General features: G+C 46.7%; 3 protein-coding genes across 4 annotated transcripts; all 3 read left to right on the top strand.

Moving 5' to 3' along the window:
- Nucleotides 1-38,502: 38,502 nt before the first annotated feature.
- LOC127294928 (uncharacterized) lies at nucleotides 38,503-43,900 on the top strand. The gene is made up of 7 exons (XM_051324834.2): nucleotides 38,503-38,822; nucleotides 41,805-41,885; nucleotides 42,031-42,105; nucleotides 42,634-42,678; nucleotides 42,796-42,885; nucleotides 42,972-43,073; nucleotides 43,231-43,900. Exons 1-7 carry the CDS (start codon nucleotides 38,724-38,726, stop codon nucleotides 43,411-43,413), a joined length of 675 nt encoding a protein of 224 aa, XP_051180794.2. The 5' UTR covers nucleotides 38,503-38,723; the 3' UTR covers nucleotides 43,414-43,900.
- A 3,992-nt stretch (nucleotides 43,901-47,892) lies between these two features.
- LOC127294927 (uncharacterized) lies at nucleotides 47,893-51,817 on the top strand. 2 transcript variants are annotated; one of them, XM_051324832.2, is made up of 3 exons: nucleotides 47,893-48,402; nucleotides 49,270-49,532; nucleotides 49,691-51,817. In XM_051324832.2, exons 2-3 carry the CDS (start codon nucleotides 49,412-49,414, stop codon nucleotides 51,502-51,504), a joined length of 1,935 nt encoding a protein of 644 aa, XP_051180792.1. In that variant the 5' UTR covers nucleotides 47,893-48,402; nucleotides 49,270-49,411; the 3' UTR covers nucleotides 51,505-51,817. The 2 variants fall into 2 exon arrangements, with proteins under 2 accessions (XP_051180792.1, XP_051180793.1); XM_051324833.2 differs by lacking the exon at nucleotides 47,893-48,402 and adding an exon at nucleotides 48,463-48,707.
- An 18,808-nt stretch (nucleotides 51,818-70,625) lies between these two features.
- LOC127347496 (uncharacterized) lies at nucleotides 70,626-71,195 on the top strand. Its single transcript, XM_051373678.1, has one exon. It carries the CDS (start codon nucleotides 70,626-70,628, stop codon nucleotides 71,193-71,195), a length of 570 nt encoding a protein of 189 aa, XP_051229638.1.
- The last annotated feature ends 345 nt before the right edge of the window (nucleotides 71,196-71,540 follow it).

The raw sequence follows: 71,540 nt of genomic DNA, 5'->3' as shown, positions 1-71,540 counted from the left end.
AAAACAAAAGGTACATCTTTTTGAAGAAGATTAGTAAGAGGCTTTGAAATCTTGGAGAAATCTTTAATAAATCTCCTATAAAACCCAGCATGACCAAGAACACTATGAATACCTTTAACATCCCTCGGATAGGGCATCTTCTCAATTGCTTCAACTTTGGCTCTATCAACTTCAATACCTCTCTCAGAAATTTTATGTCCCAATACAATTCCTTCATTAACCATAAAGTGGCATTTCTCCCAATTAAGAACAAGGTTAGTTTCTTCACATCTCTGCAAAACTTTATCAAGGTTTTGCAAGCAACTATCAAAAGAATTCCCATAGACGGAAAAATCATCCATGAATACCTCTACAATACTCTCGCAAAAACCATGAAAAATAGCAGACATGCATCTTTGAAAAGTAGCAGGAGCATTACATAAACCAAAAGGCATGCGTCTATAAGCATAAGTTCCATAGGGACAAGTAAAAGTGGTTTTCTCTTGATCTTTAGTTTTAACAGCAATTTGTGAAAACCCAGAATAACCATCAAGAAAGCAAAAATGAGTATTTTTAGACAATCTTTCTAGCATTTGATCAATAAATGGTAAAGGGTAATGATCTTTCTTAGTAACTTTATTAACTTTTCGAAAATCAATGCACATTCTATACCCTACAACTACTCTTTGAGGGATGAGCTCATCATTATCATTAGGCACAACAGTCATTCCTCCTTTCTTGGGAACGCAATGCACATGACTAACCCATCTACTATCAGCAATAGGATATATAATACCAGCTTCAAGAAGTCTTAATACCTCATTCCTTACCACTTCCTTCATCTTCGGAATTAGACGACGCTGAGGTTCAGCAACAGGCTTCGCATCATCTTCCATATTAATGGCGTGTTGGCAAATAGAAGGAGAAATCCCCTTCAAATCATCAAGAGTGTATCCAATAGCTCCTCGGTGTTTCTTCAATATTTCCAATAACCTTTCTTCTTCAAACTCTGTAAGCTTAGAACTAATAATAACAGGATATATTTTCTTATCATCAATATGAGCATATTTAAGATTATCAGGCAAAGGCTTTAAATCAAAGACAGGATCTTCCTTTGGTGGCGGTGTTGTACCCAGATCTTCCACCGGTAAATCATGCTTAAGAATAGGTTGGCGAAGAAAAATTTCCTCAAGCTCATCTCTTTCTTTCCTAAAAACTTCACTCTCGCTATCCTCCAAATGTTGCTGCAAAGGATTATTAGGAACAAGAACAATAGATGCACACTGCTCCATTTTAAAATCATCACTAGGCAAATCAGCTTTATAAGGAGTTTTGGTAAATTTAGAGAAGTTAAACTCATAAGATTCACCAGCAAATTTAGTCAAAATTTTCTCTTTCTTGCAATCTATAATAGCTCCACAAGTATTTAGAAAAGGTCTACCAAAAATAATAGGACAATAATCACTAGCAGCAGAACCAAGTACCAAAAAGTCAGCAGGATATTTAATCTTACCACATAGAACTTCCACATCTCGAACAATACCAATTGGAGAAATAGTTTCTCTATTAGCCATCTGAATAACCACATCAATATCTTCAAGTTCACAAGAATCAATTTCGTGCATAATCTCCGTGTAAAGCTCATAAGGAATAGCACTAACACTTGCACCAATATCACATAATCCATAATAGCAATGATCACCAATTCTAACAGATAGCATAGGAACACTAACTTGTTTGGGTTTATTAGGATGTGAAACAATATTAGAAGCATCTTCACAGAAAATAATATGACCATCCTCCACATTTTCAGTCACAAGATCTTTAACTATTGCAACAAAGAGGTTCAACTTTTATTTGTTCTTCGGGTTCTACAGGTTTCTTTTTCACTTTTATGAACCGCACTATTTATAATAGAGTACTCCTTCATTTTAGCAGGGAAAGGAGTTTTTTCAATATAAGCTTCAGGAATAACATGATCGGCGGTTTCAACTACAACGCATTTATTAATAGATGAATCAATTTTATCTTTATACGGTTCATGATACTTATCAAAATTCTTCTTTGGCAATTCATAATGAGAGGCAAAAGCTTTATAAAGATCTGCAGCAACTTGAGAATCAAGACCATATGTAGCACTCATATTACGAAATTTATCAGTATCCATAAAAGCTTCAATGCATTTATAATCATAAATTATACTCCGATTCTCTATCCTTGTCGTTCTCCCAACCTTCAGTATTTTCTTGGATCCGATCAAGAAGGTCCCTTTTAAAATCTTCTTTGTTGCGTGTAAATGATCCAGAACAAGAAGTATCCAGCAAGGTCTTGTCTTGAAAAGAAAGTCTTGCATAGAAATTATCAATAATAACATTACCAGGAAGCTCATGAATGGGGCATTTGAGCATTAAAGACTTCAATCTCCCCCAAGCTTGGGCAATACTCTCTCCATCATGAGGCCAAAAATTATATATGCGATTCCGATCCTTGTGAATTTCACTTGGAGGATAGAACTTAGAATAAACCGGGGCACAATATCATTCCATTCAAGAGAATCCCCATTATCCAAGAATTTATACCAATGCGCCGCCTTACCAGACAGCGATAAAGAGAATAGTTTCTTCCTCACTTCATCCATAGCAATACCTGCACACTTGAATAAACCGCATAATTCATGTAAGAACAATAAATGATCTCCAGGGTGGACAGTTCCATCCCCTTCATAGCGGTTATCCATAACACGTTCAATAATTTTCATAGGTATTTTATATGGTATCACTTCCTCACCTGGCGCCTCATCCACTACCATTGCAGTAGTAGTAGATTTCCCAAATAGAAATTGAAGAGAAGATCTCTCCATAATGACTTATAGCAGCAGGCAGAAATAAAATCAGCACAAACAGTAAAGATTTTCCTTACCAATTCCACTTACCAATAGCGCTTCACTCCCTGGCAACGGCGCCAGAAAATAGTCTTGATGACCCACAAGTATAGGGGGTGTATCGTAGTATTTTCGATAAGTAAGAATGTCGATCCCAACGAGGAGCAGAAGGTGTTGACAAGCAGTTTCGATGAAGGATTCCCTGTAAATGCTCACAGACAAGTATTCGGGGGGTTTTGATGTAACAGTTGAATAAAGTACGAGTAAGTAAAGTGCGAGAGTAACAATTGCAGCGAGTGGCCCAATCCTTTTTAGCACAAAGGACAAGCCGGTTTGTTTACTTATAATGACCAAACGTTCTCGAGGACACACGGGATTTTAGTCTAGTGCTTTCGCTACATACGGCTAAATAATCTTCATTGTTATGATAAGTGTTGTGTGCGTGAACCTATGCTAATGTACCGCCCTTCCTAGGACTAATACATACTTGTGATTATACCCCTTGCAAGCATCCGCAACTACAAGAAAGTAATTAAGATAAATCTAACCACAGCCTTAAACTCTGAGATCCTGCGATCCCTCCTGCATCGATATACCAACGGGGATTTAGGTTTCTGTCACTCCGGCAACCCCGCAATTGGCAAACGAATACAAGATGCATTCCCCTAGGCCCATAAATGGTGAAGTGTCATGTAGTCGACGTTCACATGACACCACTACAAGAATAACACCACAACTTAAATATCATACCATTGAATATTACTCAACCATAGTTCACTACTAACATTTAGACTTCACCCATGTCCTCAAGAACTAAACGAACTACTCACAAGACATCATATGGAACATGATCAGAGGTGATATGATAATGAATAACAATCTGAACATAAACTTGGTTCAATGGTTTCACTCAATAGCATCAACAACAAGTAGAAATCGATACCGGGAGAGTTTCCCCTATCAAACAATCAAGATCAAACCCAAATTGCTACGGCGGTGACGGTGTCCAGCGGTGGAGACGGCGGTGATGATGGTGGAGATGATGATGATGGTGATGGAGATGATGTCCAGCTCGATGACGGTGATGATGGCGTCGATTTCCCCCTCCGGGAGGGAATTTCCCCGGCGGATTCCTGCCCGCCGGAGAGCTCTTTTCTCTCTGGTGTTCTCCGCCCCGCAGAGGCGGCTGTAACTCTTTGTGAGGTACCCTCTGTGGCTTAGGTTTTCGGGACGAAGGGTTTCGCGAAGAAAAGGAGGCGAAAGGGGTTGTGGGGCCCCCACACCACATGGTGGCGCGGCCAGGCCATGGGCCGCGCCGCCCTATGGTCTGGGCCCACCTTGGGTCCAGCTGGCTCCTCCTTCTGGCTTCCTTCGTCATCTTGAAAAATAGGATTTTTGGTATAATTTCCTTCCACAGTTGATCTTCCGAAATATTGCGTTCTGACGGTGCTTTTTCCAACAGAATCCTGGCTCCGATGCTTGATCCTCCAATAATGATGAAACATGCAAAATAGATGAAATAACATAAGTATTGTATCCAAATATGAAATATATCAATGAATAACAGCAAATTATGATATAAAATAGTGATGCAAATTGGACGTATCACCCCATAATGTGATAAAACATTTCTTCTAATCAAGAGGCAACTAAAATTCAACTAGAGATGATTAATGGATATTTAGAATTTGAATTTCTCATAAGTATGACACACCACATAGTGACTAGATAATCTTGCAATATCAATACTAAGTGGTGGTACTCATGTACACACATTTTAAAGAAAGAGAGATGCACAAGGCATATCACCCCCCCCCCCCAAAATAGGATATTCCATTAATCACCTCAAAGAGAGCCAAATAAGATATCATCAAGATGCATTAGGCTCAAAACAATACACAAGTATATGATGAGTCAAACAAACATACTTGAATACACAAGATAAGCAAGTAAGACACAATACATACAAACACATATTTGGTACAAAACCAAACATGCAAAGGGGCAAGTAACTTACAATAAATATGATGAGTTGAAGTATAAGTTACCGCAAAGAGGAACATTGGATATAAGTTATAGATGATAATCCATACGACTTGGCTTGGTAAAAATATAATATATGAAGATCCCTTAATTCTTCATGAAATAGCCAAGTCTCCAATGCCCTCCTCTTGTACCTATTGATCAAGTTTGAGATTGTTGGTCCCCGACGAAGTTGGGTCCTAAGAGGTTAGTCACAATAGGCTTGGCAACCCAAATGGTTCTTTTCTTGAAACCACTTTGAGTTCCAACAAACTTGGCAAACACATTGCCATCCTTATCCTTCCCTAGAGAATAATCATCATCAACAATTATAGGGTTAGATAAGGTACCACCTAAGCAAGAAGAAGCAAAGTGCCCCTTCTCACGGCATAAGTAGCAAGTGTTCCCCTTTCTCTTCTTTATTGATTTCTTCCCTTGGGGAACAATATCTTGATTCTTCTTGGGAAGTGGCCTATCTTCAACTTGAGGTCGAGCATGAGCTTGACCTTGACCTTGTGGCCGTTTCCCTTGTTGTTTCTCACTCAAGTGCTTCTTATTCTTTAATGGGCATGATCTAACATGATGCCCTTTAACCTTGCACTTGAAGCAAACCAACTTGGCCGGATCCTCGACCTTATCTTGGCCCTTCTTCTTGTTGCTCTTTCTCTTGGACTTGTTCTTGTTATTGGAGTTGAATCCAAGTCCACTCTTGTCATTGGGGGATTGTTGCGCACTCAACATCTTGTCAAGTGCGGATTTCCCTTCATGACGCCTTTCCAAGTCTTTCTTCAAAGAAAGGACTTGAGCCTCGAGCTCTTTTATTTCCTCTACATGGTTAGTTGAAATACAAGTACTAGAGGAAGTAGAAGCTTCATTGTTAGAGCAACAAGGCAAAGTGAGTAATCCAACACAAGGTGTATCACTAGTTTGACTAGATGGATTACAAGGACTAGCACATGGCAATATAGTATTTGTAGTAGAGATTGTGCTAATGTCCACATGAGGCTCACAAGATATTACCTTAGTGATACTAGCCTCATGAGCTAACTTTAGCCCATCATAGGAAATTAGAAGATCATCATGAGAGCTTGAGAGCTTTTTATGACTTTCTTCCAATTCCCTATAATTGCTAGTTAGCAACTCAAGTTGAGCCCTTAGCTCAACATTCTCCTTTAAGGTCGATGCTTCACAAGAATTAGAGTTAGTAGCACAAGCATCATCAATAGATTTTTCATTTTCAAGCTCATAGGATTAAATTTGTTGTGTAAGCATAAAATTAGTATGCTTCTCATCTTTTAGCTCATGCTTGAGGAGAGTGAATCTCATTTCCCCATTTTCAACATGGGACTCCAACTCCACTATGGTTTCCCTATATTTATACAAGGTATCCATAGAGTGTTCGAGATTAGCACAAGCTTCTTTATTACCACGAAGAGAAGCATAAACCATTGCCATATTATGCACCAAGGTATTATATTCTTCATCATTATCATCATCATCATCATCATTCTCATCATTAGAGGATGTGTTAGGAGTCAAAGTAGGAGATACCTTTGATCCTTTTGCCATAAGGCACATGTGCAAACCGGAGGATGAAGATGAAGATATTCTTGAATCCTCATTCGAAGTCGTGTCTTGATCCATAGAGTGTTCGGTTTCCTCTACATTGTTAGTCAACAAATAACTAGAGGAAATATAAGCATTTTGATTATGGGAGCAAGACACGGTAAGCATATCTTCATGAGGTCTATGTAAGCAATTTACACATGATATGCAAGGACTATCAACACAAGCATGTAGGTTATTTTCAATGCTAGTTGTGTTTAAGTCCAAAGAGGAAGCATTACAATGGGATAGAGATGAAGAATCATCACTATTGAGCACAATATCAACATTGCAATTTTCCTCACCACTCACCATATCATTGCCTCGTGTCTTGCTACACGTTGGTGAAGTGGAAGAAGATGATAACTCATCACGACCGGAGGTGGAAGCAACTTGGAGCTCTTCATGATGTGAAGGGGAAGAGAGCTCCTCGGAGTCACCACCGACCAATTGAGAAGTGGATCCACCAAACATTTCCTTAAGCTTGATCCACATCTCATGAGACGATTTTCGCTTTATATATATCAAGAACCTACGAAAATCGGGTCTCAAAGAGAATAAAAGCTCATTAGATACTTGAGCTTCAAGATGTAAGTTTTTCTCATCCTCTAAAGATAGATTTTGAGAATCCATCGGAGGAGAAAAACCGACATCTAGAAATTTCTCTATATGTGGACACAAGGTCCGAAGCTTACAAAGCAAGCAATTTCTCCACAAGAGATAATTTGTGCCATTAAAGACAATTGTGTCATTGTGCACTATACTAGCCGACATCTTTACTCTCAAGGCGGTGAAGCCTTAAACAAGGAGAAACCTTGCTCTGATACCAATTGAAAGATCGAGATGTCGCCTAGAGGGGGGGTGAATAGGCAATTAAAAACTCTTACGGATTTGTCTTGTAATAATGCGGAATTAAACTATCGTTTAGTTTACAAACACAAACCCTAAATATGCTAAGCTCAACTAAGTGTAACAATAGCAACTAGAGCTAAGCAAGATATGCACAAGATATATGTAGCACAAGTGATAGCAAGATATATGTACTTCAAGCACGATGGCTATCACAAGGAAAGAGAGCTCAGGTATAGAAATAACCGAGGCACGCGGAGACGAGGATGTATTCCCGTGTTCCCTTGCTTTGCAACAAGGTACGTCACGTTTGGAGGAGTGGAGGTCCCACGAAGGATTCCCCGCGCCACGAAGGCTCACCCTATTCTCCGAACCACACCCACGAAGGATAATGGCCCTTTCCTTATGGTTAGCTTTTCCTCCGCTCCGGAGATGGCAAGCTCCACAACCACTTCACAAGCTCCACGAAGGAGAAGCCCGGGCCCCTTCACAATCTTCCACGAAGAGATCACCGGGACACCAACCAAGCCAACTAGGAGGTCACCCTCCAAGAGTAACAAGCTCACGGTCTCTCACTCGAACAAATCGTGGTGGAGAGCTCAACACTATGCAATGATGCAAAGCAAGAACACCGGAGGTGTTCAAGTCCTTCACACTCAAATCCCACCAAAGCAACGAATGCTAGGATGAGATTGGAGAGGAAGAACAAGGGGGAAAGTCAACCAAAGACTCCAAGATCTAGATCCCAAGAGATTCCCTCACTTAGAGAAGAAATGGTTTGGTGGAAGTGTAGATCTAGATCTCCTCTCTCAAATCCTCAAATATGAGCAAGAATGGTTGGAGGAATCAAGGGAGAGAGCAACTTCTTCAAATGCAACAATGGAGGTGAGAGAAAGGGGAAGAAGTTGTTGCTCAAGGTGGAAGAAGGGCTATTTATAGTCTAAGGAGAAAAATAACCGTTGGGGAGAAAACCGGGTGAAAATCGGATAAAAAACGAGCTGAAAATGTGTCCAGGCCGGCTGCCAGGCCGGTTGACCGGAGCCTGGGCTGGGGAGGCCGGAGGCCTTCCCGGTCCGGCCGGCCCATCGACCGGGCGCAGTGGAAGCAGCGCACAGGCGGCGAACTGCTTCAGGCCGCGCGGGGGAGCGGCCCAGGCCGCGTGGGCCTAGCGGTGGAGAGGCGGCCCAGTGAGATTTTCGGTTGGACCGGAGGGGCAGCTGGGCTGGCCGGCGCGTGGGCCGGTGGCCGCCCGGTCCGGTTGGCGCCCGGTGCGGACCGGGTGGGCCGGCGTGCGGCCCGGCAGGCCGGGCGGCAACCGGGCAGCCTTCCCCTTTTTTTTTCTTTTTCTTCTTTTACCTTTTCTTTAATAACTATTGCTCCCGAACTCCGATTGACATGAAACTAATTTCATTGGAAAGATAACAACAAATGCTATCCAATAGAAAGTGCAAACTCAAGAAACTGTAGGAGGGGATTTTATCATGAATATAAAAGGGTAGAACCTTATATCATGAATACCCGGTAAAATCACCCAACCTCGAAAACGCAATAGAAGATGCATGCGAACTCCGTTTTCGATGAACTTGGGCTTGTTGTAAAGCTAGCAACAAGCTCAAGAACCTCACATAGAGAAACACCAAGAAGCAATAAGGATATGCAAAGTATGCAAAGGATTGAGCTCCCTAAGACGATGTGATCAAGTTACTCAACCGAAAGCCCCTCTTAATAGTGCGGCTATCTATCCTATAATCCGGTCTCCCAACATCCACCTTGAGACCGGTAAAAGGAAAACCTAGCAAGGCCATACCTTTGCCTTGCGCATCCCGCTTGATCTTGATGATAACTCTTCAAGTTTCACTCAAGCCGGAATGCCTCACTTGACCGATGTTGCTTCGTGAAGACTAACAAATGCTCCCCCATACACTATGATGGGAAAGCTCCATTGATGCACATCTTCACTAGTCCATTATCACCAAATGGACGGCAAGCTTCAAGCATGTGATTCACTTGAGATGCTCATCTCGAACTTGCCCAACTCAACCTTGTATCTTCTCATACTCACATAAGATATAGCATGGCTAATATTGAGTTTCACATAAGAACTTCATCTTCATTTCTTCTTATTGATCATATCACATATATGTATCTTCATACCGATGATCTTGATGCCGATACACAAAGAATACCTTTTATCTTCATGGCATCCATACTTGAATCCAACACATGGAGTACAAGTAGTACCTATGGAATACTCCTTCATATAAACTCAATGAAAACATTAGTCCATAGGGGTTGTCATTAATTACCAAAACCACACATAGGGGCAATATACCCTTACAGTATCGTGTCGAAATTCCGATTTCGTCGGGATCGTCGGCGGTCGATTCCGATTTTTCAAGCTATACATCGTCAACCGAATCAGGAGAGGAAGAAACTTCGTCGTCACGCTTCATCAGCACCAGGGCAAGAGAAAAACTTGCCAAGATCTTCAGCGACATGTCGTTTGAGTCATCTGCGAATTCCTATATAAGCGATGACTCAAGCAGTGTCGACAGCTACGACTTCATCGACAAATCTACTACAGTGGGCAAGGTCTTCGCCAATCTTCATGATGGTGTCACCAAACCCAACATAGATCTGAATACAAAGTATCATCAGATTTATGTCATCGGAGAGCCAAGTCATGATCAGGAAGAAACATCTAAGGCTTTCGACGATTTGGGAAATCCATACGTCGATCCCTCTGATTTGCGACGAGGCCTAGGCAATAAATATATCGGACCACAGCCACGAGACAGAGTCCGACTCCCGCAAGCAACATGGGATAGAGCCGCAAGAGCTATGGATGGCTCAGAACCAATGGCCACCACAGCCACGCCTGAAGAATTACAAGCATATCAATATAGGCTCGCACGAGCTGCAAGGGAATTGGAAAAACAGACAGCTGAGTTAAACAGAAGAAAGGAGGCAGCCTCTGCATCAAGTAGGCGAAGGGCAGAACTGAGTCGACAATCTAGAACTTTGGGTGATAGCCACCGGGAGGCTCGAAACAGAGCAAGATCAAGGTTACAACACATACCTGAAGGAGAAAGAGAGCACTTGGTTCAAAACCTCGACATGTCTTTTATGTCGATAGACACGAGAGGGAATATCATCCCCAAGACACCAGAAGCTGGGTATATGGCGACACAAGCTTTCATTCTTGCATCCAGGCCACCCCCAGGAGATCCAAGGGAAGCACTGTACAACATGGCGATGGCAGGAGTTGGAGCCATGGGGATGGCGTTTGTGTCGACACCTCCCGAAGGAACAGCAAGGCAAAATAGTCCACGACCTGCGGCAGCAACAGCAGCAGCTCCCGAAGGACCAAGTGGAGCAAGGGACACGACAGCACAAGCAAGGGTCGACAGAGCGCGACAAAGCAGAAGGGAACATCGGCAGTCCCCAGAGTTAAACGACGAGGATATGTGTGGCTTGCCGTGCTTCACGAGGAGAGTTCGAAAAACTCGAGTCCCTTCAGGATTCAAATTACCTGATAACTTCAAGAAATTCGACGGCCTTCAAGATCCAGAGGATTGGCTGGTGGATTATCTCGAGACAGTGAAGCTCACAGGAGGAACCAGAGCAACAGCTATGCAAAGCATCCAGGTACATTTGAGTGGAGCCGCACGATCGTGGATAAAGAAACTTCCTCCAGGATCTATCGACAGCTGGGAAAGCTTCGAGGACGTGTTCATCAAGAACTTCCGGTCCACGTGCAAGAAACTTGCGTCATTAGAGGAGTTGCGAGCGTGCCGACAAAAGCCAGACGAGCCAATGAGAAAATATATCCAAAGGTGGAACATCATCAAAAACTCGGCAGAAAATATATCTGACGAGAGAGCGATAGATGCGTTTGTCGCAGGAATCAGGCGTGGAGATTTTGTTGAGGATTTGGGGAGGACCAATCCAAAGACAGTATCTGCTTTAATGGAAATAGCAAACAGATGGGCAGATGGAGAAGATGCTGTTCACAACAAACGGCATAGGTCGCCAGAGGAAGACCGCTGTCGAAACTATCAACCAAGGCGACGATTTCCTCGGCAGTACCCGAGCTATGACGCTCCAGGTCAAATTTCGGCAGGCTTCCGAGCAAACACCGGAGGAAACAACAGAGATGATTATCAGAGAAGCAATGAGCAACGAGGCGACAATAGAGATGACTCTCGAAACAATAGGCAAAATAGTGGGCCAAGGTTCCAGAGGCCTTTCGTGTCTCCCGAAGAGATGATGAACGGGCCGTGTCAGATGCATTTTTTCCTCGACAGCAACGGAAAAAGACAGTCAGGACATCTGCAGAAGGATTGTCGCAATTTCCAGGCAATGTTAAGGTGGGCAGGGCATGCTAATGCTCAGGCAGCACAGAGAAATCCTCGAGAACCCAGGAGTGAGATTCACTTGCCACCTCCTCCCGCGATTACGGACGACAATCGACATCAGCTCAGAATAGCGGCAGCGCCTCCACCACCGCCTTACGTGGATCCTAACTCTAACGGAGCGGTCTCGATGATTCAGAAGGGAAGGCCATCCAATAGAACTCAGAAAGTAATCTCGCGACAGGTGTTTATGGCAGAAAAAATGCCTCCACCAACAGTCGAGTACCTTAACTGGTCCGGGCAAGACATTGGCTTCACTATAGCAGACCATCCACAGCAAGTTCCTCGACCAGGGCAATCAGCACTCATACTACCAACAGTCATCGCAGGATTCGACGTATCTCGCGTGTTTATAGATGGTGGCAGCAGCTTAAACCTCATGTACACAGATACATTAAGGAAGATGAACATATCCTTAGCAAACCTGAAGCCAACAGACACGAGATTCCACGGTATCACGCCAGAGAAGCCAAGTTATCCGCTGGGGAAGATTAATCTCGACGTCCAATTTGGGACCTGAGAAAATTACAGAATCGAGAAGCTGGAGTTCGAAGTCGTAGATTTTCCGTCATAGTACCACGCTATGTTGGGTCGACCAGCATATGCTAGATTTATGGCGGTGCCACATTACACGTACCTGCTATGGAGGATGCCTGGACCTAAGGGACCAATCACAATCAAAGGAAGCTTCGCCCTAACCGATAAATGTGATAAGGATTTTCATCGAATATCAGAAACTTTCGGGATGCAAGTTGAGTATTTGGCGTCAAGGCTCATGACTGACTACGACGTGCTGCCAGACGTTGGAAGGCCAAATAAAGAATCAACTTTCAACACTGAGAAAAATTCTAAGGAGGTGCAGATTCACCCGATAGACCCAAAAAAGACGACATCCATCGCAAACGACATGGACCTCGCATAGGAAAGCGCGCTCGTCGAGTTCCTCCGTGAGAACTGGAAAATCTTCGCATGGTGTCCAGCTGACATGCCAGGAGTACCCAGGGAACTTGCCGAGCACCACCTAAACTTGGATCCACTAGCGAGACCAATCAAACAACCCTTGCGACGTTTTTCGGAACCAAACCGCAAGGCTATGCTGTCAGAAATTGATCGACTAAAAGAAGTTGGTTTTATCAAGGAGCTGCACACAGAGGCCACATGGGTAGCTAATCCAGTGTTGGTGCCGAAGAAAAATACTAAGGTCCTTCGCATGTGCGTCGACTTTACGTGTCTCAATAAACATTGTCCAAAGGATCACTTTCCCCTCCCGAGGATCGACCAAATTATCGACTCCACGGCAGGGTGTGAACGTCTTTCCTTTTTGGACGCATATTCTGGTTATAACCAGATCAGGTTAAAAGAAGAAGATAAAGTAAAAACAGCGTTCATCACACCTTACGGCGTGTTTTGCTACAGAACAATGCCCTTTGGTCTGAAAAACGCGGGAGCAACATATCAGAGGATGATGCAGAAGTGTTTGGCGACACAGATTGGGAAAAATGTGCAAGTATACATCGACGATGTCGTCATAACATCAAAAAAGGGGGCGACGCTGATCGAGGATCTCAAGGAAACCTTTGACAACCTCGACAAATTCGGCCTCAAGCTGAACCCGACGAAGTGCTCCTTCGGCGTCCCAGCAGGAGAACTTCTTGGGTTCCTAGTTTCAGCAAGAGGGATTGAAGCAAATCCCGACAAAATACAAGCTATCGTAACAATGAGGAAGCCAACAAAGTTGAAAGAAATACAACAATTAACTGGGCGAGTCGCAGCTTTAAGCAGATTCGTCGCCAGGCTGGGAGAAAAAGCATTACCGTTCTACTCCTTAATAAAGCAAGGAGAGAAATTCCAGTGGAACGAAGAAGCCGATAGAGCTTTCAAGAATCTGAAGCGCACAATCTCGACACCACCAATCTTGGTGACGCCGAAGGAAAAGGAACCTCTCCTGCTGTACATTGCAGCCACACCCCAGGTGGTTAGCACGGTGCTAGTCGTCGAAAGAGAAGAAGAAGGGAAACTCCATGGAGTGCAAAGGCCGGTATACTTCATCAGTGAAGTTTTATCGCCTTCCAAACAGCGGTACCCGCAGTACCAGAAATTAGCATATGGAGTGGTTACAACGGCAAGAAAGTTGCGCCACTATTTTTCGGCACACCCGATAATAGTAGTCAATGAAGCACCTCTCTCAAATATATTGAACAATCCAGAAGCTACAGGGCGTGTCTCCCTTTGGGGAATAGAACTTTCCCCTCGGGACATCACGTATGAAAAAAGAAAGGCAATCAAGTCGCAAGTTTTGCCAGATTTTATTGCAGAGTGGATGGAGCTGCAAAACACGGGACCTCCAGATTTGTCGAGAACTTGGACTATGAACTTTGATGGATCCAAGAGAGTAGAAGGAGCTGGCGCAGGAGTGATACTTATATCACCTGAAGGCGACAAGTTAAAATATGTCCTACGGATGACGTTCCCAAACGCGTCCAACAACGAAGCAGAATACGAAGCCCTCATACACGGGATGAAGATGGCGAAAGCTTGCAGCGCAACTCGACTAAAAATCTTTGGCGATTCACAATTGGTAGCTCAGCAAGTTATGAACCAATGTGATGCAGTCAATGATAGCATGATAGCATACAAGGAGGTGTACAATGAGCTTGAGAAGCTGTTTGATGGATGCGAGGTAAATCACATCAGTAGGTTGAGTAATGATGAAGCCGACGTTCTCGCAAACATCGGGTCGCAGTGCCTCCCAATCCCGCCAGGCGTATTTTGGGAAGAAATAGCGGAGAGATCCACAAAGCCGAAGAAAGCGCAGAAAAAAGCAAAGGAAGGAAAAACTTCGGCGCCCCTCAAAGAAGCTGTGGAGGACGAAGAAGACCAAGAGCTTGTGATGATGGTAGAAGTTCCTTGGATGCAAGCCTACATATCGTATATCCTTCGGAAAGAAATACCCGACGATCCAGTTGTGGCAAGGCGAATTATTCGACGGTCCAAAGCTTTCACAATGGTCAAAGGGGAGTTATACAAGCGAAGTATTTCAGGCGTCTTGCAAAGGTGCGTCACACCCGAAGAAGGAAGGATAATCCTAAAAGATGTGCACGAAGGAATATGTGGTCACCACGCGAGCAGCCGAGCTATTGCAGCCAAGGTTTTTCGGGCAGGATTTTACTGGTTGACAGCAATCGAGGATGCAAAAGAGATAGTAAGAACCTGCGACGCGTGCCAGAGATTCGCCGCAAAACCTCACTCTCCGGCGGCAGAGTTGATGCCAATACCATTGTCGTGGCCCTTCGCCCAATGGGGACTCGATATGGTGGGCAAGTTGCACAAAGCTTCGCCAGGAGGATATGAGTACTTGTTGGTCGCTGTCGACAAATTCACAAAGTGGGTAGAAGCGAAGCCAATAAATTCACCAGATGCAGCATCAGCAATAAAGTTCGTGAAAGGCCTCGTTTTTCGGTTCGGAGTGCCTCATAGCATTGTCACAGACAACAGTACCAACTTTACATCCAAGGAATTCAAGGAGTACTGCGCAGAAGTAGGTATTAAATTGCACTTTGCGTCTGTTGGGCACCCGCAAACCAATGGCCAAGTCGAGAAAGCCAATGGCATCATCTGCAATGGTATCAAAAAGCGCCTGCTAGGACCGCTCGAAAAGGCTCGACATACCTGGCCAGAAGAATTACCAAGTGTTTTGTGGAGCATCCGAACAACACCAAATACGGCGACACAAGAAACTCCGTTCTTCCTTGTCCACGGAGCTCAGGCAGTACTACCAATTGAGATAGAGCATGATTCTCCAAGAGTGACAGAGTATGACGAGGAAACTTCAAGAAAAGCTTTGGAGGACGACGTAGACGCACTCGATGAAGCTCGAGACGAAGTACTTTCACGAGTCACCAAATACCAGCAGGACCTCAAAAACTACCACAGTCGACGGTTAAGGCCAAGATCTTTCCAGGTCGGAGATTTGGTCTTACGGTTAAATCAAAAAAGTACTGAAAAGCTCGAGTCGCCATGGCTAGGCCCTTACATCGTCACAGAAGTAATCGAAGGAGGTGCATACAGGATCAAGGACAAGAAGACAGGGGTTCCCGAGAAAAACCCCTGGAACGTGGCGCAGCTCAGGCGGTTCTACGCCTAGAGTCGAAATATAGTCTTCCTCTGTAAAAATACAATGTACTGAAACGCCCGCGAGTTTTCAGACGCACTCTTTTCCTTTTCGGGGCACCGAGTGGGGCTGGAAAGGTTTTGAATGAGGCGGGCTCGCGGTGCTGCAATATAATAAAGATAGTGGAGATATACTTCTTATTCTTCGACATGCTCGGGGGCTCAGCGCCTTCAAGTTACAAAATATATACAATATAGATGAACTAGACTTACCGAAATATTTCGCCTTGGTACAATAATACCTCGCCAAATAGAACATCGGAAGCTAACAACTATAAATACAGCATACTCGTCAAAATCTTATTGCTTTGGTCTGAAAACCTCGCAACAAAAATATAGAACTTCGACACCAAGACACTCGGGGGCTCGTAACCCATCGATGGAAAAATAAATATATCTTCCTACAACAGAGGAAAAAATCTTTGAGATAGCAAAACAGTATAAACTCCAGCCAAAGGCTCGGGGGCTCGGCGATCAAAAATAGAAACAATACATATTTACAGAGTTGACAGCTTTACAATATAGATCATGTTCACAAATACACAAATACGTATCAATGGTGGAACTACAGCAAGAAAAAGGAAAAAACCCTCAATGGATACCTAGCACATGGTCTATGGTTATTCGCTCATTGGAAGGATGAGTACTATGCTCGGCATAGCTTCCCTTCACGAAGAACTCAGAATCCATCCGAAGAAGTTCATCCATCATATCTTCGGCTACAGGAGTCACCAGATCATCAATCTTACCCATGTTTCTCTTTTTCTTTGACATCTTGGCCAGGCACGTGGGAACAATTTGATTCATGGGCAATTTTGGATAGCAAATCTTTATCATCATCATAGCAAATCTTGCGCCAGCAGAGAGTTGAGCCCGCAGAAAGCCATGGATTCGAGGAGCATCTCGAAAATTTTCCATTAAAGCAGGAAGAGTTTCTGGCATCTTGTTGCGAGGAAACATGGTTCCATAAACCAAAAACAAAGTCTTCGTACAGAAGTCAAGGAAGTCACGGACCTGAGCCGCGCGATCTTGGAATCTGACAATTTGGCGGGTACGCTCAGGGGTAACCCAAAAATTAGAACCATGTTGTGCAGCTAATCTGAGCAAAACATTGGCTCGAGCTTCAACACGTTGATCTTCGGCAGCAGTATCCAAAAATGAGCCTGGTACAGCAACTAAATTGTCAAGAAAGGGAAAAATAGCGAAAACAACATCCAGCATGGTTATGAACAGGGAAAATACCTGTCATGTCCAGGCTGGCGTCATTCATTAGCTGAAGCATATAATTTTCTCGGGAAGAAGCTTCGGTAGCCTCAGCAACAGCAGCATCCTTTGCAGCAATGGCTTCTCTCGCCTGTTGAAGAGCAATTTTCTCTCTCTCGGATGCTTGTCGAGACTGTTCCATCATCGCAAGAGTTTGTTTCTTCATGGATTGGAGTTGTTGGCGAAGTTCTTGCAAATCTTGCGACAAATGTTCACTTGAAAAATCTCCGATAAGGGTTTTCTTCGAGAATGAAGAAGCAGGCGAAGTATCGGCAGAGCAAGGATTGGTCGAGTAGTTATCAAATATTAACTGGAAAGGAAAGTCTCAGGATCAATGATAGTGCAAGGAAGAATTTCATTGATTTTCAGGAAATTTACATAGATATTACAGAAGGAGTTCTCCAAAAGGACTACTAAGGCAATTGTCGCCAAAGCTAGTATAGCGACAATAGCAAAAGAAAAAGAAAAAAAAACAAAGAAAGAAAAAGAAGAGGCATTCAACTAGACCTCCGGCCTTGATGAGCTAGGAGTTGCAGATGGCTTGATCCCGAGATAGGCCAAGATTTTTTTCGTATTGGGCTTGGCTGCCTTGATCAAAGATCGCCATTTTGTTTGCTCTATCTGGTCTGTGTCGCCTACTTTCGCCCAGTCGATAGTTTGTTGGCTATCAGCGACCAAGGCAACAGTGCTTTCGACAGCAATCTTCATGTTCTCCTGGCGCATCTTCAGTCCAAGGTCCTCTGGTGGATTGAAGTCCTTGGCAAGAGCAAGGAAAGTATTGGGCTCCTCTTTCTTTGGGAAGAAGTAGGGGAACAGCCGCGATAATCCTGCGTCAGCATGCTCCATGCCTTCACGAACTTCGGTTCCATGAAATTCCAGGAAAGAGAGTGCGTCAAGGAGAGGATCATTGTCGGGATCTTCAAGCTCAAATTCTTGGTTTGTTTTACCTGCCGAAGAAAATATATGTTAGTCGATAGCAAGTAAAGAAAAGCAAATCTAAGAAAGATAGAAGGGATTGACAAAATTACCGAGAAAGCGCCGATTCTGCGTGTTCAAGCGCTTGATGATCGCCTTTTCACGATTATCCTGTGCGGCCTTGTGCTCGTTCAAAGCAGTTTCGGCATCATCAAGTCTTTTTTGCAGATCTTCGACACCAACAGCTTGTGCCTTGGCCTTATCAGCCTCTGCTTTAGCTTGGCTAGCATCAAGCTCAGCTTTCTTGCGAGCCGTTTCACTTTGCTCCAGTTTCTGAGCAAGAGTGTCGACAAGCTTGTTGGCTTCTGCAAGTTTCTATGACAAAATAGTAAAGAATCATCAAAATTGCGACAAAACAAGAGCAAGAAGTTGTGAACAAGGGTCATCAAAAAGTTATTACCTTCAGTCTTGCTGGCATATTCACGGTACCCAATGAATTGGGCACCGATACGAACAAGCTCTTTGATCATAGGCTGTCAAAGAAGGACAAAGAAAGAAAACGTCGGTATGGGAAAAATATGAAGGCATAAAGAAGCAAACAGAGGAAATATAGATAGTGACAAGAAAATTAAGAACTTACATCATCTAAGAGAGGATTGGAGGAGCTACCCAATTGGAGGGTAGGCTCCACGATCGTTTCCACCCTTGTCCTTTTTGGTGAAGGAACAAGAGGGCTTGAAGGAGGAGTGGGAGCGCCAACGTTTTGTTGAGGAGGCGAGGATTCTTCTCCTTCAACTGGCGTCTCCAAAACAATTAAAGTATGTGACGTACTCGTTCGAGCAGCCACATCAAGAGTTGGTACTTCTTCCTCATCATCACTGCGATTAAAAGTCGACAGCGTAAAAAGCAAGATAGACAAAAAACTTCGAGGACAAAAATAAAGAAAAATAAAAGGTGACTTACGAGCTGATGAGGGACTCAAGGTATGGATCATAAGTGGCCTTCTGGCGTGAAGGACCAACTTCTTCGGCTTTGGAGGTGCCGGAATCTTCGACCTCGTCCCTTTTCCTTTTGTTCCTTGGAGAAACAGCAGGAGGAGGAGGAGATTGTGCCGATGCAGTACGTTCAGAAGACCCCGCAGATTTTTGAGAATCTACGGGTTCATTCACAAATGAGGGAGCATCTTGGTTGTCGTCGGTGACAACGGCCCTTTCCTCGACTTCTCCACCTTCAGGAAGAGGAGGAAGCGAGACAAGATTTGGATGGTTCTATATAAAAACACAGGGGAAGATGTCAAGAAAGGAGTTACAAAAAAGATAGCAAGGCAATAACAAATTAATCGACAAAGTTTACCTTGGGAAGTGTCAACACCCGGATTTTTAAGTCCGAATGCCTATTATGTCATACATCGCAATCCCAGGAATATTGTTGTTGCGAGGCATAATAGTTAAGTATCACAGTCATCATTCATTACAACCCATAAGTCTTACAAATTGGAATCACATGATCCATATTACACGAATAGTTGATCTATTGATCAACGAACAAACACAAGTTCATAGTTCAACATAGCGGAAGCGTAAGATACAAGGACTCTCTAGTCCACAGGCCAACGCTTGACGTCGGAAAGCGCTTAGTTGTTGTAGGCGTCCTGCTGGTCATCTCCTTGTTCATCTTCATACTCTGGCCATTTGAATAGCCAGGGACAAAGCCGTGAGTACGTTGAGTACTCGCAAACTAATTCAAGAAAAAGTGCTAGACATTCCAGTAGGGTTTGCTAAGCTCTAGTTTATTTGCATAAAGCTAGTTTTGGTTCACAAAGTTTTGAGAAAAACTTATTCAAGTGCTAACTAACCCAAGGGGGAACATTAGTGTCATTCCCACCATTCCAGTGGTGATTTCAATTCAATTCACCACAAGTCAATTCACCATCACCTTTCAACATCATTTTCAAAGATATGACATCGGAAACTGTATGGCCTTTCCAACCGTCCGTAACCGTGGACGCGGCTATTCGAATAGGTTTACACTCTGCAGAGGTTGCACACTTGTGCCACAACATTTGATTTCATCCGTCGGGATTTCCCCGAATAATCGTAACACAGTACGCGGATCATCAACCATAACCTTTCACTTACGAATCCTAGTATGAGCACCTCTCCCCATGAGCTTGGCCTCCCAGTGAAGACAGTCAGTCAGCCTGGGAACTGCACAGGGCTTGGGCCGGACATTCACCTCATTTCGCATCATATCATATTGTTTCTTTTGTGGTAGAGGCAGCTTTCGGCATAACCCCGATGACGCGTCTTAAGAGGGACCCCATACAAAGACGCCTAAACTGCCCCTTAAGCCCTACCCATAATCAGGTATTGTGGGGGTACTTGAGAATTGGAAAGGTATCGCATTCAAACCCACATCATGTTTTATCAAAAATCACCATCTTCTCTTGGTCATATTCACCTTCAAAACTCATTCAATGGAATGCATCTTCATTCCAAGGTTTAAAAATCCTTTCAAAATCACAAAGTTCCCATCTAGAGTAGTTAAGGTTAGTTCATTAGCACTAGCTCTAATTCATGAGAGGTGCTACCTTGCTTTGCTTGGAAAGGCTAACTCCCTACTCTAAAAACCACTTGTATTTTGACCAAAGTTAACTATAAAAGGAAAATCATTTGGAAAACAAGTAAAAACTTGGGATGGGTTCACATAAGAAAAGGTACGACATGGTGCCTTGCCCCAAGGGGCTTTGCACTTGGCAAGAATAAAAGCTTGCATAGTAATTTAGCTTGCCTTGGTAGTTCTCAAACTGTTCCTCTTCCTCCTCCTGGTAGCAACCTTCTTCTTCGGCGTACTCTCCGGTGCTACCGTCTAAATTTGGAATACGAGTATAATTACTCACTAATTCCATGGCTATTCCACACATCACAAATAAACACACAAACTACTCTATGCACACACATAAATAAACTAGGGTGCATGGGTTGTGGGATTTAAATAGGATTTGTATTCTATATGTAAATGATAGTTTCCATAGGGTTCTTGAGAAATAATTTCCTCTCATTGAAATCTTCTTAAGATTTAATTTCTCCAACAATCATGGATGAACTCATCTTGACCTAGATCAAATGTTCATCATCATCATCATTTGGGAGAATGATTTAAATGAGGTGGATCACCTCATACCATTTAAATAACTCTACCTTTGATTTAAATCTCAAGAAATTCATATAAGAGAGTTTGGAACCAGGGGTCCAAACATCCCATGAATTCATGTGAGACAAGTTTAAATGAAGTGTAAGACTTCACACAATTTAACTTTAATAGTTTTGGATAATATCAACTAGTTAAACTAGTCAAAATATCCATTCATTAAACCATGGCATGATCATGCAAAGTGACCACACCATTTTATTGCATAAACAATTAGTGTAAGTCAAAAGTGAGCTATTAGAGTTGGAATTAACTTAATATCTATTTTGGTTGATTTTTAAGAATTATTTGAATAGGGAAAAGTCCCTGGCTTGTTATTTTTGTCACATTAATTCTACAAAGAATTTGACCCTGAGGCCAGTGGCATTGGATAGAGAATTTCAGTGGCTTTCCAACAATATCAAATTCACTAAATTTGGTTTAGCCAATTGGAAACTATTTAATTTCAAAGTTTGGGCAGTATTGAAAATGTTTGGAAAATGTTTAAAACGAATTTGAATTAAACAGGCCGGCGGGAAAAGCTAACGGGCTGAAATGGTTTAAACAGGCCCAAGGCCAGCCCACCACGCGTCTGTGCCCGCGTGGGCTGCCTGACAGGGGGTCCCGCATGTCAGCGGCGTTTAAACGCCGAAGCGGTACGGGGCGACGTGGAGCGTAGGATTAGAGAGGGATCTAACGGCTGAGGTGCATCGTCTCGCCGGCGAGAGAGAGGTTCGCCGGCGGCTCGGGTAGGGGGTGGGAGAGCTAACCAGGGCTCCCGCGGTGGCTGGCAGTGTGCGTGATGTCGATGTGGACGACGGCGAAGCTCCTGGCACCGGCGGCGTCTCCTGGATCGGCTCCAATCGACGGCGGCGAGGTGCGGTACTGGCGGGCTCCGGGCTTCAAATTGGAGCAACTCCGGCAAGAATCGAGCGAGTGGTTGGGTGGAGGAGAAGCAGTGGAGGGTGGTGAACGTGGTGGTGTGCTCAGCTTCGTCCAGGGAACGCGGTATTTATAGATGGCCAAGGGTGCGGCTTGGCCGTGAAGAAGTCGACCATGGCGCGGCGTCTACGGTGAGCGGTCGAGCTAGGCGAGGGTGCTACGGTGTTCTCCTCGTCCAGGCGAATCTGTAGGTGGTGATGGCACGGTCGGGCGGCGTCTGTGGGCGAAGCATTGCTTCCGTGTCTGCCGTGCTGGTCGCGGGATCGCGTTGTCATCTCCGGCGACGGCGGCCACGGGTCGGGGTCGAGAGCATGTCTGGTGGTTGCGTGGCGACGCGGCGATGCTCAACGGCTGGTCAGCGAGTCCAGGGCGTGCTTGTGGTGACGGCGCGGCGCGTGGCCAGTGTGTGCCCGCGGCGTGCACACGCGCGACGTGCGCGGCGTCCAGGGCGCCATGGACGCGAGCTGGTCTCGGCGTTGTCGAGCTCCTCCTCGACCAGGGCTGTGCTAGGCGAGGCTAGGCAGTGTGGTGGCGTGCTGTGTGGCGAGGGGGCCAAGGTTGGCAAGCAATGGAGAGAGGGGGAGGCTCGGCATGGTGATGTCATGGCCGGCATGGCCATGCCATGCAATCTAGCTCCTCCTCATTAGCTCCACTATGCTTCCCTTAGGGTTAGAGGGGGCAGGGGAACAATGTAGTGTAGCTTTGGTTTGAAAAATGTGAGGTAGATCACTATTTGCAATAGTGTGTGAATAGGGTTCAAAATTGGAAAATACAAAAATATCAAAAATGGAAATAATGCAAAAGGTGAATGTTTGTGAAATGTGAGTGTTGAGATAAGTTGTATTTGACCAGAGATGAGTTGAGGTGGTGGTGGAAAAATTGGATTTCAAAAATGGCCCAAAATGGCTAAGTGAAGATTGTTGAACTTATTATAAAGTTGCCACTTTGGGTGAGCATAGCTAGTGATCAAAGATGAATTTGGCAGGGTGGTCTTCATCAAAGTTGTTCACCTTGATGTTGACTTTGAAATGGTGCAAGGAGTTAGCAAAGAATGGTTTGGGAAAATTGAATTGCAGGGGCTCAAAGTGGTGATCAGACTGAAATTGGCAGATTTGGTCATCATCACATGTGAGTGGGAAAAGTGTTGGAAATTCATTTGAATGGTGAACCCTTGATTCCAAAAGTTGTAATAAGTGTTTCACAACATTATTCAACTAATGGTGAAGACCAAATAGGTCTAGGGTTAAAATTTCGAAAAATGCCATAGAGCATATGTGAGGGTTTTTAGGGTTTTTCAATTATGGGAATTTCTTCCACTTTGATTTATTTGGTTGGTGATCTTCACATGATCACTCTAGGGTTTTAGAGCATCACAAATACAAGTAATAACAATCATCATGGCATATCACTCAAATGCACAAGTCCTATGCATGGTACTATATGCAAAAGAAAAGTTTTTGTTGGTTTGAAAATTTGTTTTTCTGGAAATCTTCTAACTTTCTTTTTTTATTGAAATTTGGGGTGTTACAAACCCTTCCCCCTTACAAAAGATCTCGTCCCGAGATCAAAAAGAAAGTTAGGTACTAAAGAGATCTGGGTACTCCTTCTTCATGAAGTCTTCGCGTTCCCAGGTGGCTTCATCCTTGGTATGATTGCTCCATTGGATCTTTAGAAACTTGATGCTTCGGGTGCGGGTGGTTCTGTATGCTTCTTCGAGGATGCGAATCGGCACTTCGCGGTAAGTCAGATCCTTGTTGATATCCACCGATCGGTGATCGATGTTCTTGAACACTTCGGTCTTCTCAGGGACTTCAAGACATTTCCGGAGAAGTGAGATGTGAAAAACGTCGTGCACAGCCGACATTTCTTCGAGCAACTCCAGTTGATAAGATACTTCACCTCGGCGGCTGAGGACTTGGAAAGGTCCCACGTAGCGAGGTGCAAGCTTTCCTTTCAGCTGAAACCTTTGCATCCCTTTCAAGGGGGATACTTTGAGATAGACAAAATCTCCGATCTCAAAGGTCATCTCCCGACGTCTCTTGTCGGCGTAGCTCTTCTGTCTGGATTGCGCAGTCTTGAGGTACTCACGGATCTTGTGAACCTTCTCTTCGGCTTCACGAAGAACGTCTGGGCCGAAAACTTGACTCTCTCCGACTTCTGACCAGTTCAGGGGGGTACGGCACTTCCTTCCGTACAAGGCTTCAAAGGGGGCCATCAGTAGGCTGGCTTGATAACTATTGTTGTATGAGAATTCTGCGTAAGGTAGGCAGTCTTCCCACTTGGATCCGTATTCCAAAGACGCATGCTCTAAGCATGTCTTCCGATGTCTGGTTTACTCTCTCAGTCTGTCCGTCGGTCTGAGGGTGATAGGCGGTGCTGAAATTTAGGCGAGTGCCTAGTCCTTCATGCACTTTCTGCCAGAACCTTGAGGTGAACTGTGATCCTCTATCTGACACTATCGATTTGGGGGTTCCATGCAAAGCGACTATTCTGGAGATGTAGAGTTCAGCTAACTTGGGGCCTTGATAGGTGGTTTTGACGGCGATGAAATGGGCGACTTTGGTCAATCTATCGACCACTACCCATATGGAATCATTGCCTTTGCCGGATTTGGGCAGTCCGGTGATAAAGTCCATTCCTACGGAGTCCCATTTCCATTCTGGAATCTGAAGGGGTTGCAACAGTCCGGCGGGTCTCTGGTGTTCTGCCTTAACTCGCTGGCAGATGTCACACTTAGCGATATAGCTACCGATTTCTCTCTTCATTCCGTGCCACCAAAATTGTTCTTTCAGGTCCTGGTACATCTTGGTACCTCCGGGGTGGATTGAGTAAAGGGTGTCATGGGCTTCTTGCAGGATGACTTGTTTCAGGTCAGAGTCCGATGGTACGCAGGCGTTCTTTGTACCAAAGCACTCGGCTTCTTCACTGGTGAATCCGTGGGCTTTTCGTACGGCTATCTGTTTCTTGATTCCATCAATGCTAGCGTTGTCCTTACGGGCTTCCTTGATCTGACCAATCAAGGTGGGTTGCGATTCGATGCTGGCTAGGAATCCTTCACTTACAAGTTCAAGTCTGAACTGTTCAAACTCTTGGTGCAAACTAGGCTGTTCGGTTGCGAGCATGGAGTTCAAGCGGCACGGCGATCGACTCAAAGCATCCGCTACCACATTGGCCTTGCCGGGGTGGTAGTGAATCTCCATGTCGTAATCCTTGATCAATTCGATCCATCGGCGTTGTCTCATGTTTAACTCCTTCTGGGTGAAAATGTATTTGAGGCTTTTGTGGTCGGAGTAAATCTCGCATCGATTACCCATGAGGTAATGACGCCAAACTTTCAAGGCTAAGACCACGGCTGCAAGCTCGAGGTCGTGGGTTGGGTAGTTCTGCTCATGTTGCTTGAGTTGTCTAGAAAGGTAGGATACAACCTTTCCTTCTTGCATAAGCACGCATCCAAGTCCAGTCTTGGAGGCGTCGCAATATACGTCAAAGGGCTTTGCGATATACGGCATGATCGGGATTGGGGCTGTTGTCGAGTCTACTCTTGAGCTGTTGAAAGCTCTCTTCACACTTGTCGGTCCACTCAAACTTTCTGTCCTTTTTCAGCGAGTTGGGTCATTGGTCGAGCGATGCTCGAAAAACCTTCTACAAATCTGCGGTAATATCCGGCTAATCCAAGAAAAGCACGGACCTCGGTTTGTGTGGTCGGAGCTTTCCATTCCATAACAGTTTTGATCTTGGCGGGATCTACGGCAATTCCTCCTGCAGACAAGATGTGTCCGAGGAATCCAACTTCTTCCAGCCAAAACTCACACTTGCTAAACTTGGCGTACAAGCGGTGTCGTCTCGGGGTTTCTAGAACAATCTCCAGATGTCGTTCATGTTCTTCTTCGGACTTGGAGTAGACCAAAATGTCGTCGATGAAAACAACGACAAATTTGTCCAAGAAGTTCATGAAGATCTTATTCATGAGATTCATGAAATAAGCGGGAGCATTGGTCAGTCCAAATGACATGACGTTGTACTCATACAACCCATATCTGGTGGTAAAGGCAGTTTTTGGAATATCGGTGGCTCGGATTTTCAGTTGGTGGTATCCGGTTCTAAGATCAATTTTCGAGAAAACTCGGGATCCGGTGAGTTGGTCGAACAAGTCTTCGATCTTGGGTAAGGGGTATTTGTTTTTGATGGTGACATCGTTAAGCTTACGATAGTCGGTGCATAAACGATTTGCACCATCCTTCTTGTCGACAAACAAGACGGGGATCTCCAGGGGATGCACTTGGTCCGATCAAACCTTTGGCTAACATGTCATCTATTTGCTTCTTCAGCTCCCCAAGCTCGGCTGCGTTCATGCCGTAGGCTCTCGGGCGATGGGTCCAGTTCCAGGGATTAACTCGATGATAAACTCGATATCCCGGTCCGGGGGCATACCGGGTAGATCATCCGGAAACACATCAGGGTAGCGACAAACGACCCTGATTTGATCCAGAGTAGGCTTGGATACACTTTGGTTGCATGTAAATTTTTCTGGGTAGTTTTTCGTAGACGTGCTCAACTACGATTCCGGTGCTGCTAGTCATGGTTATGGCTTTCTTGGCGCAGTCTATCAATCCATTGTGTTTGGACATCCAGTCCATTCCTAGGACAACTTCCAAACCTTTGGTTCCAAGTATGATGAGATTTGCAAAGAAATCAACATCATGGATTTTGATTGGCACATTTTTACAAAATTTTCTGGCTTTGGTGGTTGATCCGGGGATTTGAACTATCATAACATGCTTCAAACTGAGGGGTTGAATTTTACTTGTTGATGCAAAATCTTCGGTGACAAAGGAATGCGATGCTCCGGAATCAAACAACACTCTAGCAGGGGTGTGGTTGACAGAAAACATACCCAGTACCACATCTGGGGCTTCCTGGGCTTCTTCGGCGTTCATGTGGTAGAGGCGGCCGTTGCGGTTGTTGGGGTTGTTGGGGGCGAACTTCTTGCCGGTGGAGACACGGCGTTGCTGCTGAGCAGGAGCAGCGGTGTTGCCGGCGAGCTTGGCAAGACGCTTGGGACACTCGTTGGAGTAGTGCCCCACTACACCACACTCATAACAAGTGATAGTGCTCTTGTCCTGCTTGTTCGCAACGGGAATGGCATTGCTCCCGGTTCTGGGGTTGGTGTTGGTGTTGGTGTTGTTGGTGTTCGGGGCTCGAGGTGGAGCGCGGTTGTAGTTGTTGTTGTTGTAGTTGGGGTTGTAGCCTCCTGGCTTGGAGTTTCCTCCACTTCGGTTATGATAAAAGGGGCGAGAGTTCTGCATCGGGGGTTTGATATTTCTCGTATTGAAACCTCCGCTTGAGCTAGGGCGAAACTTTTGGGGGTGGCTTGATCCACTCTGATTTCCCATGCGGCGCTTGCGGTTCTCATTGGCTTGGTTCAACTTGCCCTCCATCGCGATGGCGGAGTCAACAAGGGCTTCGAGGTCGGCGAAGGGGATGTTGACGAGGACAGTCTGCATCTCAACCTGCAGCCCGATCAGGAATCTCTCCTTCCTCTTTTCAACGGTGTCCGTCTCATCTGGGCATACCTTGACAAGGTGAGAAACTTGTCGCGGTACTCAACCACCGTCATGCGACCTTGTTTCAGTTCACGGAACTCATCCCTCATCTTCTTGATAAGACCCGGGGGTACATGGTACTTGCTGAACTTGAGTTTGAAATCCTCCCAAGTCATGAATTGACCTCCGTTCATGGCACGGGTACTTGTCCACCAAGCGCGAGCTGGTCCAGCGAGGTAGTGAGTGGCGAACAACACCTTCTCGTTGGCTTCCACTCCAGCTACTTCCAGATTGTTCTCCATAGTCTGGAGCCAATCGTCGGCGTCGAGGGGCTCCTCGGTCTTGCTAAACACCGGAGGGTTGGTGTTCTGGAAGTTCTTGAGCTTGGATCCGGGGTGGTCATGATTTCCATGGCCTTGGGCGATGTTCTGCAAGGCGATGATGTTGGCTTGGCGCTCGGCTCTCTCGGTTTCCCGGTCTGCAAGCAGGGTTTGCAGAGCTGCATCATCGCGTCGTTGGTGCGATTCGGAGGGGCCATCTGAAGGTATAGAAGATCATGAGATAAGAGGGAACATTCTATGGTTCATTTAAGTTTGAAAAACATTTGAAAACTTGTAATCTTTTCATGACAAACATAACATTCATTCATTCATGCAACACATAGTACAAACTACACACATACTCCAATGGTTTTAAGAACCATTCTCATGCTACGATACAAAGGACGGGATACAACTCACACCTACTATAAGTGAAACTAGTGCAACTACTCCTCATCGTCGATATCAATCGGGACGTAGTCATCCTGTCCGGCCTCCAGGAACTCGTAGTCCTCCTCCTCGGTGTTCTCGTCCTCCTCAAAGTCATCGTCATCGCTCGTAAAGGCGTCTCCTCCCTGAATATCGATGCCTTCATCGTCCTCCTCCATGTGACGAATCTGATCCTCCTGGGCCGTGACAGTGGCCTCAAGTGACGCGATCCGGTCGCGAAGGCGGCGAATCGTAGCGTCCTTCTTGGCACGCTGCTGGCGAAGGTTCCTGCGGTCGTTGTTGAGTAGCTTGATCGCCTCACCCTGCTCGATGATGTGAGCATGGGTCTGGTTCGCGTAAGCGCGAGAGGCGTCGAGGTCCCTCTGAGTCTGGTAGAGCATGAAGTCCAAGTGATCCACATGGTGCCTCAACTGGGGGTGGAGTGGCACATCCATGGGTCTTCCGTCAGAGTTACGCCGTGCGAGATGCGCAAAGCGTTCCTCACGAAGGGCTTCGGTATTCTGTCCGCACAGACGAGCAAGTGCTTCCTGAAGAGCACGTGCAAGCCCGTCGAGCCAGTTGCTTTCCCTGAAAGAGAAAAGGATCCTCTCCGAGGTGGGAGGCTCCAGCTTGCCCCTCAAGTCGGCAGTGATAATCCACTGCAGTTCCCCTCCCGGCTGGTCGTCCACCTGAATCCCGTGAAGCTCGGGGTGTGGGCGGCCAAGGTGATCCGACAGGGAGTCGAGGTCATGCTCGAAGATCAAGCTTCCTCCGTTTCCAAGCTGATAGAACTTGGTGTTGAGGGGTTCATTCGGCTCCATCTGAAAGAGAATTGGATGAGTAAGTTAGAGAGTGCAAAGTGTGGCAAGGTTTTAAGTTGATTTAAAAAAGATAGACATGATCAAATTTTGGCAAAGTCTCGAAGGCAAGAGTGTAGTAAATTTTCATAAATAAGTCCTTTCATTTGATTTCAAAGTTAAATTTTTCAGAACGCCCATTCTAACTAAGGTCTTCTAAGGTCAAACAATGGCTCTGATACCAACTTGTCAACACCCGGATTTTTAAGTCCGAATGCCTATTATGTCATACATCGCAATCCCAGGAATATTGTTGTTGCGAGGCATAATAGTTAAGTATCACAGTCATCATTCATTACAACCCATAAGTCTTACAAATTGGAATCACATGATCCATATTACACGAATAGTTGATCTATTGATCAACGAACAAACACAAGTTCATAGTTCAACATAGCGGAAGCGTAAGATACAAGGACTCTCTAGTCCACAGGCCAACGCTTGACGTCGGAAAGCGCTTAGTTGTTGTAGGCGTCCTGCTGGTCATCTCCTTGTTCATCTTCATACTCTGGCCATTTGAATAGCCAGGGACAAAGCCGTGAGTACGTTGAGTACTCGCAAACTAATTCAAGAAAAAGTGCTAGACATTCCAGTAGGGTTTGCTAAGCTCTAGTTTATTTGCATAAAGCTAGTTTTGGTTCACAAAGTTTTGAGAAAAACTTATTCAAGTGCTAACTAACCCAAGGGGGAACATTAGTGTCATTCCCACCATTCCAGTGGTGATTTCAATTCAATTCACCACAAGTCAATTCACCATCACCTTTCAACATCATTTTCAAAGATATGACATCGGAAACTGTATGGCCTTTCCAACCGTCCGTAACCGTGGACGCGGCTATTCGAATAGGTTTACACTCTGCAGAGGGTGCACACTTGTGCCACAGCATTGGATGTCATCCGTCGGGATGTCCCCGAATAATCGTAACACAGTACGCGGATCATCAACCATAACCTTTCACTTACGAATCCTAGTATGAGCACCTCTCCCCATGAGCTTGGCCTCCCAGTGAAGACAGTCAGTCAGCCTGGGAACTGCACAGGGCTTGGGCCGGACATTCACCTCATTTCGCATCATATCATATTGTTTCTTTTGTGGTAGAGGCAGCTTTCGGCATAACCCCGATGACGCTTGTTTAGAGGGAACCCATACTAAGACGCATAAACTTCCAGTTAAGCCCTACCCATAATCAGGTATTGTGGGGGTACTTGAGAATTGGAAAGGTATCGCATTCAAACCCACATCATGTTTTATCAAAAATCACCATCTTCTCTTGGTCATATTCACCTTCAAAACTCATTCAATGGAATGCATCTTCATTCCAAGGTTTAAAAATCCTTTCAAAATCACAAAGTTCCCATCTAGAGTAGTTAAGGTTAGTTCATTAGCACTAGCTCTAATTCATGAGAGGTGCTACCTTGCTTTGCTTGGAAAGGCTAACTCCCTACTCTAAAAACCACTTGTATTTTGACCAAAGTTAACTATAAAAGGAAAATCATTTGGAAAACAAGTAAAAACTTGGGATGGGTTCACATAAGAAAAGGTACGACATGGTGCCTTGCCCCAAGGGGCTTTGCACTTGGCAAGAATAAAAGCTTGCATAGTAATTTAGCTTGCCTTGGTAGTTCTCAAACTGTTCCTCTTCCTCCTCCTGGTAGCAACCTTCTTCTTCGGCGTACTCTCCGGTGCTACCGTCTAAATTTGGAATACGAGTATAATTACTCACTAATTCCATGGCTATTCCACACATCACAAATAAACACACAAACTACTCTATGCACACACATAAATAAACTAGGGTGCATGGGTTGTGGGATTTAAATAGGATTTGTATTCTATATGTAAATGATAGTTTCCATAGGGTTCTTGAGAAATAATTTCCTCTCATTGAAATCTTCTTAAGATTTAATTTCTCCAACAATCATGGATGAACTCATCTTGACCTAGATCAAATGTTCATCATCATCATCATTTGGGAGAATGATTTAAATGAGGTGGATCACCTCATACCATTTAAATAACTCTACCTTTGATTTAAATCTCAAGAAATTCATATAAGAGAGTTTGGAACCAGGGGTCCAAACATCCCATGAATTCATGTGAGACAAGTTTAAATGAAGTGTAAGACTTCACACAATTTAACTTTAATAGTTTTGGATAATATCAACTAGTTAAACTAGTCAAAATATCCATTCATTAAACCATGGCATGATCATGCAAAGTGACCACACCATTTTATTGCATAAACAATTAGTGTAAGTCAAAAGTGAGCTATTAGAGTTGGAATTAACTTAATATCTATTTTGGTTGATTTTTAAGAATTATTTGAATAGGGAAAAGTCCCTGGCTTGTTATTTTTGTCACATTAATTCTACAAAGAATTTGACCCTGAGGCCAGTGGCATTGGATAGAGAATTTCAGTGGCTTTCCAACAATATCAAATTCACTAAATTTGGTTTAGCCAATTGGAAACTATTTAATTTCAAAGTTTGGGCAGTATTGAAAATGTTTGGAAAATGTTTAAAACGAATTTGAATTAAACAGGCCGGCGGGAAAAGCTAACGGGCTGAAATGGTTTAAACAGGCCCAAGGCCAGCCCACCACGCGTCTGTGCCCGCGTGGGCTGCCTGACAGGGGGTCCCGCATGTCAGCGGCGTTTAAACGCCCGAAGCGGTACGGGCGGCGACGTGGAGCGTAGGATTAGAGAGGGATCTAACGGCTGAGGTGCATCGTCTCGCCGGCGAGAGAGAGGTTCGCCGGCGGCTCGGGTAGGGGGTGGGAGAGCTAACCAGGGCTCCCGCGGTGGCTGGCAGTGTGCGTGATGTCGATGTGGACGACGGCGAAGCTCCTGGCACCGGCGGCGTCTCCTGGATCGGCTCCAATCGACGGCGGCGAGGTGCGGTACTGGCGGGCTCCGGGCTTCAAATTGGAGCAACTCCGGCAAGAATCGAGCGAGTGGTTGGGTGGAGGAGAAGCAGTGGAGGGTGGTGAACGTGGTGGTGTGCTCAGCTTCGTCCAGGGAACGCGGTATTTATAGATGGCCAAGGGTGCGGCTTGGCCGTGAAGAAGTCGACCATGGCGCGGCGTCTACGGTGAGCGGTCGAGCTAGGCGAGGGTGCTACGGTGTTCTCCTCGTCCAGGCGAATCTGTAGGTGGTGATGGCACGGTCGGGTGGCGTCTGTGGGCGAAGCATTGCTTCCGTGTCTGCCGTGCTGGTCGCGGGATCGCGTTGTCATCTCCGGCGACGGCGGCCACGGGTCGGGGTCGAGAGCATGTCTGGTGGTTGCGTGGCGACGCGGCGATACTCAACGGCTGGTCAGCGAGTCCAGGGCGTGCTTGTGGTGACGGCGCGGCGCGTGGCCAGTGTGTGCCCGCGGCGTGCACACGCGCGACGTGCGCGGCGTCCAGGGCGCCATGGACGCGAGCTGGTCTCGGCGTTGTCGAGCTCCTCCTCGACCAGGGCTGTGCTAGGCGAGGCTAGGCAGTGTGGTGGCGTGCTGTGGCGAGGGGGGCCAAGGTTGGCAAGCAATGGAGAGAGGGGGAGGCTCGGCATGGTGATGTCATGGCCGGCATGGCCATGCCATGCAATCTAGCTCCTCCTCATTAGCTCCACTATGCTTCCCTTAGGGTTAGAGGGGGCAGGGGAACAATGTAGTGTAGCTTTGGTTTGAAAAATGTGAGGTAGATCACTATTTGCAATAGTGTGTGAATAGGGTTCAAAATTGGAAAATACAAAAATATCAAAAATGGAAATAATGCAAAAGGTGAATGTTTGTGAAATGTGAGTGTTGAGATAAGTTGTATTTGACCAGAGATGAGTTGAGGTGGTGGTGGAAAAATTGGATTTCAAAAATGGCCCAAAATGGCTAAGTGAAGATTGTTGAACTTATTATAAAGTTGCCACTTTGGGTGAGCATAGCTAGTGATCAAAGATGAATTTGGCAGGGTGGTCTTCATCAAAGTTGTTCACCTTGATGTTGACTTTGAAATGGTGCAAGGAGTTAGCAAAGAATGGTTTGGGAAAATTGAATTGCAGGGGCTCAAAGTGGTGATCAGACTGAAATTGGCAGATTTGGTCATCATCACATGTGAGTGGGAAAAGTGTTGGAAATTCATTTGAATGGTGAACCCTTGATTCCAAAAGTTGTAATAAGTGTTTCACAACATTATTCAACTAATGGTGAAGACCAAATAGGTCTAGGGTTAAAATTTCGAAAAATGCCATAGAGCATATGTGAGGGTTTTTAGGGTTTTTCAATTATGGGAATTTCTTCCACTTTGATTTATTTGGTTGGTGATCTTCACATGATCACTCTAGGGTTTTAGAGCATCACAAATACAAGTAATAACAATCATCATGGCATATCACTCAAATGCACAAGTCCTATGCATGGTACTATATGCAAAAGAAAAGTTTTTGTTGGTTTGAAAATTTGTTTTTCTGGAAATCTTCTAACTTTCTTTTTTTATTGAAATTTGGGGTGTTACAGGAAGCGCATTGGTGGCGCTGTACGGTTTTACACGACAACAAGAGGGGACAGGATCTTTTTTGCTGAGGGAGGAGATTTTTCGGACAAGCTTTTCTAAGTCCTTGACCTCTAAATCCGCTGACAACCGATCTACGTCCTTGTCGCCAGCGTACTTCCAGAGAGGGTATTTGCGAGCTTGAAGAGGCTGCACCCTGGTTCTAAGAAAATACGCTGTGATCTGAATACCTGACAGCTCCTTGCCGCGAGTATTTTGCAACTCATGGATACGAGCCATCAGGTCCTCTGTCGACGCTTTTTCTTCTTCGGTAGCCTCTGCATCCCAGGAGCGGCGGCGAAGGATTTTCTCGGCACCAACGAAGGGAGGGATGTTGTCTTCAGCACATCCATGGTTTTCTTCCTGAATGTACAACCACTTCTTGCGCCACCCTTGAACCGAGTCAGGGAGTTTGACGTCGAAGTAGTCGACCGTGGGGCGAACAGAAATAACAACGCCGCCTATATTATAGGCGATGTTGGGAGAGCCATTACGGCGACAAAAGAAAATGCGCTTCCATAGCGCCCAGTTAGGCTGGATGCCAAGGAAGGCCTCGCAGAGAGTGATGAAAATGGAGATGTGGAGGATAGAATTTGGCGTGAGGTGGTGAAGTTGCAGACCATAAACGAAAAGCAGTCCGCGGAGGAAAGGATGAATGGGGGCGGAGAGACCACGGATGAGATGGTCGATGAAACTTACCCGATACCCCATTGGAGGGGTTGGGTAGCTTTCTTCACTAGGGAAGCAGAGCGCTTTCGGCTTCTTGCTGATCCCCAGCTTCTTCAGGAGATTGATGTCCTGAGTGGAAATCTTGGACCTTTCCCACTCCGCGGCTCCCAGATCCACGGCAGCCATTGATGATTCCGGCGTGCTGTGCTTGATCAACCGACGCGGTGGCATCAACAATGGCGCAGGAATGCAGCTTGGAGAAGATGAGCTTAGGGAATTGTGGAGCGCAGGAGGAGGTTTTGCAGAGGAGAGCAGGAGAACGGCGCGAGCGGAAGTGCTCGAGGAGGAAGAAGGAGATCTTATATAAAGGTGCGGCGAAGCGACGGACCGTTGGATGGGAAAAGTGTGCGGCAGATGATAGCCACGTAAAAACAAGGGTAAAAAAGTATTTTAACATTGGAGAAGTTACGGTACGTGCGCCAGAAAAAGCGGAGGACGTGTGTCCCCCACTTGCACGATGTGTCAAGATAGTGGATAAATTGGGCCCGCAAGGCAGTGGGAGAAGACTTGTCGTGATTTTCGGATTTGCAGTCGTGGCTATCGTCAGCAATAGCGTCACCTTGGCGGAAGAAAAAATTCGCCTCAACAGCTTCATAAAAGGCGACATGGAAAATATTTGTGAGCTTTTGATCAAATACAAGTTTTTGATCAAATGCTCGGGGGCTACTTTAAAAACATGAAAAGATCAAGAAAGACAAAATAGAAATGACATGAGCCTATGATCAAATACAAATATTTGTTCATAGCCTCGGGGGCTACTCCCATCGGGAGCGCTGTTCGCGCACCCGAGAAATTGTAAAACTTCGGGAGAGAAGGAAAATATAGCGGCATAAGACGTGGAGCCTACACCCAAGCACAAGTCCTTAGCTGTAGCCTCGGGGGCTACTCCCATCGGGAACGCTGTTCGCGTGCCCGATGAAATTATAAAAAAGAAGAAGAAAGAAAGAATGAAAAGAAGAAAGATAGAAGAGCAAAAGAATATATTTCGAGTTATAAATAACTCTGCATATACTCCCATCGGGAAAGCAATATAAGTCATCTTTGACTCGATAAAATGTGCCATTCCAACAGCCGAATAAGCACTCGACAATATATTCTCAGAACGCCAAAGTTGCGATCAATTTCTGAATGCCGCAAATTTGCGAAGGTAAGACCCCAGATCCGTTCTGTGTGGCGTGGCGCCGTCTCTGACATCGGTTTGCTACTTTTATCCGTATCAATAGATACGAAGAAAAATCCTAACGGACGCGTTAGGTACCCGATAAATTTTACTGTGACTCGACAGAATGGTAAGACCTTAAGCGGCACCTGTCGAAGTTTACACCAGTATCCCAAGATCATGTCCAGGGACGTGATCTTGAAGTAGGTTTTTGCGGATTGCCACTAGAGCAGTTAACTAGTACCTGATCCGTCAGATGAACTAGCCCCAACTACCATTATCCCTGTACAATATAGAAATTTATGTGAAGAAATATAGAAAAGTTAAAGTTGTCGAATAAAAATAAACAGTGGAGATTTTCCCTGACTCTACGATTCAAGAAAAATCTCGGGGGCTACTGACATAGGCATTCCAAATGGGCCTGCCAAAGATGGTACCCGGGGTTTATTGAAGGCCCACTACCCGAAGAATAAGAAGATTCGGAAGCCCAAGATATTATTAAGGAAAGCTAGAGTTGTAATAGGAAGCATTATTTGTAATCTTGCGGGATGAGTTAGAAACCTTCCCGGACTCTGTAACTTGTACAACACGAATCCCTCGGCTCCGCCTCCTATATAAGGGGGAGTCGAGGGACGAAGAAATCATCAAATCATTGTCTCTTAAACCCTAGTTTTCGTAATCGTCGAGTACTTTTCGGCTGAAACCTTCGAGATGTACTTGCTCTCTACTTCCAACTAAACCCTAGTCTACAACCCGTAGGCATTGACAAGTTAATACCTTGTCAAAGTGAGACACCTATTTTTAGACAGAAGAAATAGAAACTCGAATAGAATTTTACTTTATCAATCACATGATTGAACGACCGATGGTGCAAGCTCTAGTGGCATCTTTTGACTATCGATGAATGAAATTTCCAATTTAAATTTTAGGATTCAAGATGGTATGACTTTTCTATTCTATGTTTTCATATTTAGAGTCACACATATAAAAGGCACACTTAATAATCATGCACGGATTACACCACACAACTACATCGCACACCACTAGAACCGGATATAAATTTTTGAACAAAAAGATGTAACTAATCTTTACCTACTAATAAAGGAAGGAAGGTTTCTCCCCTTTATTTTCGTCCGTTTTAGCATTGCCCCCAAGTTTCAGTGCAAATTACATGCACTGTCACCGCTAAGTCAACGAAACGGTTCGTTGTACCAGCGTGTATCGGGCGGGGAACACCTCACGCTCCCGTCCCTGGCGGCATTCACGGCCTGCTCCGGTCCATCGTGCTATTGTTCAATTAAAAGTCAGGAGAAGCCGAGATGGGCCCGTGAACCTTGGCCCAGCCCCGCCAGATATTATGGCCGAACGTGTAGATTGCAGGCTTCACCCCAAGTCAAATCAGCGGCAGCCAACAAGATCTGGTACGGTTTAGTCCCACCTTGCTTCTTTACATCTGCTTCTACCAGTTTATATACGTTTGCGAGTTCGTTGAGTACCAGCGAGCCATCTCGGGAATCAACAAGCAATGACACCATTGTTTGGTCTGGAAATAAATATGGTTGCCTAACTAAATCGGAAGGTTTGCCTTAAACGGAAAGGAAGCTTCAAGCTTGACATGCATGAAAGGAGGACTTTGCACGGCTGTAATTAAAAGAGACTGTGGAAATTATAAAGGAAAAAAATCGAATCTCAGATTTGCCTCTTCTTGGATGGAGGCATGTGGTGAACTCGGGCCCTTTACGATTGGCTGCCCCTCTATTTTCTAAAATATTTTTTTACAAAACTAATTCCAAGTTTTTACCTCAAAAAAAATTAATTCCAAGTTTTTCTTATACTCTATTTTCTAAAATATTTTTTTACAAAACTAATTCCAAGTTTTTACCTCAAAAAAAATAATTCCAAGTTTTTCTTATACTGTAAGAATGCAAGCTTTATTTTTAAACATCAATAAAAGGATGAAGAATTATTAAACTTTTAAGATAACTTTAGGCAGAATATAAAAATGAGGAAATCAGCGATATGAAAGTACCGATTCTTAGGAAAACTATAGGCCGGCGCACCGACCCCTATCAATCGGTTAAATAAAATTCCGGTCATGCCTTTCATCCAAAGCGGCAACATTTTTCGGCAGCAACATCAGCTAGCTAATGGCAGAGCGGAGAAAAAATAAATTACAAATATCTTGGAACATTGTTATCAAGGCACGAGTGTGATTAAACTCAACGAAATAGTTTAACATGAAAATGTATAAGAAAGATGTGTTTGTGCTGAAAATTTGAAATTCGTAATAACAAGATGTAATTATCTTTCTCAATACATGGCTCGAACATGCGATCCACCCGTAGCAACGCACGGGCAATTGTGCTAGTGTATACTGAAATATGGTTCCAAAGCTCTAGACACATTCCTCGTTTGACCTCTTTGTTGGGTACGCCTTTCAGATACGCTGACGGCCTCATTGTCATTCCTTCTACTGTCTCCGCTTTCTTTTGTGAGAAAACGTATGCAGACATTATCCGCTTCTCACATTAGTAGACGCTACTTCCTGGCTCCACCAATGTAATCCCATCGTCTCCGAGTTCGAACTGCTTGGCCAGTCAGTCAATCGTCCCAACGATGTGCTCCTGCGCGCCCCTCCCCCACCCACCCTTCAAACCCGCTCCAAACCTAAACCCAAAGCTCACGGCCCCCGCCGCGCACGGGCCAACGCCGCCCCGCCGGGCCCTCGTGGCGCGCGCGGCCGCGCGGGACGACGCACCGGCGGCGCCGCCGTCCAGCTTCGACTTCCTCGCGCTGAAGCGGGAGCTCGAGGATGAGGCAGTGGTTGCTGTCGATGCGAAGGTGGGAGGTGGAGGAGAAGGGGTTGTGAACGAGGAAGATGGCGAGAGGGAGGCGAGGAGGATTGGCAGCGGCGGGAGGAGGACGAGGAGGCAGATGGCGAGGCGGTCGGGGCTGCTCGCGAAGCAGGTGATCAGCGTCAGCTCGGCGCGGAGCCTCGGGTTCGTGTCGCAGCTCTGGGTCGACCCCGCGTCGGTACGGGATATGCTCCTCCCCTGCACTTGTTTTTCTTAGACTCAACCCTGCACTTGTGTTCGTTTGCCCATGCTATCCGCTGTGAGGCTGTCACTTTGGCTAGTTCGCGAGTGTCGACTGCAAATTACGGTTCACATCCTTCTGTTTTGTTTCTGCATTTTGTATGGATGGCATGATATGCCATCACAACGCAATGCCTAAGGGCTCCTTTGATTCAAAGGATTTGCATAGGAATTGTGTAGGATTTGGTTCCTATGGGAAAATTTCCTATACATGTTGTTTGATTCATAGGAACATATCCTATAGGAAAAAATCCTATAGGAATCTTGTAGTGTAATTCCTATAGGAAAAAAACATTAGCTCATACCTCATGGAAAAATTCCTTTGCTACAATCAAACAAACTTCGGGCTCCTTTGATTTAAAGGATAGGAAAATCATAGGAATAGGAAAGGTATAGGATTGGAATGGCATGTCTACTTGAAACCTATAGGAAGATGAAGTTTGTTTGATTGTAGCAAAGGAATTTTTCCATGAGGTATGAGCTAATGCTTTTTTCCTATAGGAATTACACTACAAGATTCCTATAGGAATTTTTCCTATAGGATATGTTCCTATGAATCAAACAACATGTAAAGAAATTTTTCCCATAGGAACCAAATCCTACACAATTCCTATGCAAATCCTTTGAATCAAAGGAGCCCTTCATCTTCCTATTGGATTCAATTAGACATGTCATTTCAATCCTATACCTTTCCTATTCCTATGTTTTTCCTATCCTTTAAATCAAAGGAGGCCTTACTGTGTTTATCTATCAACGCCACCACGGGACACATTTTATACTGTTTTGGTTAGTCTCAAGTCTTAAGTGTGATATGTTTTGCGTTAACGGATAATGATCTAGCCTAATTTGTAGATTTGGGTATCTTTTTTTTCTTCGATTAGAACACATTTCATTTTTTTTCTTCGATAAGGGGGCATCCCCAGCCTCTGCATCAATCGATACATGCGGCTCAAGCACACATTTCATGGCTGCTAAGCGAACTTTTCCTGCATTATTTGAATTCTGCACTCATATGCCTGATCAACTACCTGTGGTCTGTGGATGTTTGCCGATAATAATGGCATAAACTGTGACATAAATAGGGTCCGTTTAGTATTGTGACTAGCGAGCGCTAAAAGAATTGGGCAGGAAACATGTGCATTCATCCATTATCATGCACATTCACCGAATTTTCGGTTTGGGCACCAAATCATTATGAAATTTTCGAAAGTATCCTTCAGAGGTTCAACTTCTAATTATAAATGTGTCAGAAGAAAGGAAGACAAAAAACTTTGTGAACTGTATCATTTGTCTTCTTTTCATTTATCACATGTCAGAATTTTCTCATTTCTGTTACTCTTAAAATTTTATACTACATAGGTGTACTGAACTGAGTACACAAAGGGTTTTTTTTGTCATGGTGATTTTTTGGCCGAACTGAAAGGGAGTGCATTGGATATGATGATATGTTGCTATGAGTATAAGATACATGACTGTATAAAGGCATCTTGCTAATAATGTACATCCTCTGTTCCATTTAGTATGCCAAAACATACTACATTATGGAACAGAGGGAGTACATCTTAGCGCAAGTTCTGATGTGGTCTTCAGATCTCCCTATGTTCAGCGCTAGCACTAGGGAGGGTGATAGGTTGTGTTTGACCGGATATGCTAGATAAGGAGGATGCAAGGAATGGACACCACCTGTTAGGAACGCAGCTACGAAAAAGGGCTTTCTGTTCAGATTTTTAGCCTAGGGTAGTAGGGTGTCTAACAAGGCTTCACCGTTCATCTTCTCCTGTAAACCATTTTTTCAACTAGAATTCACACCGCAGGTAAATCCAATTAGTCGCTCTGAGATTCCCGAGTACATATTTTTTCCTTATAGCAACTGGACAGCATTTTATTTTGCCATTGATGACTTACAAGCCCAGTGATCCTAGAGTGTCCTGATGTCAACTTATGCATGCGGGAATATGAACTTCTATGACAGAGCGTAGATTTAAAATCCGAATACATCATATTCATCTTAACACACCTCAGCTAGCGAAGCTCAGCATACTCACCTGCCAGCATCAATAATCAGTATTACCTGTGTTTTCTGGCCACATCCTGGAGCTGAGTTCCAATAGCCCTCAGTTTATGATTTGCACCTTCATTACAGAAAGAGCCCACAAGTATCTGAAGTAACTTACAAATATATTATTTGGTGTTGATGCATATCAATGAATATCACAATATTTATCCAATTATAATCAACTTGTAATAACACTGCTGCAGCAATGAGTACATCCCCAACCTTGTGGGTCCTATCACAATTTACAATCATAGATCAAATCTCGTATAAGTTTACTATCATAGACCACACTCGACCTTCATCTTATTTTTCTGAAGTAACCCCTTTTTAAAAAAATGAACCTTCCTTCTTTTAGGATTCACATGTTTTAAAAACATTTTCCTAGTAGTGAAATACCTCAGTCAGTCACCATAGTTGAACGATCTTTTATTCCGAGCAAGTCATTATCATATGCGCTAAATTCATGTGCTTTGCCGCAGATAGAAAAATACTACTGATCATGTTAAGCCACTGTTGTCAGTCACCATCTCAGTCTACGCCGCCGCGGCCATCTGAGTTCCACCCAGACCAACGTGTTTGCATTGTGCTCTGCGCCATTCTCTGTTAGGAGGTGGTCGAGTTAGTTTGTGGAAAAGCTTCAGTGTTGTCAGTTACTTTGCTTAATATTTATTGTTAGATGTTTCCTAGCTGTGTGACTGTGGGTAATAGAGGTGGGAAGCGTGGCTGAACTATGCCTCACCAACTCCTGTTTATAAGATAGGGACTTAATTTAGATAGTGTTAAGTTTCCTGGTAATAATAATTACGTAAGGCTAACTATGCCTCACCGCCTCTTCATGATTTTGTTCTATTTTGTTTTATCCAGTGGGCTGTTGCACTGGTTGAAGTGAGGCCAAGCTTGCTTTCAGGAGATGCTGAGAAATTCCTTTTTGAGGATATATATCAGGTTGAATATTCAAGAATGCTCGATTTGTTTTTCTATGCACCTTTATTCTTATTATCCACCTTGACATATGAAGTATATATTATTATCAATAGTGCAGCAGATACTTCAGTAATATTGATATGCAATGTACTAATTGATTTTGTAGGTTGGGGATGTTGTGCTTGTTGAGGATGAATCTGTGGTTGAGAACGAATTTAAGCTAGCTGGTCTGCACGGCTTGGTATGTTACCTTTCTAATTTCAAACAAGCTTTGATGTTTCAGTTTTTATTACATATTTCTAGCTAGAACATCAGCCTTAAAATGTGAAGTACTTCCTACATACAAAAATAGGTCGTTTTGTAAGTCTCATTTTCTCCACAAATGTCTGATCATTTCTAAGTATTCTTCCCATTATGCTCCATTATCATTAATCTCATGGATCAGTGAATCTACTTCCCAGTGTTCCTCATTGGAGAGTGAACACGGAAACTGAGAGAATAACTAGAACGCCTAGGAGCAAGACAAGGGAATTTAGGCTAATCCTTAATTCTTGTGCCCACGGTTAAAGTAACCTGCATTTTGTGGACCAGTTCGGGTAGAGTAGACGCTGAACTCTATTCAACACTATCTTATAATATTCGCTGAAAGTGTATCTTCGTTCCATATTTTCTTGGATCCCAAAACAAATTATTGATCTTAAGTTCTTGGCAATATGAGAAGAGATCAGTACTTGCTTTATTATTTACCATTCTAGAATGTTATTTTTAGGTTGGCTACAATGTTGTAACTTCCAGGCGGCGCAATGTCGGTAAGGTGAGTCTATCTGGTCTTTAAAGAGGTATAATCTGATTATCCGAGTAATTTCATTTCTCATTTTCATTTGAAGAATTTACTTTTATGGTTCTAAGCTACCTTTTTTTACTTCATCAGGTGCGAGGCTTCACCTTTAACATTAACTCAGGTGTTGTGGAGTCCCTTGAGCTTGATTCATTTGGGCTTACAATTGTCCCTGCTAGCCTGGTAATTGTACTGGAGATCTGCTTGTCATCTATTAGTGTTCTAGATCCTCCGCTTCTGTCTCAGTATAGCATCTATTTTCCTTACAGGTAAGCACGTACTGTTTGTTTGTCGAAGATGTGCTTGACATAGTTTCTGATACAATAGTGGTGCATGAAGATGCAGTCTCTCGTGTTCAGCGGTTGACACAGGTATTTCTGATACAACATTGGACATAAAAAAATATCTGGAGATCAGTTAAATCATGCTTGAAGCAACTTCCGTTTCAAAATTTTTTTTTTCCCGTTTCAAAAAAAATGCTTGAAGCAACAACCATGCTGAGTGAAAATAATCTAATTAAATTGTTAGGGCATCTGGGGCACACAAAATATTCAAGGGCCCGGAGATCAGATGGGCGAGTACAGTAGATATGGAAGGCGAAGATCTAGGCCTGTTAAGAAACAAAGTAGCCGGGGAAAGTCCGTGGGCCGAAATCTCCCTAGGAAAACGAAGGATCTGGAGGATGAGTGGGAACTGCCAATGGAATACTGACACAGAGACAACACTAGCTCTCTCCTCATCCTCTGGAACATTGCTGTCCCCGCTGTTGATGCTAGCGCTTTTTAGACCGCGGCAATAGGATATTGCCATGGCTGTACATATTGGAGGATCACGATCGAACAGTAAAGGAAATTGTTTGGCCATCTTTGGCATGCTCTGGCTTGGTGGGTTAGTGAAAAGAGAGTATTCCTGCCAACCTCCGACGTCCTGCTAGTTCTGGTACAAAAATGACTCCGTTTGTGGGGAGCGAGGGCCCTGGCAAGTTCATTCTGGCATGTAATGATGAAACCTCTTTTGACTTTCACTGACAGTATATGCGTGTAATCATGTAGTGATGTTACTACCAGTGGAGACTGGACTACTAGTACTACTAATAGTATAGCTCTAGCCAGAATGTCAAGATTCCTGGTTTTCTTTGTTCAAAAGAGAATAAACAGTTCGGTTTCTGAAAGGGAGGTTCAGTCTACTTCAACTACCACTATGCTCTTTTCTGTTTTCTGTTCCTCTTAAACTAGTAGTGAATGTCCATTTCCAAATCTCCAATAGTTGCGTGACCCGGACCCTGCTGACTGATGTGCTGTGGTTGACCCCTCACGTGTAGCATGCTGCGGAGCGACTGACGGCCGACCTCAACCGGACCCTACAATTTAGTCAGACGACCTACCCAGCTCACGGACGTCTCTTACCAGCGTGTCCCTAACTAAAACGCACGTACTGTACTTTTTTTTTTGTTTCAATCCGGGGTCTGTATCGATGAATTGGATGACAGCGTTGACGCAGTTGTCTCATCGGCACCGGACTCTGCTGGCCTTATTTATGACCCGACATCTGCAACAGCTCAACCCGACGGTGCGCATCAAAGATCACTCATCACCATATCAGAAAAGTTTAAATAATCACTCGTCAGTCATCACCATCTCAGAAAAGTTTAAAGAATCACTCATCACTGCTCAACAGTGCCGCTGCTCGAGCCGTTCACGGTTCACTGGATCCAGACGGGCTTCGCTGATCCACGGACTTTTTTCTCTCGATAAAGGACTTTATTACTTAAAGAAGCAATTACATCCAGCGTCTGCATAACCAGGATGCACACAGCCGTTTGTTGTCTCAAGTCTCAAGTGAAAAAAGATACATAAAGAAAACTAGGCGAGATACATATCAGAGCGATGAATCATATGCCGCCTAAGGTGTAGGTGGAGCTACTATCCGTAGACTATGCTGCCACCCATATGGGGAAAAATTATCCCTCGCCGTATCCTCCAACCGTGTACAGACCTCCGTAAATAGGTCTCGGTTCTCCACACGCTGAAGAGGTAACCACGAACGGAGAATACCTGTGCATCTGTAGATGACCTGCAACACAGAAGAATTTTTGTCATTAAAAATCTTGTCATTTCTACATAGCCAAAGCGCCCAGATAACTGCAAGCGCCCCCACCCTAAGAAGCAACTTAAACCTTGAATCAATACCATGAAGCCAATTGCCAAAGACATTGGCGACACTAGTCGGAGGATACAGGGTAGACGGTACTTGGATGACTGACCATATAGATCTCGCAAACTGGCACTGGAAGAATAGATGTTTGATGGTTTCATCATGATGACAAAAAACACACCGTGTATTTCCGTGCCAATTCCGCTTAACAAGATTGTCTTTGGTGAGAATAACCCCACGACGAAGATACCATCCAAAAATTTTGATTTTTAATTATCTTCATCTTCCAAATCTTCTTATTATTATCAACTGGTAAATCAGAAAGAAGGATCGCATTGTATAATGATTTTACAGAAAAAGAACCATCTACATGAAGATTCCATCTAAATTCATCTGGTTCTGGCGATAAATGAATATCTCCGAGCCGCTGAATTAGAGTATTCCATGCTGCTAGTCTTTGTCCAAGTAAAACCCGTCTGAACGTCACATTCAGAGGTGAAGTAGCCATTGCAGTTGCAATGGTATCACCTTGGCGACGAGCAATTCTATACAAAGCGGGATACTGTTCACTTAAGGGTGCATTGTCTAGCCAAGCATCTTCCCAGAACCGTATCTGTGCTCCGTTCCTAATCGAGAAAGTCCCATGTCGAAAAAAGGTATTTTTTGTCGCCATAAGACTAGCCCAGAAGTGTGAATCCCCAGGTTTCCAAACCACTTGGGATAATATCTTCGAGCCAATATACTTACTCGGGTAAATGCGTGATGCGTTTCGCGCCATCTCATTCTCTTAGTCTTAACCGATCGAAGTGGTAATGTTCGTGTCTTCGAAACTATGGTGAAGTCGCGTTCTTTTCTTCATCAAAGTCGCATATGTTTTTGACTACGGCAGTGTTTGGTTTAGTCGACCGACCAAGTCACTGAGGGGAGGCAGAGGAAGACGAGAAGAATCGTGGATATGGATGAGAATTGACAATCGGACAACCGGTATGTGGGCTCTCTGTTCTAGAAGTAGCCGTCCATATGATCAGAGCTCACCTACACCCTGATTTCTCACCTACCTCCAGATTTCTCCCCAACCACATTATCAGTTGTAGCAGGATCGGTCACAGACTCACAGTGACCTTTCCCAGTTGCATCCTGTGGGCGGTGGCCATTAGCCGCCCGCTGAGATCGCAGAGTGCTTCTTGAGTGCCAAACCAGCCGTGTGATGAAAGAAACAACGCTAGTACCTCTGTGGCTCTGTGCTATGTTACGTGTCGTTTAAAATCTGAATCGCTAAATGAACGTTACTAACATTCATAATGGCTAGATTGCTAATAAGTGATCCTTCATGTATCTGGGTTTTTAACCTTCAGGTTGTGTCAATTCTCAGATTGCCCAAATCGTACTTTTACTCCTCACGCCTCACTTAATCTAATGTGTTATATACGACTCGAACTAAATGAGAATATAGATAATGGGTGTCATAACCTTGCTGAAGGCGTTGGCGATGAAGCTCGCGTTCGTGGCCAAATCACTCCCGGAGAATTCGTGGGGGAGACTTGTATAGGATCACTCCATTAGGTGGGATCGTAGGATCAACTCACAAAATTCATTCATAGAAATTGCAAAAGAATCTGAAATTTGTACACATACCTACCGGTTGTATCTACAACTCAAAAAAAAAATCAGCTCAAAAGTTCATCTACAGGTAGAGAAACAAAAAAAAAACTACTGTAAATAGTGTCAGTTTTAGGTGAACATGATTTCACACCGTTTACATGTAAGATTTGTCTTTTTTTGGTTCTCTAAGTGTAGGTTGAATTTGAAGCTGAGATTTTTAGAGGTTGCATATATAGGACAGAAGTTGGGTGTCAATTTTTTCTAGAATATTCGAACATGTTGGGTCTGTTCAAACAAATTGATCTCACATATCGTATGTAAAGTGAGATCCCATCCAAGTTGCCCCTGGGAATCCGTAGACCTGTTTCAGGTCGAACATTTGCAACACTTGGCGCCGCTCTCATCCTTGGAGGAACAATGTGAGACTTGGACCAATACCTAGGCAATCTTCGGGTTGGGCTAGGATTCGAGCCAAGCCTAACAAAGATCAACGAAATAACCCAGACCCGGCCCGGCCCAACCATCGAGCCTAACTCTCAGGCACAAGCCCAGCCCATCACTGCAAAAGCCCACCGGGCCTTAGGCTAGGCCTCTTCCCTATTTCACACATTTCCCAAGCTAGAGGGATTGGGCCTGAATCTTTGGCCCAATCCTAGCCCGCCCAAGCCCGGGAATTTTAGGGGCTGACCGGGCCAGGCTTCCCATTGCCAGGTATACATGGAGATGTCTTGTGAGACTAGTGGCAAATGGTGGTGCTCGAGAAGGTGGAGCGGTGTTGCATCTGCCGCGTCGACGGTGGCATGACACATCGGGGTCTCGGTGTCGGACATGACATAATGAGCTCGCGTAGGCTGGGGCCAATGTCTATCGCCGTGGCAGCATCAACGACGGGCCCGACGAAGACATTGTGGATCTCTATCCAACACTGACGCCGGTGATGACTTCTAAAGCGTGTGCACGAGGTGCTCCCTGGACCGGATATGTTCTCCCTTTTTGCTATAGGTTGGCTCGATGATGCTCGCGGTACATAGTCGGTGCATTGTTTGTGTTTTTAGGGCATAATAAAGCCTAGTGGCATAATCTTCCTTCGGGTTTTGTAGGTGTTGTGTGGTAATTTCAGATTTTTCCATATGTGCTCTTGCTAGACAAGTTGAATACAGTAAAATATAAATAAAAGTTGTATATTTTTTCACCTAAAGGCCGGGGCTCTCACCATTTTTTATCCAAAAAAATCAGAAAAATAAATGAACTCTGAAGAAGGATGGGCAAGCAAGCTCGCGGACCCGCGGAGGCAAGCACGCGCGGATAAGGGGTGCGGCCCCACACGACGTCTCTGCAGGACCCAGAACCACAAGTTGAGGAGCCGCTAGTCTCGACGTGGCGGCGATCGGCGCCTACCCACCGGCACCGGGACGCACCAGCGAGCGAGCAGCAGCAGCCAAAGCCGCGGGGAGTCAACACCACCCCATCCCGTCAACCTCTCTCCCTCTCGCCAGTTCATTCCGTGGCGCTGTTAATTTATACCGCGCGCACGTTTGACCACAGAACTTCCCGTGTTCTCTTCTTCTCTTCTCCCACCTCCATTCGCCATCGGTCTCCGCTGCTGCGCAGCCCCGTTCAGACCGGGCATCCGGGGGCATTGATTAAGCTTAAAGCTTCCTGCTGGTCAACTCCCCGCTCCACCATGCCAAGGAGAGGAGACTCTGTTTTTATTTATACTACCTTCTCCGATTCTCTCAGTTTCGCTTGACCTGACTACTTAGCTTGGCGGCGAACGCCGGCACGCGGCGTGGAACTTCCGAGAACTGGACCGGGTGTTGCGGGGGGATCGAAGAAAGACGACGACGACGACGACGGCGACGAGCTGCACAAGCTAGCTTCCGAGCTTGTATTTGTTCCGACTTGCGACTGGCTTGGAAGGAGTGGTGGAAAGAACGGGGAAAGGTGAGTTCTTGGCCTCTTCCTCCTCGTCTTTTTTCTCTTTGATTGATTGAAGGAATTTGTTTCCTTCTGCTCCTCTTCTTCCTTGAGCCTTCGGATCAGCTTCTGCTCCTTTTCCATTTTTGTTGCCCACACCACACAAGAGGTCCTGCTCTCTCCGTGTGCTCCCTGCTTTCCCCGTTGGATTGGTTTACTGTACTCCAACCCAATCTGCACATCGGGGGTGTAGTTTCTTCTCCCATCCTCACCCCCTCTGCCCGCCTCTCCACCTCAATCTGGCCAAAGGTGTTCCTAGCCCTCAACCTTCAGTAAGCATCCATTTCTCTGCCTTCTTCGCGCTCTAGTAGAGTAGGTTGCTACTCCACACGCACGCACGCACGAGGCACGAACGATTCTCTTGCGTTCTTTACGGAGATCCTACTTTGGATTTTTGCAACCGCTATGTGCTACCAACCAACCGTCATGACGAAATTAGTTATAGCTGCTGAACACCGTTACGCCTTTGTTCCAGTACTTTTTAGCTACCAGGGAATTTTGATAACTCGGATCTCTGATGATCTCATGAACAGGACAAAGGGGTCCGAACAGTCAGTACCTTTTTCTATGATCTCATCGATTTGTTGTTTTCTAATCAACCAACAACACCCAATGAATTGCTTCATGTTTGCCCATAGGCCAAGATGCCTACCCCTGTACTGATCCCAATGTTTCAGCAGCTAGCATGTGGCGCTACACCTACAGCTGTATCTCTTGCAGCACCTAGGCGTTTATCTTTGTTCTCATTAGTATTCGTGGTAGGGATTAGTCCAACCATGATGAGTTGCTAATCTGCTTGTGGAACTGATCATTATTCCTCTTGAACGTTTGCAGATACAGGAGAACTGGATTCTGGACCTGGTATTGCATAACATAGGAGGAGACGGCCTTTGCATTCATAGCAGTTTGGTGGTGATTGGTACCTACAGCCTGGAAATATTGTGCCGTGGGTGATGTCCTTGGCCGTTCTTGTTTGATGGCAAGTGCAAACACGGGAGGGTTCCGCCTCGTGAGGTGCCCAAAGTGTCTCAACATCCTACCAGAGCCTGCAAATGTTTCAGTCTACCAGTGCGGTGGATGCAACACCACTCTTCGAGGTACACATTCGATCAAGGACACACTGGCTAGTCAGAAATTTAGAACTAGAGTAGCTACCTTTTTCGATAAAGCTAGAGTAGCTACCTGTCTCCTTAATTATGAACTATTCAGACAAACCAGTTTTCTCATTGGTTTCTTTGCTGTGTTGCTTATGCAGCTAAAGTCCGTCCTGGCAGTGCACAAAATGTGGCCACAAAACAGGTTCAGCAAGACTCCGGCGATCACTCTGTTATTACACCTGTGAGCAATGGAGCGTCCACAAAACAAGTTAGGCAAGACTCGGGCAGCTACTCTGTTGTTACCTCGGTTGGCAATGGGGTGTCTCCTCAAAGCAAGGAACTGGATTCCATTGGTGCTGCCCTGGATGATCCCTGCACTCCAGATACTCCATGCACCGAGGCCGAGCACGAGAGCAATGGCTTTGGAAGCAATGAGGATGGTGATGCCATTCCAGCTGAGAAGAATGTGTTGGAGGTTGAAATTACCGAGTGCAATGAACACGACAGTTCTGATGGAAGGGACACCGATGGAGAAATGGAAGAGCTTGCTGCCCTCATACATGGCACGCATATAGGTTCTGACAATGAAGAGAACATCACTGTGGAGCGAAGTGCAGAGAGTCCAGAGGCTTGCACAGTAGGAGAAGAGGATGAAGAGGAACGCAGTCTGAAAGCCTCACAGCCCTTGTCTGATGGAAGAGGATCGCCTGTCAATTCGCCAGAATCTGAGCAGAGTGGAGCATGCAAAACTGAAGCTGCTGCAGGCACGAGAAGGAAGCTCGTAAGGGTGCAATCTCGATCTTGTGATCTCCGAGAAGGGGCTAGAGTGTCGGTTGACTCGCTTGATTTCCACTCCTCTCGGACTTCATTCCAGTCAAAGAGCTTCAGGGCAAGTGAACCCCTTGAATCAAAGATCATGAAGACGGTGGATGAATTGAAAGATGACCTGTCCGAAATTTTCAGTAAACCATCTTCTGACTGCAAGCCAAGGGCACACCCTGCACGTCCTCTGAAACAAGATGGTTACAGGCCTCATGTTGCCATCGCATCCAGCCAACCTCTTACAGCTTATCATCCTACTACCAAGCATTCTGGCATTGCATCTCGTCTGAGTCGGTCTGGCCAAGTTGCTCCTCATGGCCATGGGCTACCCTTACCGCGGTATCGTCGACACAGTGCTTATTCGTACGGTCACAGTGGGCAAATGGAGATGAGACCATGCCCTCACCAATGCTACCACCATAGCTGCGGGCCACCTTGTTGCAGCTCCTGGAAACAAGAAACTGCACCACAGAAGCCACAAGCCAAGAAGACCAAGCGGCGGCCTCCACCGAAAAATCTCTGTCGACCAGTCCTAAGGGGCGCGCCATTCGTCCTTTGCTCGAACTGCCTCAGGCTGGTCCAGTTGCCCACCGGTTTTGCCATTCCAAGCAGAGGAACACGCCGGCTGCAGTGTGGCTCCTGCTCAAAAGTTCTCTCCTACTCTTACAGAGACCCAAGCAGAAAGAAACTTCAGTCACCATTTGGGGGGGATGAGTCCAGCGTAGATGACTACGGAAATCAGCAGGTAGATGATGAGTACAACGCTGATGCCCATCAAGCTGACCCATACTCGTACTCGGAAGAGTACGGTATCTCAGCTGGTGCAAGCTATTCTACCGAGGACGGACAACCCCTGCATGTGTCAAGGAACTCGTCTTTCAACACCATCGATGAAAGAAGTGCCAAGGAGTCTAAGCTTCACCGGTTGATGGGGTACTCTTCAGCGAGTGAGCTGATGCGGCGTTCTCCTGATCTCTATGAGAGTTTCAGCAGACGAGCACCTAATGCAAGAGCATATGACATGAAGGGGAAAGGCGTTTGCGTGACCGGTGATGATTCAAGTGCAAAACATATTGCAGTGAAATCAAAAGCAAAAGAGAGAAGTGTAGGCTTGACATTCCAAGGAATGTTCAAGAAAAGGATTCATTGACTGGAGTCTCTCAATCTCAGGCCATAGCTAACCTCGGTTCCCAGCTGGCGAGTTTAGGAGAAAGTATACAAGTAGATTCAGTTTTTGGAATCGTGATAGAATGATGGGTATTTTGGTGTAGTAGACTAGTAGTAGTTAGCCTTCCAATCGGTGAGTGAGTTCACTGAGTTATTTGCCAATCCTCTGTAAGGTTACTGGTTTGGAAAAAATGTGTGCTTTTCGACGTGTGTATAGTTTCTGGACTCCAAATTTTCAGCATTGTGATCGCATCTATAGACGAAATAATATGTGCTTTATTATTTTTGTTTTTTAAGCAGGCGGCATTGCACAATTATGCACTTTTGCCTTGCGAACAAGCACGAAAGGACATAGCAGTCGTTGAACAGAAAGGACATAGCAGTCGTTAAACAGAAAGCGCTAACAACATAAAATCTTGTTCCAAAAAAAACATCATAAAAATCAATCTTCTGTAGCAGCATACTCCTAAACATAGGCAACAGCTGAAGTACTCTGCCACAGCCTGAAATCAGCAGAGAGCAAGAGTAAGAGATTCAGTTAGTCAAACAGAACAACGAAGGTCCAAAGCCTGATGGACCGAACCGGTACCCCGGTACGGACCGACACAGGCGACGCGGAAGGCGATTTGAATGGCGACGGCGGGGCCTCCAGCGAGCGCAACGCGGGCTGGAGCTGGCCGGCGCTAGAGGGGACGCCGGCGGCGGGCGGTACGACGGTGCGTGGTAAGTTCTGGGATGCCATCTCTGAGCAGGAGGCCTCAGATGAAGGCGAGGCGTTCGACGAGGAGTGCGGGTCGGAGGGGTCCGACTCGCCGCGACGGCCGCCGGCGCGGCCTACCCTGGAGGGCTTCATCTCCCGCGCGGCGGAGCTTGGGGGCTCCCTGCGGTCTCAGCGACGGCTGGCTTTTGCTCCTGGGGGCAGAGGCTCAAGATTTGGCGCCGGAGGAGGGCTGTGGCGGCGGCGGCCAGACGCGAGCTGGCCCCGTGCTGGTGCTGGCGGGCGCCACGCGCGGCGGACGTGCGGGGCCAACGTCACGGCTCGGGTGGCTGGCCGGGGTGCCGGTCGGCGTCGGCGAAGGCTGCCGGCTGCGGCGGAGCACCGGGCGGCGGGGCTAGGGTTCGTCGGAGACGATCCTGCCGTGGCTGAGGCCGTGGACGGGCCTGGGCCGCGGCCTCTGGAGCCGCAAGGGCTGGACGAGGCGGGGGCCTCGTGTGGGCCTGGTGGCCTGGCCGCCTCCACGCGGTTGGGGCCGGAGCGGCCTGGCTCGGCCCAGGCTGGCATGGGAACGGCCCAGCTATCCGCACCAGTCCTTGAGGCCCACCAACGGCGGCTTATTAGGGGTTGGCTCTGGCTACCCCGGTGACAAGGGATTAACTTGTCAATGCCTACGGGTTGTAGACTAGGGTTTTAGTTAGAAGTAGAGGGCAAGTAGATCTCGAAGGTTTCAGCCGAAAAGTACTCGACGATATGAAAACTAGGGTTTGTAAGACAATGAATCGATGCTTTCTTTGTCCCTCGACTCCCCCTAATATAGGAGGTGGAGCCGAGGGATTCGTGATGTACAAGTTACAGAGTCCGGGAGGGTTTCCAACCCATCCTGCAAGATTACAAGTATGTATTTCCTAATACAACTCTAGCTTTTCTTAATACTAGTTTGGGCTTCCGAATCTTCATATTCATCGAGTCGTGGGCCTTCAATAAACCCCGGGTACCATCGTTGGCAGGCCCATTGGGGATGCCTATGTTAGTAGCCCCCGAGATTTTGCTTGAATCGCAGAGTCAGGGAAAATCTCCACCTTTATATTTATTTGATAACTCTGAACTTTACCACATATCTTTGCATACAAATTTCTATATTGTACAGGGATAATGGTAGTTGGGGCTTGTTCATCTGACGGATCAGGTACTAGTTAACTGCTCTAGTGGCAATCCGCAAAAACCTACTTCAAGATCACGTCCCTGGACATGATCTCGGGATACTGATGTAAACTTCGACAGGTGCCGCTTAAGGTCTTACCATTCTGTCGAGTCCCAGTCATATTTATCGGGTACCTAACGCGTCCGTTAGGATTTTCTTCGTATCTGTTGATACGGAAAAAAGTAGCAAACCGACGTCAGAGACGGCGCCACGCCACACAGAACGGATCTGGGGTCTTACCTTCGCAAAGTTTTGCGGCATTCAGAAATTGTTCGCAACTTTGGCGTTCCGAGAATATATTGTCGAGTGCTTTTTCGGCTGTTGGAATAGCACATTTTATTGAGTCAACGGATGACTTATATTGCTCTCCCGATGGGAGTATATGTAGAGTTATTTATATAACTCGAAATATGCTCACTTTTTCTTCTTCTTTTTTTCTCTCTTTTTTATAATTTCATCGGGCACGCGAACAACGTTCCCGATGGGAGTAGCCCCCGAGGCTACAGCCAAGGACTTGAGCTTGGGTGTAGGCTCCACGTCTTATGTCGCTATATTTTTCTTCTGTCTCACAGTTTTCAAATCTCTCGGGTGCGCGAACAGCGCTCCCGATGGGAGTAGCCCCCGAGGCTATGAGCAAATACTTGTATTTGATCATAGGCTCTCGCCATTTCTATTTTGTCTTTCCCGAGTCTTTCATTTTTCCAAAGTAGCCTCCCGAGCATTTGATCAAAAACTTGTATTTGATCAAAGGCTCTCAAAATAATCCATAATCTTCTGCTGTCGCCGTTTTTATGAAGCTGCTGAGTCGAAATTTTCTCTTGCTAAGGTGACATCACTGCTGACGATAGCCACGACCGCTGTTCCTGGAAAACGCGAGAAGTTCTCTCTCGCTGCCTTGCGGGCCCAAATTACTCATCGTATTGACACGTCGTGCAAGTGGGGGACACACGTCCTCCGCTTTTTCTGGCGCACGTACTGTAGCTCCTATTCTTTCTCGTCTGTATGAAATTACCTTTTACCCCTTGTCCACGTGTACACCATCTGTCCCGCAATATCTCAATCCAACGGCGCGTCGATTCACCGCACCTCTATATAAAGGCATCGTCTTCCTCCTCTAGTCCTTTCGCTCGCGCCGCACCTCTGCTTCTCCTCTGCAAAATCCTCAATTGCTCCCGTTGCTTCAAGCGCTCAACCACACTCACACCTTTCGCCGCCAAGCTCATTGATGCCGCCTCGCATCCGTTTGACTAGGCATAGCACTTCGGAGTCGAAGATGGCGACGGCGGATCTGGGGAGCGCCGAGTGGGAAAGATCCAAGATCTCTGCTCAAGACATCAACTTGCTGAAGAAGATGGGGTTCAGCAAGAAGGATAACTCGCTCCGCTTCCCCAAGGAGGAGAGCTATCCAAGGCCTCCAATCGAGTATCGGGTCAGTTTCGTTGACCACCTCATCCGAGGTCTTTCTCCCCCAATCCACGAGTTTCTTCGGGGTCTTCTATTTGTCTATGGGCTTCAACTGCATCAGTTGACGCCCAATTCCATCCTCCACGTGTCGATTTTTATCACATTGTGTGAGTGCTTCCTCGGGGTCCAACCTAATTGGGCTCTGTGGAAGCGTATCTTCTGCCTCCACCGTAATGGCTCCCACAACGTCGCCTACAACATTGGCGGCGTTGTTATCTGTGTTCGTTCTGACGTCGAATATTTCGACGTCAAATTCCCCAACTCTGTCCAAGGTTGGCGGAAGAAATGGCTGTATATCCATGAAGACAGCTCCAATCCAGTGGAGGACAACATCGCCCCTTTTGACGAAGAAGCCAAAATCCTTCGCCGCCGTTCCTGGGATGCTGAAGCTACCGAAGCTGAGAAGTTGGCGACAGAAGCGCTGATGACTCGCAACCACGAGCTACAGAACACCCGCGGCAAGGAACTTTCGGGTATTGAGATTACTGCCTATCTTTACTATTAAATTGCAATAGGTGACTGGCTGGTGTCACATATGGGCCGTGGACACCAAGACCCCTCTTCGGGTGTTTTTCGAGGCCCAAAATCCCCGATTGGCCTTTTTTTTCCTTATGCGCGATGTGAGATACCAAGTCCGGTTCGAACTTGATTTTCCAAACCGCGGTCCGATTAGTCGGTAATGGTCCAACTTTGATGGTTCTTCCCTCAACAGAAACGTTTTCTGTGCTCGCTGAGACCGTAAGTACATGCACAGAGCTCATGCAATTAATCATTTCGGCTGCCGGCGACCTGATTTCTCCCTACGATTTCCCTTGCGGAAATTTACTTGCCGCGAGGAGGCAGAATCAGTGCATCACATCAGGTGCAGCTACAAGCGTGGCGCTGTCAGAAAGGTGGTTGACGCTAGCTGGGCAGAGGAAACAAAACTATTTGCCCCTGACGAGAACACGCCATCCACATCACCAAAAACGATAAAAAGAGAGAACAATCCATCTGCAAAATGAGTGAGTGAATATGTCCTGCAGGTTAAATGGATATCTTATTCCATGCATGGTGCCTTAATTTTTTTAGCTACGTAAACGATCGTTTTGAATATGCAGGAGCGCATATGTACTCACTCACTCATTGTATCTGGCTTAATCAAATGTCTGTATTTTTTTCTTTCCCGGCCCATAGGAGAGGGTATTTCAGTACGTAGACATCTTCTTTTTATATATACTTCACAATGCTACTGCATATGTTCATTTATTTATATTTCCTAGCTTTAAGGTCGGTTAGATTTTAGGGTGAGAACAATGAAAATTGGAGATTTGGAGGTTTTCTTATCGCTCGTTTTGGTCCTTGGAACATACCATGTACCATACCGATTCCAATTTAATAATACAGATACACCTTGGGTTTATTAAACAAAAAATTGGTGTTTTTTAAAATGCTTGCTATGTGAAAAAATGCTACGAACTGAATCATGAGAATATTAGAGCAACTTTAACAGAGCTCATAAATACCGCCGGAACTAAATTTTTCCGGTGGATTTACGGGTCTAGAGCCTGAATTGGCGGCTGGGTCCAAAAAAATTCTCGGGGGCACGAGAAACTCCGTGTGCCCCTATTTATACAGGCCACATAGGAGGCCACAGAGGGGAGCTCGGTTCCAAAACCCTAATCCTCTCTGCCGTCTTCCGCTTCCACTTCCGAGGAGCGATCCGAGCGCAGTCGCCGCTGCATCCGATCTTCCGCGAGCTCCACCGCGACCGCATGGCTAGCGCCGGCAGCTGCGGGAGGGAAGGCGACCGGATTGGTGGCAGCAACTCGCCGCCGCGCCCCCGCCTTCCGCTCGGAGGCGGGGCGGTGGAAGTGGAATCGCTATGAGGGTGCTCGGAAGCGGAGCGCGCAGCGGTGGATGAATTGGGGCATGCCGCTTCTGGGAAAGCTCGCCCGCTACGCCAATAACGGCAATGGCTCTTCCTCCGGCGCAGTGGGCCGGACCCTAGCACCGGCCGTCGACGGCAGAAGTGAGGAGGAGGAGGCGCTGCAGTGAACCGTCTTCAACTCTGGGGAGTACGTCGTCAACGAAGATGCGACGGCGATCCAACAGTTTGCCGTCATTTCGGAGGCAGAGGTGCGCGCGCTTCCGCCGCGAAGAGGCAGACGCCGTCCGGCAGGTGCACACGTAGAAGGTGGCACAGAGGGAGGCCGCCGTCCGCCACGTGCAACGCCGAGTAAGTCGCTGTCGTCCGCCGCCCCGTCCTCCATCGCCCCGTCCTCCGCCGCGTGTTGAGGCCTCGGTAGGGCCAAATTTTAGTCATGGTTAGGTCCCGCGGCGGAGGAACATTGTATATCCGATGTCTATTTTGTGATCGCTATGTAAATTATGCAACTATGAACTTTCAGTTTGATCTCCAAACTTGTTTGCGAATGAACAATTCTCCCGCTAGATTTTAATTTTAATTTTTCAGTTTTGAATACGGATGCTATTCTGCGCCACCTCCGAATTCGCTTAAAAAACGTTTTTCGGGAGACTGAACTTGCGCTTTTTCAGTTCGTGCGTTTACGGGTTCTATTAGACATGCTCATATTTATACATTTAGGACCTTATTTGGGCAGCTAGGAACCAAACAAGTTTAATTTAGACGTGTAAGAGAGACGTGTTTTCATTGTTTATTTGCATATAATAAAAGTAAATTATAAATGTTTAGCTATAAAGATATGGTTAACTTTGTTCTATCCGTAGCAACGCACGGGTACTATGCTAGTTTCCTTAGGATTAGAGTGCAGCCTCTCCAGGCTCGCAAAAATCTCCTCTGGAAGTATGTTGGTGAAGAAGATGTCGACAGGCTCTCAAAAGACCTTCCTTTGAAGGATTTTGAAAAGCTTATCCGAAAAATCTCATCGCTCAACAAGAAGGATCCCATTCCGTCCTCTTGCCGCATTACGCCATATAGTGGCACCAATCCCCTTCCCGAGGTAATTTTTCCTCTTAGTTGCTATATTATCTCCTCGAGTTTTACTATTTTGTCGACTACTGTCTTGCTAGCTTTTTTGCATAACTTCTTTTTTGTATCGACACTCTTTGTTTTTCTCAGAACCACCCCGTTCTCGCTTCTCTTCCTCCTCTTCCTGAGGGTGGAGAAGTTGAAGATCGTACCGTTGTCGATGATGACAACCAAGGTACCTCGCGCCCTGAAAGTGAAGTCGCGGGTTCTCACAAATCCGCGGCTTCTTCTGAAAAAGATGCTGAGTCTGAGGCCACTGCCTCGACACACTCCCTTCCTCCTGCTGTTTCTCCAAGGAACAAGAGGAAAAGGGATGAAGTCGAAGATTCCGGCATCTCCAAAGCCGAAGAAGCTGGTCCTTCAGATAAGAAGGCAGCTTTCAATCCATACGATGATGCCCTCGTCAGCTCGTAAGTTACCCCTTGCTTCTTACTGTTTTGCTCTTGATGTTTTTGTCTATCTTGCTTCTTATACTGTCGCCATTTTACTGCAGTGGTGACGAGGAAGAAGCGCAAGCTATTTACGCGACTGCTCGAACGAGTACGTCGCGTACTTTAGTTGTTTCTGAAGTGCAAGCTGATGGAGAAGAATCTTCGCCTCCTCAGAAAAACACCGAACATCCTACTCCTCCTGCAAGCCCCCGTGTCCCTTCGCCAAAAAGGGCAAGGGTTGAATCAATCACGGAGCCTGCCTTACAATTGGGTGGCTCCACGACTCCTCTTCTGGATGATGTAAGTCCCTTCTCTTTTTAAGTACTTTCCGATGCTATCGACTTTTTTGTTGTTTGCTTCTTTTTTACTTTGTGCTATCGAGCTTTTTCTATGTTGACGCTTTCTTTTCTCTATCTTTCTTCGTCAGCCTTTGATTAAGGAATTCATCCGCTTCGGTGCCCAATTCGTCGGGTACCGTGATCATGCTAGCAAAGCTGAAGGTAATATTTTGCTGCTTCTCCTGGCCCATGACTTCTCACTCCTTTCTTATCGTGATTTTGACTGGTTTTGACTATTTTGGCAGAAAATCTTGCGGAAGCCAACAAGCGTGCTGATGCACTTGCTCAAAAATTGGAGCAAAGTGAAAAGGCTCGTAAGAAGGCTGAAGCAGATGCTAAGAAGGCCAAGGCAGATGCTGAAAAGGCCAAGGCAGATGCTGCTGGTGTTGAAGATCTTCGGAAGAGGCTTCACGACGCAGAATCTGCTTTAAGCGACAAAGTGACCGAGCAAACTGCTCGAGAAGAAAAGATCCTCAGTCGCTTGCAATCGCAGAGTCGACGTTTTGTTAGTAAGTGTTCGAATCCTTGTGCATTTCTTCGGGTTACTTCACGTTTTTTCGAGCATTTTTATTGACGAGCTTCCCTTTGCTTGTTTTCAGGGAGAACTCATCAAGAATACGAAGTGGATGGTCCTGAAGGCGACGAGCTTCTCGACGCGCTTACCCTTCTTGAAATCCATGGGGATGAAGCACGCGAAGGCCTTGCTGACGCTGAGGCATGTCTGTCGAAGATTTTCCCCCACTTCTTCCCAAAGAAAGAGGAGCCCAACACTTTTACTGCTCTTGCCAAAAGCTTCAACGTGCCGGAAGATCTGGGGCTCAAATTTCGCCAAGAGGGCGGAAGATTGGCGTTGAGGGCACCATCGCGCTGATTGCTGATAGCCAGCAAAACGTCGACTGGACCAAGGTTGGCGACATAGGGGAGATGGAGACGAAGAAGTGGCAATCTCTAATTAGAGCTGCCAACCCTCCCTCAAAGCCAATCCTTGCCTTCCTTGGTGTTAAACCAACTCCTGCTCCAAGCGCATCCAAGCCGGAGGTCAAGTAGACCACCCTTTCTTTCTTATTTTTTCTTTTTTCTTTTGATGCTGTCGCCAAAGTAGCTTTGGCGACATTTACCCCACTAGTTTTGTTAGGGCAACCTCCATTGTAATATCTTGTAAATATTCTGAAAATCAATGGAATTCTATTTTGCTTGATGATTGATGTCGAACCTTTTCTTTCAGTTGACGTTCGATAACTATACTCCAACTCCTGCTCCTTCCGATGTTTTTCCTACTTCTTCTCGCTCGAAGAAAGCGCTTATTAATAGTGAACTTGGTGAAGATTCCTCGAGTAAGAGTTTATCGCAAGACTTGGAAGAACTTCATCAACAACTTCAGTATGCGAAGAAGCAAACACTTGTGATGATGGAGCAATCTCGCAAGGCATCCGAAAAAGAGAAAGTTGCACTTCAACAAGCTCAAGAAGCCATAGCTGCCAAGGAAGCCGCCGTTTCTGAAGCTGAAAAGGCGACCACTCGAGAGAATTTTATGCTCGAATTGGTGAATGAAGCCAGTGTGGATATGTTGGGTATGCTTTTTCAAACCAAAACTTCTTCTGTTCTCTTGCTGTTTCCTTTTTTGAAATTCTTGTGCTGTCGCCAAATAGGTTCCTTTCTCGACGCTGCTGCTGAAGATGAAAGAGTAAACGCAAGAACAAATCTCCTTGTTAAACTCTCTCTTGACCATGGTTCTCTGTTCTGGGCCACTCCAGAACGTACCCGACAGATTGTCAGGTTTCAAGACCGCGCCTGTCAAGTTCGCGAGTTCCTTGATTTCTGCACCAAAACCTTGTCCCTGGTTTACAAGACGATGTTTCCTCGAAACGAGACACCCGACACTCTTCTTGGTCTGATGGAAAAATTTCGGGATGCTCCTCGTATCCATAACTTTGTGCGAGCTCAATTGTCTGCTGGAGCAAGATTCGCCATGATTATGATACAGATCTGCTACCGAAAATTAGACCTGGCGACGATTGTCTCCAAGTGCCTGGCCAAGCAGTCGAAACGAAAAAGGAACGTCGACAAAATCAATGATATTGTAACTCCTGTAGCCGAAGAAATGATGGACGAACTTCTTCGGATGGACTCTGAATTCTTTGTAAAAGGAAGCTATGCTGAACATACGACAACTGCTGCAAATAACAAAGGTCTATCCATAGATAGTATATTAGGCATTAACTGAATTGTACTATATTACGAGAAATCATGTCTGTATTTTTTGTCGACTTCTTTGTGATAATGAAGTTGTCTATATTGTGAAGTGTAATCTATATTGCGAAGCCCCCGAGCCTTTGGCCGGAGCTTATACTATTTTTGCGTCTTGATAAATTTACTATTTTGCGAGAGTATATATATTTTGCTGTCGTGGATTATGAGCCCCCGAGCCTGTCATCGAAAAAGATGTATATCACCAATATCTTTTACTATATTACAGCACCGCGAGCCCGTCTCATTAAAAACCTTTCCAGCCCCACTCGGTGCCCTGAAAAGGAAAAGAGTGTGTCTGAAAACTCGCGGGCGTTTCAGTACATTGTATTTTTACAAAGGAAGACTATATTTCGACTCTAAGCGTAGAACCGCCCGAGTTGCGCCACGTTCCAGGGATTTTTCTCGGGAACCCCTATCTTCTTGTCCTTGATCCTGTATGCTCCTCCTTCGATTACTTCTGTGACGATGTAAGGGCCAAGCCATGGCGACTCGAGTTTTTCAGTACTCTGTTGATTGAGCCGTAGGACTAAGTCTCTGACCTGAAAAGACCATGGCCGCAATCGTCGACTGTGGTAGTTTTTCAAGTCTTGCTGGTACTTGGTGACCCGTGATAGTACTTCGTCTTGAGCTTCGTCAAGTGCATCGACATCGTCCTCTAATGCTCTTCTGGAAGTTTCTTCATCATATTCTGTGACTCTTGGGGAATCATGTTCTATTTCTATCGGTAGCACTGCCTCAGCTCCATGGACCAGAAAAAACGGAGTTTCCTGTGTCGCTGTATTTGGCGTTGTTCGAATACTCCACAGTACGCTTGGCAACTCTTCTGGCCAAGTATGTCGAGCTTTTTCCAGCGGTCCCAACAAACGCTTCTTGATGTCGTTGCAGATGATACCATTGGCTTTCTCGACTTGGCCATTGGTTTGCGGGTGCCCAACTGACGCGAAGTGCAATTTGATGCCTACTTCTGCGCAGTATGCCTTGAATTCCTTGGATGTGAAGTTACTGCCATTGTCCGTGATGATGCTATGAGGTACTCCAAACCGAAAAACAATGCTCTTCACGAACTTTATTGCTGACGCTGCATCTGGTGAGTTTATCGGCTTCGCTTCTATCTACTTGGTGAATTTATCGACAGCGACGAGCATATACTCATATCCTCCCGGCGAGGCCTTGTGTAACTTTCCCACCATATCGAGGCCCCATTGGGCAAAGGGCCAATACAACGGTATTGGCATCAGTTCTGCTGCCGGAGAGTGGGGTTTGGCGGCAAATCTTTGGCACGTGTCGCAAGTTCGTACTATTTTCTTTGCGTCCTCGATTGCTATCAACCAGTAAAATCCAGCCCGAAAGACCTTGGCCGCAATGGCTCGACTGCTCGCGTGGTGACCACATATCCCCTCGTGTACATCCTTCAAGATTATCCTTCCTTCCTCGGGTCTGACGCACCTTTGTAGCACACCCGAAATACTGCGCTTGTACAACTCCCCTTTGACCACTGTAAAGGCTTTGGATCGTCGAATAACTCGCCTTGCTTCAACTGGGTCGTCGGGTATTTCTTTCCTTAAGATATATGATATGTATGCTTGCATCCATGGGACCTGCACCATCATCACCAGCTCCTGGTCCTCTTCTTCTTCTAGTGCTTCTTTGGGAGCCGTCGAAGTTTTCTCCTCCTTCTCCTTCTTCTGCGCCTTCTTTGGCTTTGTGGATCTCTCGGTTATCTCTTCCCAAAACACACCTGGCGGAATTGCGAGGCACTGCGACCCGTTGTTTGCGAGAACATCGGCTTCGTCATTGCTCAGCCTACTGATGTGATTTACTTCGCATCCATCAAATAACTTCTCGAGCTCGTTGTACACTTCCTTGTATGCCACCATGCTGTCATTGACTGCATCACATTGGTTCATGACTTGGTGAGCCACCAATTGTGAGTCGCCAAAGATTTTTAATCGGGTTGCACCACAAGCTTTCGCCATCTTCATCCCGTGTATGAGAGCTTCATATTCTGCTTCATTATTAGATGCGTTTGGGAACATCATCCGTAGGACATACTTCAGTTTGTCGCCTTCAGGTGATATAAGTATCATGCCTGCACCAGCTCCTTCTACCCTCTTAGACCCGTCAAAGTTCATAGTCCAAGTTCTCGATAAATCTGGGGGTCCTGTATTTTGCAGCTCCATCCACTCTGCGATGAAATCTGGCAGAATTTGCGACTTTATTGCTTTTCTTTTTTCATACGTGATGTCCCGAGGGGAAAGTTCTATTCCCCAAAGGGAGACACGACCTGTAGCTTCTGGATTGTTCAGTATATTTGATAGAGGTGCTTCATTGACCACTATTATCGGGTGTGCCAAAAAATAGTGGCGCAATTTCCTTGCGGTTGTGAACACTCCATATGCTAGCTTCTGGTACTGTGGGTACCGCTGTTTTGAAGGCGATAAAACTTCACTAATGAAATATACCGGCCTTTCCACTCCATGGAGTTTTCCTTCTTCTTCTCTTTCGACAACTAGCGCCGTGCTAACCACCTGAGGTGTGGCTGCAATGAATAACAAGAGGGGTTCCTTCTCTTTCGGCGCCACCAAAATTGGTGGTGTCGAAATTGTGCGTTTAAGATCCTCGAAGGCTCTATCTGCCTCTTCGTTCCACTGGAATTTCTCTCCTTGCTTGATTAAAGCGTAGAACGGTAATGCCTTTTCTCCTAGCACTTTGGCGACGAATACTTAAAGCTGCGACTCGCCTTGATTAGGCTGTTGTATTTCTTTCAACTTTGTTGGCTTCCTCATTGTTACGATAGCTTGGATTTTTTCGGGATTAGCTTCAATCCCTCTTGCTGAGACTAGGAACCCGAGAAGTTCCCCTGCAGGGACGCCGAAAGAACACTTCGTTGGGTTCAGCTTGAGGCAAAACATGTCGAGGTTGTCGAAAGTTTCCTTCAGGTCCTCGATTAGCGTTGCCCCCTTTTTTGACGTTATGACGACATCATCAATGTACACTTGTACGTTTTTCCCAATCTGTGTTGCTAGGAACTTCTGCATCATCCTTTGGTACGTTGCTCCCGCGTTTTTCAGACCAAAAGGCATTGTTCTATAGCAAAACACGCCATAAGGTGTGATTAACGCTGTTTTGACCTCGTCTTCTTCTTTCAATCTGATCTGGTTATAACCAGAATAGGCATCCAGGAAGGAAAGATGTTCACATCCTGCCGTGGAGTCGATAATTTGATCGATCCTTGGGAGGGGAAAGTGATCCTTTGGACAATGTTTGTTGAGACACGTAAAGTCGACGCACATGCGAAGGACTTTGGTGTTTTTCTTCGGAACCAACACTGGGTTTGCGACCCACGTGGCCTCTGTATGCAGCTCCTTGATGAAACCAGCTTCTCTCAGTCAATCAATTTCTGACAGCATAGCTTTGCGGTTTGGCTCCGAAAAATGCTGCAAAGGCTGTTTTATTGGTCTCGCTAATGGATCCAAGTTTAGGTGGTGCTCGGCAAGTTCCCTGGGTACTCCTGGCATGTCAGCTGGACACCATGCGAAGATTTTCCAGTGCTCACGGAGGAACTCGACGAGCGCGCTTTCCTATGCGAGGTCCATGTCTGTTGCGATGGACGTCGTCTTTTTTGGATCTGTCGGGTGAATCTGCACCTCCTTAGAATTTTTCGCAGTATTGAAGGTTGACTCTTTGTAAGGTATTCCTACATCTGGCAGCACATCATAATCAGTTGTGAGCCTTGACGCCATGTACTCTGCTTGCATCCCGAAGGTTTCTGACAATCGATGAAAATCCTTATTACATTTATCGGCTAGCGCGAAGCTTCCTTTGACTGTGATTGGTCCCTTATGTCCAGGCATCCTCCACAGCAAGTATGTGTAATGTGGTACCGCCATAAACCTGGCATATGATGGCCGTCCCAACAAGGCGTGATACTGTGACGGGAAATCCACGACTTCAAACTCCAGCCTCTCTATCTTGTAGTTTTCTCGGGTCCCAAACTGAACGTCGAAATTTATCTTCCCCAACGGATAACTTGGCTTCTCTGGCGTGATTCCATGGAAGCGTGTGTCAGTTGGTTTCAGATTTGCTAGAGATATGTTCATCTTCCTTAGTGTATCTGCATACATAAGGTTTAAACTGCTGCCTCCATCTATGAATACTCGAGATACGTCGAATCCCGCAATTACTGCTGGTAAGATAAGTGCTGACTGCCCTGGTCGAGGAACTTGCTGCGGGTGATCCGCTATTGTGAAGCCAATGTCTTGCCCTGACCAATTGAGGTACTCGACTGTTGGTGGAGGCATCTTCTCAGCCATGAACACCTATCGCGAGATTACTTTCTGAGCTCTATTGGATGGCCTGCCTTTCTGAATCATCGAGACCGCTCCGTTGGAATTGGGATCAACGTAAGGTGGTGGTGCAGGTGCTGCCGCTATTCTAAGCTAGTGTCGATTTTCGTCCGTAATTGCGGGAGGAGGTGGCAAGTGGATCTCACTCCTGGGCCCTTGAGGGTTTCTATTTGTCGCCTGGGCATTGGCGTGCCCTGCCCACCTTAACATTGCCTGAAAATTTCGGCAATCCTTTTACAAGTGTCCTGACTGTCTCTTTCTGTTGTTGTCGAGATAGAAATGCATCTGACACGGCCCGTTCATCATCTCCTCGGGGGACACGAAAGGTCTCTGGAACCTTGGCCCATTATTTTTCCTGTTGTTTCGGGAGTCATCTCTATTGTCGCCTCGCTGCTCGTTGCTCCTTTGATAGTCATCTCTATTGTTTCCTCCAGCGCTTGCTCGAAAGCCAGCCGAAATTTGTCCAGGAGCATCATAGCTCGAGTACTGCCGAGGAAATCGTCGCCTATTTTGATAATTTCGACCGCGGTCCTCCTCTGGCGACCTATGCCGTTTGTTGTGAACAGCATCTTCTCCATCTGCCCATCTGTTTGCTATCTCCATCAACGCGGATACTGTCTTTGGGTTAGTTCTCCCCAAGTCCTCGACAAAATCTCCCCGCCGGATTCCTGCGACAAACGCATCTATCGCTCTCTCGTCAGATATATTCTCTGCCGAGTTTTTAATGATATTCCACCTTTGGATGTATTTTCTCATTGATTCGTCTGGCTTTTGTCGACACGCTCTCAGTTCCTCTAGTGATGCAGGTTTTTTGCAAGTGGACCGGAAATTCTTGACGAACACATCCTCGAAGCTATCCCAGCTGTCGATAGACCCTGGAGGAAGCTTCTTTATCCAAGATCGCGCAGCTCCACTCAGATGTACCTGGATGCTCTGCATAGCTGTTGCTCTGGTTCCTCCTATTAGCTTCACTGTCTCGAGATAATCGACTAGCCAATCCTCTGGATCTTGCAGGCCATCGAATTTTTTAAAGTTATCCGGAAATTTGAACCCCGAAGGAACTCGAGTTTTTCGGACCCTCCTTGTGAAGCACGGCAGCCCACACATATCTTCATCCTCTAGCTCTGGGGAGCGCCGATGTTCCCTTCTATTTTGTCGTGCTCTGTCCACCCTTGCTTGCGCTGCTGTGTCTCTTGATCCACTTGTTCTCTCGGGAACTGGTGCTGCTGCCGCAGGCCGTGGACTATTTTGCCTTGCTGTTCCTTCGGGAGGTGTTGCTGCAAACGCCGTTCCCATGGCCCCAACACCTGCCATGGCCATATTGTACAATGCCTCTCTTGGATCTCCTGGAGGTGGCCTGGATGCAAGGATAAAGGCTTGTGTCGCCATATACCCAGCTTCCGATGTTTTAGGGATAATGTTTCCTCTCGTGTCTATCGACATAAAGGACATATCGAGGTTTTGAACCAGGTGCTCTCTATCAGCTTCAGGTATGTTTTGTAGCCTAGATCTTGCCCTGTTCCGAGCTTCTCTGTGGCTATCTCCCGAAGTTCCTGAATGTCGAATTAATTCTGCCCTTCGCCTGCTTGATGCGGAAGCTGCTTCCCGCCTTCTATCCAACTCGATTTTCTGCTTCTCAAGCTCCCGCCTGGTTCGTGCAAGCCTATATTGATATGCTTGTAATTCCTCGGGTGTCGCCGTTACAGTCATTGGCTCTGTACCATTAATAGCTCTTGTGACTCGATCCCATACTTCCTGCGGAAATCGCACCATCTCTCATGTTCCTGGTCCAATATATTTTGTTTCTAGACCTCTCGTGAGATCTGCAGGATCAACATATGGATTTCCTGCCTCGTCAAAATTCTCTGATGTCTCCTCTTGTGGGCGACTCGGATCTCCAATTGCATAGATCTGATGATATTTTGGATACTGGACCATGTTGGGTTTGGTGGCACCATCATAAAGATTGGTGAAGACCTTGCCAATGGTAGTTGATCTGTTGATGAAGTTGAAGCTGTCGAAGCTATTCGAGCCATCGCTTATATCTGAGTCCACAGATGACTCGAAGGACATGTCGCTGAAGATCTTGGCGAGCTTTTCGCTTGCCCTGGTGCTGATGAAGCGTGGCGATGAAGTCTCCTCTTCGCCTGACTCGGTTGATGATGTTGAGTTCGAAAAATCGGAATCGACCGCCGATAATCCCGACGAGATCGGAATTTCGAGACGATACGCTCCCTCTTTCTCGACGCGAAAGTGGAACCTTCCGAACGTCATCTCCATAGGCTCCTCCAGATACGCATATGCATCCAAACGGGAGGGCGGGTGAGGAACAAAATCGACAGGACCAGTTTCGATCTGTTTATCTCGATCCATCGCATTGCTTGATGTTGATGAAGTCGACGATCTTGAACGTGCCATCGAGATCAGATCCTTGACGCCTCTAATTCCCACGGTCGGCGCCAATTGACAAGGGATTAACTTGTCAATGCCTACGGGTTGTAGACTAGGGTTTTAGTTAGAAGTAGAGGGCAAGTAGATCTCGAAGGTTTCAGCCGAAAAGTACTCGACGATATGAAAACTAGGGTTTGTAAGACAATGAATCGATGCTTTCTTTGTCCCTCGACTCCCCCTTATATAGGAGGTGGAGCCGAGGGATTCGTGATGTACAATTTACAGAGTCCGGGAGGGTTTCCAACCCATCCCGCAAGATTACAAGTATGTATTTCCTAATACAACTCTAGCTTTCCTTAATACTAGTTTCGGCTTCCGAATCTTCATATTCATCGAGTCGCGGGCCTTCAATAAACCCCGGGTACCATCGTTGGCAGGCCCATTGGGGATGCCTATGTCACCCGGGGCTGCAAAAATCCATCTCTAGGGTTTCCAGCGAGAAAGGCGGAGGTGCGGCGGCTTGCTTCCACAGCGCGCCAGCTCTTCCGAATCCCAGACCCACCACCGCTCGAGCGCTCGTTTGCGGAGGTGCTGGTCATGGAGGGGCGCGGAGGCAACGACGGGAGGCAGGCTGGCTGAGGTGGCGGCGGCGGCGGGGGCGGCGGCGGCGGCGGTGCGGGGCAAGGCAACAACAACAAGCACCGCTTCGAAGGGAGCGACAGTGGCGGAGGCGACAGCGACGGCCGGAGGTCGCAAGAAGGCGGGCGCAGGGCGGAGACGGACCAGCGCGGACGACGGCAGGAGCGCGACGACCGTGCAGCGCCGCAACATCAACATCAGCACCAAGGGCAGGCGCGCAAGGAGGGGAACCATGGTGGCCGCGGCAAGGGCCAGCAGGGGGGCGGCGGGAGCTCCGGCTCTGGTGCTGGCTCGGCGAAAGCGCAGGGAGCGCACGGCCCGCCCAAGGCCAAGGGAAAGGCCAAGGTGGGAGCTGGCCACACCCAGGGGGCGGCGGTCGGCGAGGAGTGCTTCCGCTGCGGGCGTGCGGGGCACTTCCAGTCCGAATGCAGCTTCGATCCCCTATGCGTCCTCTGCAGCAAGGAGGGCCACATTTCGGCCAACTGTCCGACTAGGGGAAGGCCTCTCATGCTTCAGCAGATGGGGCATGCCTTCACAGGGTGCGGCTTCTACAACATCGAGGTGGATCCTATCCGCGAGGAGTCGAAGGGGGGCGCAGTACACCGCGGTGATCCGCTTCTCCAAAAACCCCATGTCGGAGGCGGAGCTCTCGGGGGAGCTGAAAAGCCTGGTCGATGAATGTTGGGACTGGCAGGTTACCAGGCAGTCCGAGTCGGAGTTTTCGGTGCAGTTTCCGTCGAGGGCGACGCTGAAGCTAAGCACGGGGAGTGGCATGCTGCACCTCCCCCTGAGCGACATTGACGTGCACATTCGGGAGGCCTTCGTCGCGCCCAAGCCCGGGAAGCCATTCCCCTCGGTGTGGGTTCAGCTGACCGGCCTGCCCCGGGACGTGCTGGTGCGGGACCGGCTCATGGCGTCCCTCGTCCTTGTTGGGCGCCCCATCGATGTCGACGAGCTCTCGCTCAGGAAGTGGACCACGGAGCCGGTGCGTGTGCGGTTCCAATGCCGCCATCCAGAGCGCATCAAGGGTTCTTTCCAACTGTGTGTGAATGGGGAGCCATACACGATTGGTGTGAAGGCGGAGCTGGGCGGGGCGTCCGGCGGCTCGGCCCCGGATGTGCCACCCAATCCCCCGGCCCTGCGTGGTGACGAGGATGGCGGTGACGAGTCCGACCCCAGCGGGGAGGTGGAGACCTGGAACCGGCATGGCTGGAAAGGGAACGACAAGGCCAAGTCGTCCACGGAGCAGGGGGCTCAGACCGGGGCGGTGGGCGCGACGCAGCTCTCCCGCGGCGGGGGCTCGTGGAGCGCCCCGGCGCCGGGTAAGACGGCGATCCGCATGGACAACCAGTACGGCTCTAACCTGGGATCGTTTCCATCCCTGCTGGAGGCGGCGGCGGACAAGGGCGCCATCATCCCGACCGTGGTCGACCAGGAGGGGCTGGTTATCAAGAAGAGGCTGCCGGCGGAGGGTGCGGAGGTGGTGCGCGGGGGCGAGGACGCCTCGCTGGTGTCCGGAGAGACCACTTCACAGGTCACGGACCCGGTGGAGGCTTGGCTCCTTTCCAGCCCGTGCTCGGCGCGCCCCGCAACGGGCATTGGGCTCCTGGCGATGCACGAGATGGCGGGCGATGACGGTCTGGAGGGGTGCATGGAGGATGCTAAGACGCTGGTGGAGGACGAGGAGCTGAGGGGGCAGCAGGGTGCGCCGGTGGCGACGCTGGCGCTGGAGGTGCCGGCGGTACCAGCCACGGCGAGGGGCAGGCGCTCCAAGGCGGTGCCAGTGCCATCCTCGACCACTCAGGCGGCGCTGTGCAAGAGCTCAAGGCACAAGGGCACGACGGCGTCGAAGCCGGTGCTGGAGAAGGCGATGGACCGTGCCGCGGAGAAGAACCTCGAGACAGGTAATTTCGTTGTCCTTGACCATCTCCCTGACTCTCATTTGTCTTCTGTGGCTTCGGATTGCTGTATTGTGTTCACCCCGAGTGCGGGCACGCCCGCGGAGGCCCTTTCGTTGATCCGGGCCAAGGAGAGGCTGCAGGGCTCTATTGCGGCTGTCGCGCGCCGCCAGGCGCATGAGGCAGCTGAGGGCGCAGCCAGGGAGGCTGCGCAGACGCTTGCGTCGTCCACCGCGACAGTGCAGGACCTTCCACGAGCTGACCAGGGGGTGAGCGGTGTGGAGGATGACCAGAGTGGCCAGGGGATGGCTGCAGTGCTGGGAGGGGATCTCCCGCAGACTGCTGTTGCCGAGGGGGATCGGCGGACTCGCGCTAGGGCTCCTCGCAGGTCCACGTTGACTGTGCGGAAGGGTAGGGGCAAGAAATCCAGCGCCAAATGAAAGCCCTCATTTACAATTTGCGTGGGTTCGGCAGTGGGGGCCGGCGCACACAGTTGAAGGATTACATGAAGCAGCACCGTCTGGACATCCTCGGCCTTCAGGAGACTATTCGACAGGATTTCTCGATGGCGGAGCTTCGTAGCCTGGAGTGTGGGGGACAGTTTGCTTGGAATTGGCTTCCAGCAGACGGACACTCAGGGGGCCTTCTCCTCGGCTTTCGGGATGAATGCTTCGAGGTAGGTTCGTGGAAGAAGGGGACATTCTTCCTTAGCGCCACGGTGTTTCAGCGGAAGACCAGGCTGAACTGGTGCTTCTTCCTTGTCTATGGGCCTGCGGATCACCGCAGGACAGACGAGTTCCTTGTTGAGCTGGAACGGGAAGTTCTAGCGGCTCCTTTCCCAGTTGTGGTTGGAGGGGACTTTAACCTCATTCGCACGGCTGGCGACAAGAGCAACGACAACATTTGCTGGCCTAGGGTGCGCCGGTTTAATGAGGCCATTGCCACTATGGCTCTGCGGGAACTTTGCCGGGTTGGCGCTAGGCTACCTGGACCAATAGGCAACTGAACCCCATTAGATGCGCCCTGGATAGGGTACTGGTCTCGCCGGCTTGGGAGGCCGCCTTCCCTTTGTGCTCCTTAACAGCTGTCACTCGGATTGGCTCGGACCACACCCCCCTCCTTTTGGACAGTGGTGAGGAGGCTCCGCGTCGACAACCACGTTTCTTCTTCCAAACATGGTGGTTTGGAGTCCGAGGGTTCCAGGAGTTGATGACCGGAAAGCTTGGGGGCTATCTGGAGTCGCGTGGGTTAGACCGCTGTTCGATCGACGTTTGGCAACGGGTGGCTCGCAACTCGCGCCAATTCCTGAAGGGCTGGGGAGCCGACCTGGGCAAAGAGAAGCGCCTCTTCA

Source organism: Lolium perenne, chromosome 4 (assembly GCF_019359855.2).
Source record: "Lolium perenne isolate Kyuss_39 chromosome 4, Kyuss_2.0, whole genome shotgun sequence".
Lineage (NCBI taxonomy): Eukaryota > Viridiplantae > Streptophyta > Magnoliopsida > Poales > Poaceae > Lolium > Lolium perenne.
Note: the sequence above shows the minus strand (reverse complement) of the source record. Positions and strands in the feature narration are given on the sequence as shown.

Coding starts and splice junctions, on each gene's coding strand:
- LOC127294928 (XM_051324834.2), top strand. CDS start 38,724: ATGGCGAGGCGGTCGGGGCTGCTCGCGAAGCAGGTGATCAGCGTCAGC. Junction 41,886..42,030: donor TTTTTGAGGATATATATCAG/GTTGAATATTCA, acceptor TTGATTTTGTAG/GTTGGGGATGTTGTGCTTGT. Junction 43,074..43,230: donor GTGTTCAGCGGTTGACACAG/GTATTTCTGATA, acceptor TTAAATTGTTAG/GGCATCTGGGGCACACAAAA.
- LOC127294927 (XM_051324832.2), top strand. CDS start 49,412: ATGGCAAGTGCAAACACGGGAGGGTTCCGCCTCGTGAGGTGCCCAAAG. Junction 49,533..49,690: donor ATGCAACACCACTCTTCGAG/GTACACATTCGA, acceptor TTGCTTATGCAG/CTAAAGTCCGTCCTGGCAGT.
- LOC127347496 (XM_051373678.1), top strand. CDS start 70,626: ATGAAAGCCCTCATTTACAATTTGCGTGGGTTCGGCAGTGGGGGCCGG.